Source organism: Argopecten irradians, chromosome 1 (assembly GCF_041381155.1).
Source record: "Argopecten irradians isolate NY chromosome 1, Ai_NY, whole genome shotgun sequence".
Taxonomy (NCBI): domain Eukaryota; kingdom Metazoa; phylum Mollusca; class Bivalvia; order Pectinida; family Pectinidae; genus Argopecten; species Argopecten irradians.
Genome location: NC_091134.1, coordinates 26968129 through 27040217, shown reverse-complemented (window position 1 = coordinate 27040217; position 72089 = coordinate 26968129). Strand labels below are relative to the sequence as shown.

Genomic DNA, 72089 nt, shown 5'->3' with positions numbered 1-72089 from the left:
GACAACAACCGCTCATGCGTGTAATCATTTCTATGTTTACTCAGTAAGGACGAAATATAAGCTTGTCTGGATAAATCTCTTCCGTGTCTGTCCATAACCTATACACTGTTGAGAAATATATATAGATCTTAAGATATAACAATTATCTGGATAATTGTAGGGATACAGCAAATACAATCGTTTTGAAATAAAAGCTAAGAACTTTTATCATATTGCGTTGTTTAATACAGAAGATACTGCTGTGGATTGTGTGTGCCAAAGTTCAGTTGGTCACGGGTCTCTGGTCGGTATCAGCTATGATAGGAAGTACATCCATGCTGGAGAAATGGTCACTTAGGGACACTTGTACGTCAATTTAAGGGGAAAAGTATACTTTATTATTTCAATTAGTGAAACCTGCATGGCACGTAAATGCAAAAACAAAAAGTTGTAAATCCTAGGTATAATTACTGAAACTGTACAAAGAAGAGCAAAATGGAACCAATTTGAATAAAAATACGGGACTGTTTGTCTTCGTGAACTAAGCGTTAAGTACATACATAAATTTAAACAGTTCAGAACGATGATGAATTGATATATGTAGAAAATAAAGGTGTGCCTTAAATCAATATGAAAAAATTATATCACAAAAGTCATAATGCAAAATAAAAACCCTGAAATATGTTTACCACCACTTGATATTTATTTTATCGTTTTCATTTATACGGTATTATAAATGGATGTAAGGTTTTTGTTGTGCGTTTTAACGAACCCAGTGCATCTTATGAAGAATGCAATTTTGGTAAGCATATAAGGTAATGTCAACTTTCTGTCTTCAGACTTGCGAGGAATTTACTCTATGTTTCACCAGAGTCAAAACGAAGTTTATAGATAAGTACAATCAGTATGTGACATCGAACAACTTGGCCATCATGTATGCATAACCAGAGCCATGTTTCTGATCTAAAGTATTCCAGAAATGCGGTCTGGGTATATACAATGCACATGCTAATGAGCTAACGGTCGTACAATATTTATCAGTGCCCTTTTGATGTTTGTCCGACATGCTCTCCTGAAATACACAAATGGTTCATCTGTGTAAAGTATTTGATATTAAAATGAATCACTTCGTTATCAAATATACTACTAGGAGTAAGACACGCGATACAGTGTCGTTTATTTTATTTATTTTGATAATTAAGATATTTTTCTCACAAAATCGCCATTTTGCAATACAGATACATAACAGTTTACAAACCCTTTGTGAGTTCATTGATGTAATACAACCTTGGTGACGTATACCTGATAAATTTTAAAGTCTAGAAGACACAGTTGTTCATCTTTAGTGACAATATCAATGTATATCTCATGTTATCCGAGACTTGTCTGAATTTGTACATTCGACGGTGATGTTATTTTAGCAATAGAAAGATTTTTATGACGATTTTATAGAAGCGGAGATTTTTTTGCTGACTATATTCTATTAAATCAATATGCATAGTATTGTAGTTCATGCTAATCAATTTGAAGGCCTACTGATTAACTACTGTGGAAAATCGTGTTAAACACGCTAAAATGGCACGTTGCTTTTCTTTCAAAAATAAACCACGCCATATATGATTTACAGGGAGTCCCATAAATTATGTTGCTCTGTTAATTTGTTTCATGCACAAAGCAAATAACCAAGACTCCATTTGCAAAAAAAAAATCTGCAATCGAAACTCGCATATTTTTTATACAAACAGCTTAAACAAAAGATAGATAGAGAATTTAGGCAATAAGTTTCATAAAATACACATTTTTCCAAAATGCTGTCAAAATGACGATATCCTTGACATTTGAGTAACTTAAAATCTCTAGTATAAAAGATGTATTTGAGTGTTCTTATGTCTAATTGATGAATTGGACAATGTTTTCTAGGTGTAAGTGAGAACCATCTATAATTCTGGAATTTGATTTGATGAGAACTGGGGCATTAGAGAACCGGTATCAGAGTGGCTTACAGAGATGGAACATCTTACATTACCTTATAATGTCCTCTTGACGTGCCAAGGTGACGTCATTATGACGTCAGTCATTTTAACGGAAGCAAAGTATTTTTTTAATATCATTCATGCAAACGTTTGACAGCTTACCTTCATAAATCACATTATTTTTTTAGTTCAGGCTTGTGAAAGTATACCCTGATTTATGCGATTCCCTGTACAATGATATATGACATATATATCATGCCATTTCCTAGATTTCACCTGTGGGGGACCTGTTAATTCCTCGATACATTCCTGGACAGAAAATTGATTAATAATGTGTCATTATGATAGATACTGACCGTGTTAGCATTACAGAATTGATTCACTGCATCAATAATATATGACTGCTTGATCAGTTGATGTGAACGAATGAATTGACTTCCATAAATACTTCATTATTGGTGTACGAAATCATACCAAAGCTTTCATAGTGTAATATACAACAAATCGCCATGCTGTAAGCTGTGAATAATTTTGATCTGGTAATTTTTTAAGCTTCTATCACTCACATTTTTGCAGAAAGTTAAATTATATGACAGTAACATAACACGCATATAGATCTGGAATGCTTATTAGAAAAGTAATTCCGATGATAAACTTGATTCGTCGTCGATTTTTCTAGCGCATTAATGCATAATTAAATTGGAAAATGAGAGTGTCCAGAGTTCTCTGTGGGTAACTCCGGCCATCACCTGGTCCACACTATCGCTACACATTTATGAGCAATACAAAAAGTAATTGAATTTTCAAGATATAAGTTTTAATTACAGTCAAAGGTAAACTAATAAAAGCTATATACAGTTCTACTATATTATGACATAATTATTGCGTTCAGTGGGTTTTAGATTGTCTGCAATGCGGAGTGGCAATGTTACAGTAGTTGTCTGGCATGAACTTAGACATTTAGACTAACAGTATAAGGCCCTAGTATTAAATGTGAACACTGATAAGATACAGATTCTCCTTGGGAGATTACCTTCGCTTTGATTGAAGTACACATTGTCACAAAGGATTGTACTTTCTCCTATAACTTCCGTTATATATCCTAGTACTGGCTTGGACATCTACAACACGACGTTTCGTGAAATGAGGATTTATGGATACCCAGGGAAAGCTTTGAACCCCGATAATGATAGAGTGTTATACATAAAATTTCAGACAAGCTGACTTGTCTAGTCCTTGCTGCCCCGGTTCTTTGAATTGCTTGACATATTCTTTGAGTTTTACATTCTTTACATATCATAATATTGAATTCGTTTAATAATTTACATACAACATAGCCACTCTTGTAAAGTCTCTCTATATATCTCTCTTGATGACACAATTAATTCTAACTTCTAGTAACAGCCACTAAATCAGATATTCTACATGTTGGAGTAGAGCCAGTATTTGACTGTTATTTTCTCCATCAAAGAAATTTAACCTTCCCTTTATAATAGTTGTCGGTAATACGGCTTTGATTTAATCAAACAATATCTTCGATTTTCGTATTCGCTAATCGATGTGAAGCGACGCTGTGTTTTTTTATGTTAAAACGTGTCAACTCGAAACGTTTCACATGTACTTTAATGTTAAAACAGTCACAAGTAGATGACACACTGAAGATGTCACAGCAAATATGAAAAACAATCACTTCCTTTCATCACAATTAATCATTTTCGAGTTTTAATTAGTAATTAGACTGGGGCAAAATCTAAAATAAAGTCATTTTGTTCTAAGTTAATCTGGTTTCACAGATTAGTGATTTTCTTTTAACTTCATTATAAACTCATTTTAAACATTTAACCTTATGATGGATTATTGTTTGCTGTAGATTCCTGCATGGAATGTACCTTTTTCTATATTCAAAATTGTTTTAAAATGTACTCTATTACGTATGGTGATGGTTTGAGATCAGGAATGACACATATGGGCCTGTGTGACGAAGCATAATGTGGCGGGACGAAATATTCTTGATACACTGAACTAAAATGTGATATGTGTTTTATCTATCGTGTAATATTATAAATTATTCAAGTGTGACGATATCATCTATGATGCAAAAAGATTCTTCGTTTAAATGTTGTTTTACTAGAAGTAAGGCGTATAGTCCCAGTAACAGTCTTAACGAGAAACAAAAGATATGTCGTCCCAGTAACTGTCTTAACGAGAAACCAAAGGTGTGTCGTCCTAGTAACAGTCTTAACGAGAAACCAAAGATATGTCGTCCCAGTAACTGTCTTAATGAGAAACCAAAGATATGTCGTCCCAGTAACTGTCTTAACGAGAAACCAAAGGTGTGTCGTCCTAGTAACAGTCTTAACGAGAAACCAAAGATATGTTGTCCCAGTAACTGTCTTAATGAGAAACCAAAGATATATCGTCCCCGTAACTATTTTAATGAGAAACCAAAGGTGTGTCGTCCTTGTAACTGTCTTAACAAGAAACTAAAGATATGTCGTCCCCGTAACTGACTTTACGAGAAACCAAAGCTATGTTGTCCCCGTAAACTTAACGAGAAACCAAAGATATGTCGTCCCAGTAACTGTCTTAACAAGAAATCAAAGATATGTCGTCCTTGTTACTGTCTTAACGAGAAATCACAGATATGTCGTCCTAGTAACTGACTTAGCGAGAAACCAAAGATATGCCGTCTTAGTAACAATTTTAACGATAAACCAAAGATGTGTCGTCCCAGTATCTGTCTTAACGAGAAATCAATAATAAACACGAAATGAACGAAAGTATTTGCTCCATTGGTTGACAGTTTGCTGTCCGAGTTTAGGGATCGTATTGTATACATGAGCAGGAATCTTTGTGTCAACTCATCTGTAATCATTAATATGAGAGAGCTGGGAATGTCGCGCAGTAGTCTGTAAACGATAAGTGATGTCGCTGGCCCTATGTTCCGTTGGGAGTCGGAAAGATGAAGGCTTCGAGCTAAGGCCCGATAACAATTCGTGGTGAATTAGGAACATCATTAATGCTAAGATAACGTAAATGATTATTACACAATTATCAACACTGGTGTTTAACCACAACAGTATTATATTTTATTAAAATTCAGAAGATACATGAAGGCTTAAATTAGAAAAAAAAATACAAAAAATATATTTAGCTCTTAACTGCATAGTGAACTTGCGATCATAAACCTGTCAAGGTTAATTGTTCAATTTTAATCAAAGTTTTATTATTCAGGCGAGTGATATCACCAAATATTTAAAATTATGAAGTTGATTTGATAAAAATTGAATGTTTTAGTTAGTATAAAAACACTACTTACATAAGTATAATAAAGAATATTTATTAGAGACACCTCAGGAAGCACAAAAATAATGTGCTCCTCAATACCTAGCTATCTTAATTTCACCACCGGTTATTTGTAACAACATCTCGATAAGGTTTGTAAATCAGAATCATTTCCACAGACATTGGACCGAGCGAATGGAATTAGAATTTTACCTCAATACCAGTATATAAAGATAGGATAAATGTAAAGAGACAGGGGGAAAGCAGTCCGTTTTTACTTGTAAAAGCCCTCACTATACTTTTTATACTTTTTTGTCTGACCAAGATTCTACTCTACTTGTCTACTCAGAAGATAAACATTTAACGTTTTAATTGGCTCATCAGTCATTATATAATTAAATTTATATTCCGTAAGTTATAAAAATTATTGGATACATAAATTAGAAATAATTTCACTAAATACTCAATCACTTACATTCAAAAACACGCAACCAACATTCCAACAATTCGACTGGTAGTCGTGCCAAATGCGTTTGTAATCACAATTCACATCCTCGCTAACTTTCAAATCGTCTACTTAAACGTACAATATTCTCTGTATTTACCTCGACGTTTTATGTTGCATTTTGTTTCTATCTACTTAAATTGTACTTTAGTTCATAGAAAAGGATTTACGACGATAAAATTTAGTTGTGCCAATGATGACGGGATGGACCTGTAGAAATTGCTGTCGTAGTATCAAAGCTTAACCTCAGTAAGCGGACGTGTAAACACACTCTATAAATATAATAATATATCAGTTATACAAAGTCACAACACCAAGCAATTATGTATGTTCGCACTTAACACACGCTCGTCTGATAGCATTAGTGGCATTTAGTGTGTACACAGTAGGCACAAAAGCCTAGGTTATCATTGAACTTTTGATGTGGTGCTATGCTTAACACATGCATAAAGAAATGCATAGTACCGAGTTTATACTTTCTTATAGATAACACGTTTAAAACATTGATTTCATGACTGTATAGATATGAAATAATTAATAAGTAATTTAAATGACATTTAGGACAGAAATAGATAAAGGATTGTCTTTGACCAAACCTCATCTCAACCTTTGGTTTTATTTGCTGGTATGTTTTTCTATCCAATATCATTTCTGTGCAGATTTCTTGTGTTAGAAGAAAACTGAACATCCCTAAGAAGGTCTATACCAAAACATAAAGTCTCTTAGAATGTTAATGAGTGTTGATTGCCGAATAGTTTAACAAGTGACACTGCTATGACCATTTTAAAATCATTAGTCGATTTCATGGGGTGTTTCAACAAATTTAATAAACTGCAAAGCAGTTCATATTAAATTGGTTTCTAGAGGAACTCATCACCCTATGAAATCGACCCAAACAAAATTCGATCCTTATATTTCAATTCAATCGTATTTTATCTTTTTTTTCAAAAAAAAAAGGCCTCGCTGGGCTTGTGCAAGTCTACAACAAGAGACGTAAAAATAGTCAGTAATTAGAATACAACTAATTAATATAAATGACGCAAATGTTACAATATCCCATACATTTTGTTAGAAACAAGTATCTTATAATTGGTCCAGATGAAATATAAAATATTTACGATCGATTTATAAATGTTTGTATTAATCGTCCGCCAAAGCTGCGAAAGGATAATGTCTAAATTGTGTGATACGGTTGTCTTAAGCCTTGACACAAGTTTAAACAACTGATTAAAGGTAAATTAACACTCATTGACTGTTATACGTGAACAACATTAATGCTAATATTGCATAAAGAGAGTTCGTGTAAATATTCTTAAAGTTGTAGAAATCTGTCCGTGATATTTGCACTTTTTCACACAACTACTGTAACGATCAAGGAATCCAGTGGAAAACTATGCCTACTTTGACAAAAGTAAGCCTAGAATATATTTTTTTGCGCGAAGAGCGATGTTAACATGCCCAAGTTCATGAGCAAATGAAACAGGATTTATTATTTCAACATTGATCTCGCAAGTTAATATGTTTCTGCGTCTGACTTTACGGTTTACAGTTTTTTAGTCAAATTAAACAAACAGATGGCAATTGGAAACAACATCAGTCATATATTTTCTTTAACAAACCTATCTACTGAGTGTGACGCGTCCAATAGCGTGTTCTGGCTGAAGTAATGGACGTTATATAGTGATTCTAGCAATATTACACGATAAATTATTGTCAAAAGTCGAGTAAAACAGGGGGATTCACATGATCATAAATGTCAAAAGATTTCGACAGCTATTAAAAGTGAATTCATAACCGTGCGTCAAAATGGACAGATTTAGTGTGAAAGGCAGACACCGGTTGGTGCCATAAAAGCATTGATAAGATAGAACCTAAACCAAGATACAAACACTAGATTAATCATTTATTTGGTTCACGACCTTTTACAACACGACAGCGTTTTCTATGAACGTGTCAGATGTACTGGAATAAAAAAAACACCAAACAGCATCAACTTGGCAACAACCTAAGATTGAATTTGAACTCACTACCAGAAGTGTTATACTGATATTGATATATCGGTACATGTTAACCTCTCGGCCATCGAGGACTCGATACCTTAAATATATATATTTGTACTTCATGACCAGTTAATTGGATACCATATGTTATGCCAATAACCTTTTTAATGTTTTAATACGCCGATATGTACGTAAAGCAATAGTTAATTGTGTGTCTTTGAGATATATGTGTGTGTAGCAGTATAGTTATAATGTTTCGTCAAGTTGACCTGTATAACACCATGACTGCTTTAAAATATTTTTTATCAAAAAATAATATTTTAAATGGGCTTAATATGCTGAATATCCCAATGAAATTATTTAATAAAAAAAATGAAATAAAACTTAAGTGTATAAATGCTACCAATTCTTTATGTGGACCAGAACACACACACACCAACAAGAAGACTCTGAAGTGTACAGCACAGTATAGGTGGTAGAAATACGCAGCTATTTGTAATCTAGTGAGACAAATGTCGATTACCATAAACATGTTAACATAGAGGGGAGACGTGATTCTCCGAGTTAGTGAACGATAACTGTAAGGAATCTACCTCTACCGATAATGACTCTCTGACCGTGAATATCCTCACCCTTGAGACGGAGCTGTCTCACTAATGTCGTGAAGGATACATACACTACCGTAACAATTCGGCGACAGCCATTCAGCTGGTCCTGGTAGGATTGCTTGGGAAACAGCGGCAATTTTTCAGTTCACCAATATGTACTTTGGCATTGGAGGTGGCGGATGGTGTGCGTGGATGAATAAATGAATTATTGTTGTGGAGGTTCATCCGTCTTCATTGCAATGTCACCATAGCAATCTCTACGGTGCTAACCTTTCTGTAAACGCGTTTGTATTATTCTATGACATTACGGCTTGTTGCCCTATTGAATTTAAGCATTTAGGACTCCTAAGGTGATGTTTGTCCGCCCCCATAGGTCATTCTATCATTGTTACCTGGTCAATATCAACTCAAGTTTGAAATCATACTTATACATATTTCCACACTCATTATCAAATGTAAACGGATTTAGTCCAGCACAATATGAACTATTTTCTGAAGATTTATTCTCCTGGGTTTGAGTTAAGGTTCTACACACTATCAACAACTAAGTTTATTTATAATGTTCTTGATATAAACGCTAGTAAATCTAGATCTAACAAAATGATTAATTTGTGACAGAAATATTTCCTGCTGAACGATATGTTTCGCTGCTTACATTGATAACACAGGGAGTATTTACATTCGATTGGTTTTTTAACCTCTTCTTAGGCAATCGATATAATGGTATTATGTTATAATTGTTTTATGAAGCTTTTCGTTTTTGTTTCGGAAAGGTAGCGGCCCCTAAAAGACTTCTCTCCTGCAAGACTTCTTCTCATGAAAATGATGTGTGTTTTGGGAGACTACCAGACACCCATGATAACGAAGGCTGTCAAACGACTATCAATGTGTTTGATATCGCTGATAACCCCTATATACCAATTTCAACTGAAATCAGACAATATCAAAAGTTTGTTGACCAAGCAGGAGCCAGGGAATGGCGGTCAGAGTCACACATCCTGACCACACCCATGATGAATTTTTGTACCTATGCTATAGTTTCGGGAAAAAATGTTTAGAAGAACGAGTAGTCCACGTTCGTTTTTCAAACTTATTAGAAAAAATAACCACATAATAGATATCAAAAACGTCAAAACTATAATGTATCATAGTTCTTTATGGTTCGATAATAGATAAATATGAAGATAACGCACTCATTTTCACTACTAGGATTTTCATGTAAACAGAGCTATAACATCAAAGCTAGTTCCAAAATAAAGCATTTGATTTTAATTTGTCTTTTTCTTTAATCTTATTCTAGAAGGCATTGTTTATAGACAGACAGGTACAAATTAAAATGAAAAAAAATAAAGTTACCAAAAGGAAAGTCAGCAAACAACTAAGGTTAATCTAGAACTGAGGCTAGATGATAATTTAAGGATAAAAACATTAACAACGTTTCAAGCTATAGATCAAATAAAGATTCCACTCCTAAATAAGCAGATAATCTATCTGCCGTGGAAAGAGTTAATTCTACACAACTTCCTATAGAATGGTAATCTAGCGGTACTCAAGCCAAACATAGAACAAGTAAAGAAAAACGTTTAAAAATGTTTATCAAAGAGTAAATAGATTACATTTACAAGATGAACAGTGCTAAACATGTAATTAACGGACATTTTAAGGATATCCTGACGAAGGATCTGTTATGTATCGGAATGCTGGAATACGCACGTTGTTTAAAAAAATTTCGAAAATATTTTGAAAACATTATCTTTTATTTCAACGCTTACAGCCTGAGAGTCTAGATACCATAGAGGTGGACGAAGACTGATTTCGGGACATCAGAGCCGATTTGTTATTTGAAAGGAAATAATTCAATCATAAACAAGATGAAATTGTTTTGTTAAAACATGTGGACTATTGATGAGAGTAATTTCCTTTTTTTGTGACGTTATCAATCTCACAGCATATTAAGGCAATTTTGCTATTCGTCGCCTTTCTGTCCAGTCATTAAACGCTTTTTTCATGATGTATCAGAAATACCACTATCTGTGACAGCAAATATGGATGTGACATTATTCTACAGCTTGAATAGGGGATTTATCAAAACCCGGCCTTATTCTACTTTGATGGATTTCCACATACAAAAACTACTGACCAGTTGTAAGTCAAAACGTTAACATGCACAGAGTAATACTAGAAGTACTTTCTCTCAACAGAGTCTTTTGGTAAACCAAGAACTAAAACGTCAGATGTTAGAGAACTGGGGATCAGAGAAGGACAGCGCTGAGGGACCTTATGTACGGTCAGGACTAAAGCGACTTCTAGCTCAAAGGCGATTGGTGGAACAGCAGAAACGATCTGGCAGAGGTAGGAAGGGGAAATGAATTAAGTGAAATAGTGAATAAATGGAAATAGTCAATTAGAGAGAAAAATAATTACGGGAAATAGTGAAATAGTGAATTAATGGAAATAGTAAATTAGAGGTAATAATTAATAACGGGAAATAGTAATTAGGGGAAATACTGAATTACACGAAACAGTAAAAATAGGGAATATAGGTATGTGGAGTGTAGCGTGTATGAAGTGCGAGGTGCGTATTTTGGGAGACAGCGGTATGTTTGTGTTGTATCTGCTTGTATAGTGGAACTGTTGCCCTTTTATAGTGCTATATCACTGAAGCATAGAGCCGAAGACACCAAGTAACACACCCCACCCGGTCACACTATACTTACAACAGCCGAACCGGTCGCCCTACTCCCTGTATGCTTAGCGCTAAGCAGGAGCAGAAACTATCACTTTTACAGACTTTGGTGTGTCTCGGCTAGAGACAGAACCCAGAGCTTACCTCACAGGGGCGAGCGCTCCTCAAAAGGCCAAAGGTGAGGCGGTGGCAAGGGAGACGTTAGGAAGAATAAAGTCAGTTAGGAAGAAGAATTAGAGGAAATAATGGAAATAGTGGATCAATAGTAATAGTGAATTAGAGGAAACACTGAATTAAGGGAAATAGTTAATTAGAGGGAATAATGGAAATAGTGAATCAATGGTAATAGTGAATTAGAGGAAAAAATGAATTACACGAAACAGTGAATGAGGGGAAATACTGAAATAAGGGAAATAGTTAATTAGAGGGAATAATGGAAATAGTGAATCAATGGTAATAGTGAATTAGAGGAAAAAATGAATTACACGAAACAGTGAATGAGGGGAAATACTGAAATAAGGGAAATAGTTAATTAGAGGGAATAATGGAAATAGTGAATCAATGGTAATAGTGAATTAGAGGAAAAAATGAATTACACGAAACAGTGAATGAGGGGAAATACTGAAATAAGGGAAATAGTTAATTAGAGGGAATAATGGAAATAGTGAATCAATGGTAATAGTAATTAGAGGAAAAAATGAATTACACGAAACAGTGAATGAGGGGAAATACTGAAATAAGGGAAATAGTTAATTAGAGGGAAAATGGAAAATATGAATAATGGAATAGTAATTAGAGGAAAAATGAATTACACGAAACAGTGAATGAGGGGAAATACTGAAATAAGGGAAATAGTTAATTAGAGGGAATAATGGAAATAGTGAATCAATGGTAATAGTGAATTAGAGGGAAAACTGAATTACACGAAACAGTGAATGAGGGGAAATACTGAAATAAGGGAAATAGTTAATTAGAGGGAATAATGGAAATAGTGAATCAGTGGAAAGAGTGATTAAGGGAAAATAGAAATTTAGGTGAAATCGTGAACTGCAGAAAGTTCGGGCGCTGAGGTAATCACTAATCTAAACATAATACCCAACCGTGACAAATACTACTGTATCTGAAGTAACAGGTTTATTGTATTGTATGGTTATTGTCTACAAATGTTTGTTTTTTTGTAACAGAACAGAGTTTATGATAGTATCACCTTATTGTTTGCAGGCGGTGTTGCTCTCTGTTTGTGGAAGGTTTGTCCAGCCGGTCCTTGGCTGGTATCTCAAAAGAAGTAACCGATATTGCCTACCAGCAGCAGCAAACGAGAATGCCTGTGACCGAAAGTGATATTGTATCATTCATAAAATGAAATTTGAATAAACGCATGCTTTTTTGTTTTATTCATTGTTTTCGGTAACCTAAGAGACAAAAAGTTGAACAAGAATATGGGTCCCTTCTAGCAAATGAGATGTCAGTTTTATTGATCATTCACAAGGAGCATACACATTTTTTGTTTAATCATCCATATATTCATATTCATTTAAAACATGAAATAAATGTATAGATATATTTATTTTCACAATGTTAATTATCTTTTTAGCATGCAACACAGTGACAAGAAGATGTTGCCCGAACGAAGACAAGTTACACTACTAACGCTTCTCAAAATTTAAGAACTTAAACAGGGGAACTTAATATACATTAATAATATATTTAATTAGAATATAGACTTAAAGGGGAAAAAAGGGCTATATGTGGTTTAAGCCTTTTTGGCCCCCAAATCCATAAAATTTTCAAAACTGTTATTTAGTAATTGATTTGTTGTATCTTAAATATTCAGTACATCTCTAATTCAAATTATAATGATTTTCTCTAATTTTGCAGCTGTAGTTGCCATGGTAACCATCCAAAATATGCATAAGAAATGGACAATTTTAATTTTTAGCTTTTGTCTCTGAAACTGTAGGGCGCATTCTTGAACAAACTTAATATTTACTGGGAATATGTATGCACTCCCAGTACATCTTAAGGAGAAATATAAGGTTTAGTCAAGGATGCGCTTTATGGTTTCTAAGACAAAAACCTAGCAAAAAATAGCCAAAATTGTCAAAATGTCAACATTTTTATAATTCATGCATATTTCGAGTGATTACCATGACAACTGAAGCTGCAAAATTAGAGAACTATCCTTACAATTAAATTATGGATGTATAAAATATGTAAAATCCAACAATTTGACGGATTTTGGGAGCCAAAGTGGGCCCAAACTATATAAAGTCCTTTAAATAGATCCTTTTAATGCGTAGGAATATACCATCAAAATAGAGCTATAGTGTGTGTGTCTCGGAAGAATAAGAGTTATATATTCATCATCGAACACGCCTGTCACATAATTGTAGGTCAAATCTGGGTCAATATATAATGACACTTTATTTTTATATGAAGGCCATGATCAGTAATAAAAACAATAATAAACAAATCGATACTCTCCTGTTATAGTGCTATGGATAATCTGCGAGGACCTTAGGATTATGTTGTACAATACGGAGTGTATATAGTATATACTTGTCAGTTTTTACTGCACCGGGATGTTTAGCAGATTACCATACATCAGACTAGATTGCTAAAAGTTGAATGATTAATTTTTGGCAGATACGAATTGACAGCAACGTAGAACGACATACCAAAGTATCAAATTTCGGTTGATCGTATTGAACGTCCAGCCAATGTCATTATGGTTCACGTTTACTCTCTGTTTACGTTACACAGGTATGCTTCTTCTATTGGGTACAGAGAGACGCAGTACAAAAGTGTAAAGATGGAGTCAAAGAAAAGTCTGTCTTAACATGAAGGGGAAAATAGTCGCAACTATATATTGAATTTCTACCTAGTAGCATGTATACTTTTCATATACTTTAGGCAACGCTATAGTGAATGGTAATGCAAAATGGCTCAAACAAGATGGATTCCAAAACGAACTACAAATGTAAACTGGAGACTTTCAACAGAATACTGGTCAAAAGCAAGACAGACTTTAGTTATATTCCAAAATCATAAATCAAACTATAGTTAAATGTCAATTTGGCGATAAAACTACAATAGGTTTTATAATTTAGAATATACTATCTTGTTATGGCTGTTATTTCCACACCTTAAGGAAATGTCAAGCTAATAATGCGTATGGTAATACTCCCAAATGATGGATAAATGTCAGTAATACTATTTAAACTTTTACAAAAGATTTAAAACTAACACTGAAGAACTAAACCCATCGCAACAGTGCTAATAGTACCAGGAATTGATAAGATGGTAAAACTTGAAGCAAGTGTATATGCAATGTTAAGGAATAGAAGGTAGAACTTATAGATTCTCTATGTAACCAAACGCGGAATTAAGGGACGTCTTCGGGTCTTTGTTATACTATTAGCCTTAAACTAATATACATTGTTTCTATTAGGTAAGAAGCAGAGGAGTAAATCATCAGTTGTTTTGAATGGTATGTGTCATAGAATATGGGAGAAATATGACTCGAGATTTCATGTTGAAAGTATGCTATATATGGCTAACACTTAACAAAGTACACCTTACTTTTCTCTCATTTAGTAAAGTATTCTGAAAGGCCACAAAAACAAAACAAAACCCCTATCATTGCTCTTTTACACTATGGAAGTGTATTTTTATTTTATACCCGTTCGTTCAAATTGTCGAATAAAATATAGATGGAGCTTGAAAACTGTATTACCTGAAAACACATGATGTAATTGCCTGTTGATCAAGTATTACTTTTAGTTTCGGCAGATCAGAGAACACACAACGCATGCAATTTTTTAGTAATTAGATAAAACTTATCCTTGATGTAAAGATTAGTTCCTCTGAGTATATAATGACACAATTTAAAACATTTTAAAGATAAATTCAATGGGCAAGGAAAATATTAACGTTTTACACTACGATTCCTGTGCCGAAGTCTAACTACATTAAGTCCCTCAATAAAAGGCTAGACGGTACAGGCACCGCCAAAAAATGTTTTTAAACTATAACCACCTATTATATGGAATGAAATGTCCGTACATACAATGTGTCAGTTAAATCCAGTAGAGCGTGAAAGATTATTTATATAATGTCGTCTTAAATACAATATCATCCCATTCTAAAAACCTAAGAAAATCGGCTCAAAGAACGAAGTTCGTTGAAATCCATGTTAACATTCTGGAGATCAACATGTCCCTGATTAAAAGTCACGTAAAATCTATAAACATTTTTAACAGCACTAAACAGACATCTCTCAGGTGATAAAACAATAATTAAGGGGCGTTAACTGCAGACCAAACAGCAGCACAGAGTCAAAGACATCATTTTATCGAGATTTGAAAAAGGTCATCATTCATAAATCAAACTTGTTTTCGACATTTTTAGTTTTATAAAAATGTCGAATATAAATCGTTCGATGCCGGTTGACATCTTACACCGACATCTATAGACCGTCTGGATGGCTGAACATGCAGTTTTGTTTTATGCGGCTGTTGTATTGCCGCTGCGGCCTTAAACATTATCGTTCTTGTAGACGATGTACTTTTATTCGAAAGTAAATTTACTTCAGACAGTCTTCAAGACCTTTTATTTATTGACTTTCGTTCGTATGCAGTCTATGAATATCATATAGTTACATGTTCTTAAGGGTATTTGACGAAGCGCCATCAGATTGTCTGCTGATATCACTGTTTTCATAAGGAATACCACAGGGAATGTCTCTTAAGCGAAATCTTCATTAATTTTCTAAAGTCATCTTTTTAACATTATGATTTAAAGCTTAAATTTGGAATGGGGAGTAATAAGTGCAAACATGTCTAACATATTGATAATAGGGTAATACTGTGATGCTGAAATGAGAACAGGAAAAAAAAAACGATATTTCAGAACAGTGAAAACAAATGCTACATTAACACTTAAGTGAATCTGCTAGCACTATCAATTTACTCGACCAGAATGTATAACAAACGTAGGAACCAACACTATTTGAACCCGTTACTGAAATGTTTACATGTGTGTTGTTTATTGTTACATACATACATATTGGGAATGGTCTATGTTGATGATAGATTAACAAAATTTGTTAAAAATCAGCAAAATAAGTTAATGAGCCAGACAAGTTCTCAAATCGAACTTCCTATAAAGAGTGAAGCAAGTGGAAGGATATTGGAAACCTGGCCTACATGTACACCAAGGCTCAGACATGTATGGGTACTATTAGAATTAAAGGCACCTTCAGCAGTCTTCTACAAGACTGGTCGACCACCACTGCACTACGGTGCAGTAATAGAATAATGTATAAGGCTATTACAATATTTATAAAGTTATACAGCAGGATAAAATTTAATATTGTGACAGCGGACTAGGGGAGATTTCTCATTTACAGGGGATCTAGGGAAGCACAGAGATTCCTAATCTGCAGCTGGTCACTGACAGAGTTTCGTTTGTCCCAGGGGCGCCATCACAACATCGTAGAGGAAGTCTGGTGTAAAATATTAGACACTTTCACTCGGCCACTACAGTCTAGTAATCATGCAAACCTATTTTGTATCTGAATCGGGCGTTTATTTCCTCTATAATTTTAATTTTAATAAGTGAGTCCTAGTCGTATGAAATATCACAAATTGAATATAATGTTTTATAACATAACTGCAATACCCTACTATACCGTGAGATCATTATTTTGGCCTGTAGCAACGAAAGTCGTATGAGACATAATGTGGTTACAGTAAAAGTAATGTAATTATTAATGTCACTGATTCCTGACGTCATTCTTTAAAATGTATTTTTTAAGACACAGTCAAACAAATGGCGTTAGATCATATTACTCTGGTAAGATATGAAAAATACTACATTTAAAGATGCTCCACCGCCAACAGAGCATAAATGATATTCGTCATTTGAACAATAATTGGTGTTTAATCATATAAATATATTTATTATACCTTTACTTCTTTTTCGCTATATAAAAAGTAGTCAATAGAAATGCTATTAAAATTTTCACTGTCATAAAAAGCTATTCCCCGGTTAATAGTCATTTGGACTATTTACCGTGGGAAAAGGCTATTTACCTGCATTCAAATTTGGCGTCTTTTCCTCTATAGCGATTTTGATTGGACGTCATCTGACGATGTTTCATGACGTCAGATGACGTTTATGTGACGTCATTGACGTTCCATCGCAAAGCGACATGGCTGGTGTTTGGGAAAATGGCTGTAAACGGAACACGATTTGACAACTTTGACGAGGAAACACTAACAAAGTTGGTAAACGAAAGAGACAGTGCAAATACCCAACAGGTTATCAAAACTGCGGTAAACATCTTGAAGGATTACCTCCGAGAAAAATCACTTGGAACGATCAGTGAACTTGAGGGTGAAACAAGCGAACATGTGAACGGTATTCTTCGAAAGTTTTACGCGGAGTTGAAAAAAGTTGATGGATCCCGATACACTAAAAAATCCATGATTACAATCAGGTATGGATTGCAAAAGTACTTTTTAAAGAAGCGCGATGAGGATATTATAAACGCCGACGCATTTAAGAAAGCAAATGAAATGTTCAAGTCGGTGTTGGTGAACCTAAAAAAGGCGGGATTAGGGGATACGAAACACAAAGCTCCAATTGATGCAAAAGACATGGAGAAGCTTTACGCAAGTGAAATCTTTTCTACAAATACCTCGGAGGGATTACAAAACCGGACAATATTTGAATATCTATACTATTTCTGTAATAGAGGCCGTGGGAACCTGAGAGATATTCAGAAAAATGATTTCAACATCAATACTGATGCTACAGGGAGACGATACGTCACCGTCACCAGTCGGCAAACAAAAAACCATCGAGGCGACGATTTAAGAGACAATGACAAGGAGGGACGCATGTATGATCAACCAGGTACTGTAACGTTGATTTTATTGATAGTTTTAATATTTCAAATTTGAAAAAGCGTATTTAGCGTGTAGCTTATACAAACAATACCAAATTCGTTTACAATTACGTCGTGTTTATTTTTCATTAGCATTGACTTTTGTCATTTGTATGAGTCAAGTAAATAATGCATTTCATTTTCCTTCCTCTTCATATGTTTCAGGGAATCCTAATTGTCCTGTGGCTACTATTGAGAAATACCTAAGCAAATTAAATCCTAACAATGACAACTTCTGGCAAAGGCCGAAGAAAACTGTCGATCAGAGCATGGATGTGTGGTATGATAATTGCGCTGTAGGTAAAAATACTTTGAACAATTTCATGTCACGGCTCAGCAAAGATGCAGGTCTCTCTGTTAAATACACCAACCATTGTATACGGGCAACATGTATCACGACGCTTGACCAAAAGGGAGTCGAAGCAAGGCACATCATGGGCATAAGCGGGCACAAATCGGAAAACTCTATCAGGTCTTATAGTGAGAGACTAAGTGAAAACAAGAAACGCCAAATTTCGGACATACTAAGTGAAAATGTTGTCCCAGCAAAGTCTCCAAAACTACACAACTCTGTCAACGGAAATGAACTAGCTACATGCTCTTCCAACCTCCAGCTTCCCGACTTTTTAGACGACGAATTCGAAAGTATAATGGCTGACATTACTGCATATGAGCTAGCCGCTACTAGGACAAATGTCTGCAATAACATCCCAATGAGTACATCAGGCTATATTCCAGGAAATTTCCATCTCAATAATTGCAATGTTACCATCAATATCACAAAGTAGAATTAACTGGATCATATAAATACTGACTATTGTTATGGAATATTACATATGTTATCTTATTTACTGTTTGTGCATTTCTTGAATATCAATAAAATTTCATTAATTTAATACAGTATTCAGTTGTGTTTTTTGTCAGAACTATAATTATAAAACACAGACATGGTCAGAGATATTGGTATTATGGTGACGAACATATTATTACCAATAAAATGTTCTTGATTTTACGCGTCATTTAATCACGATGACATCTTCGTCACTGTAATAGTATACACCATGTATGCTTTTTACATAGCGAAAATGAAGCAAAGGTATTATAAAACACTTATTGAATGGGTATATTCGGGAAATAGCACTTTTATGGTTCCCCTCGACACGAACTATTTTCGCCTCGGAAAATAGTTCGTGTCTCTGGGAACCATAAAAGTGCTATTTCCCTCATACCCATTCAATAAGTGTCTAATATATATATATATATGTCTAATTAACACAAAAAATATATAAAATGATTTATTTTGCCTTTGGTGAATGCGCAATCTGTACTTAATTTCATATAGGACATATTGCCACGGATTTTTTTCGGATTGCAAGATATTATTGTTAATATTTTTATCTTAAAGTAAAATAAGAAGCTTAAACTTTTCAACGGTGAAAATGGTGTATAGTAAGTAACTTTTGTAGCTGAAGAAAAATACTAATTCGTCCGCTTTTGTTTTTTTTATTGAGGTAAAAATACTATTTGCCAGTGGTAGAGCATCTTTAAACCTGTTACATATGTATAACGAGAACTTCTGGCGACTAAAGAGATCATTACGTCGATAGTTAGTTATATACACATTTTATAGAAACCTTGACAGGGAATATGAGTTACACACCTCAGGTCACGAATGACAATAATGCCATCCAAACGACGTACATCGTATGCAATACCTGCCTCATCGAATGACTCAAATACGTTGCTGAGGTACAATTTTGTTAAACAATCCTAGAAATAATTTTAGCTGATTGTCCTTGCTTTCACTGCCATCTGCGCGAAGCATTTCGTGGTATCCATCTGGTTGCTAACGACGTTGCGATGACGTTGAGAGGAGAAAAGACCTACACCTCTATTGTCCACCCGATAAGATATCTACTAACCTATATACGACTATTTATTTTGTCACAGGCAGGAATCTTAAATATTACGTGACGTCATTTTAACCAATAGGAACACAAGATTTTCGCCTGTGGAGAGACATAACTCTGCTTTTGTTGTAAGCGTGGTTTGATTTCCATGGACGAATTAACTGGATAAAAGGCGGATTATGTGATAATCAAACATAATGTATATATATCGGCAATCATCAATGATATGTAGACGTATAACAGTGCTGATCACATCATCTGTCGTCGACCAGGATATAACTGTCTGTGTAATGGTGCTAATTACCATGACTTCCTGGAAGATAAAAACAACAATTGATATGGTTAATAATGAAAATGAAATAGTATATTGTCATATTTACCCGAATAAAGATAAGAGTATGATGTCATTGTTTGCATGACGTTTTGTTGAAGTTAATCCCTTTGTTAACGTATCGATAAAAATAACCAGCTTAACAGGAATTTATAATTACCTATAAATAGAAACAAAACAAGAGAGTCACCAGTATCCAAACATCTCTACATCTACGAGAAGGTAGGTAGGCAGTGTGGTAAACTAAATCATTCAAACAATGACAGGTATATATCTTTTTTATCAAAGTTAATATACGTAATTTATATGCTTAAATTATAAAGGATATATATATTTGTATTAACTTATTAATATAAAATCACGTGTTGGCGTCCTTAACGGCAACCACTCGCTCTTTTGATTGGTAACTGAAAGCATTCCTTATTTGCAGTTACAGGTATCTTACACATTACATACAACAATTTACTGATACTGTCATGTAACTTTAAGTACAGGCACTTTAATGTGGTAATTAATATTCAAAGTTATCTCCACGACGCACTTCATATGCTATCTATGTGTTTAAATCTTGACAAATGTCTTTACGTTAATCCTGAATAACTGTTTCATTTGAACGAATCAGACGTTTAATTGTTGGTTTGACTAATTACAGAGCGTCCGAGGCCAGGTACCTGATTTACGCACTAAAATAAATCGCATTTTTTAATTGTTTTAATTACTACTAAAATGTCACGAACACTTTCAGGGTTTTTTTTCAAAGTAAGCCATCGGTTTGTCACACACTGGAACATTTTAACCAACAAAACAATATCACAAAGTTACTTTTAAGGTAAGCAATCGGTTTGACACACACTGAAACATTTTTCCATCAAAACAGTGCCACAAAGAAACAATAAGATAGAACGAAGGATAGTGGTATTCATAATATAAGTGAATTGTCTCATCTTAAACCTATTTTCAGCATTCATGTCACTCTTTTCTGATTTTCATTTAATTTTGAAAAAAAATGCAAATCTCTGTAGAAAACTTCTATGAACACATTCACACAATTAAAACATTATCTATACAACGATAGAAGCAAAACCAAGATCAATGAGTAAAATATCGTTATAATACAACTAATGTGCCCAGCATAATACGATCTTAGTAAAATGATTGATTAAAGATGCTCCACCGCTGACAAATGATATTTTTTCACTATAAAAAACAGGAGCAGACAATTTAGTATTTTTTTCAGCTACAAAAGTTAGATACTTTACACCATTACCATCATTGAAAAGTTTGAGCTTCTAATTTTACTTCAAGGTAAAAATATGAAAAATAATTTATTGCATCCCGAAACAATTCCGTAGCACTATATCCTATATGGAATGAAGTACTGATTGCGCATGCACCAAAGGAAAATGAATTATTTTATATTAGTTTTTGTGTTAATTAGACAGATATATACACGATTACACACCAATTATTGTTCAAATGATGAATATCATTTATGCTCTGTCGGCGGTGGAGCATCTTTAAATAGGAAAAGAACAGATTAAAAAAAGCATTAAAAATCGTACTAGGAGAATGGATATATAACATTAATGAAGCAAGTTAGTTTAAGTTCAAAACTCTTAAACGAGATACATTTGGAGCTGTCGTCAGTCTAAAGTATTATGCATGGTTTGGGCCGTTTTTGGACCCATAATTCGTAAAAATTTTCAAACTATTTGAAATGTTGGATTTGACATATTAAGCACATCCCCTTATTTAATTCTATTGACAGTTTTCTAATTTTTCAGTTTCAATTGCCATGGTAACCACTCGAAATATGGCTAAACTATTGAAATGTGGTAATTTTTAGAATTTTGGCCAAATTTTTGTTTTGAAAACCATGGATTACATCCTTGAAAAAAGTTTATATTTCTCCTGAATATATATTGGGAGGGCATACATACTCTTAGTAAATATTAAGTTCGTTAAAGGATGTGCTCTATAGTTTCAAAACCTTAGCAAAGAATGGTCAAAATTCTCAAAATTTCCACATTCTCATAATTTATGCATATTGTGGATGGTTACCATGGCAACTACAACTGCAAAATTAGCAGGGATGTACTAAATTGATATAAAACAAATTAATAACAGTTTTGAAAATTTGATGCATTTTGGGGGCCAAAAAGGGCCCTAACCATACATTGGCCTTTGTGAATGTAAGTAGAAAATGCTATTTTTATATACTTTGATTTCATGAAATCAGTTTTAAATTATCTTATATACATCATAAGGAAATTTGATCCATCACATTGAACATAAAAGTTGTAATTCGTGATTTAGACAGGAACTTGTTCTGTTAACACAACACTGATGACAAAACAGCCATCTTCCGACATTTCTCATTACACAAGGAAGATGGCGGTATATTCGTCAGCACTGGATGTGAACACCCGATTATCTAGATTTGAAAAAGATAGTCTAATCAATTTATATTATCTTTATATTATCTAAATTTCTATTGTTGTGTAAATGAAGATAATATCATACATCCCGCTGTGTATACATGTTCATACCTTTACTTGTTTGCTATATCAACATAGTAAAATGACGACAGTGTTTTAAATCACTGTGCTTAATATAGAAACGTGACGAGAGATAAACATAATCATAATTCTGTAACATGTATAAGGTAAGTGAGTTTTATTCATGAAATGTATATTCAACATGTGATTGTCCCGCGTACGGTGTAATGGATTACTCGGATCACATAAAACATTCAAATATAAAAAGACACGATAGCATTATTACAAATGGTTGTAGTTTCAAAGTACAGCGATGTAAGTGTGTCCATAGTTACATTATCGTATACAAGAAAGGCGTAAATGCTATCCTCAATTGATAAATGAATACAAAAACATATACATTAACGTCAAGTTAAAAATTACCCAAACTCAAAATAAACAGAAAATATACAATAAATATAATATTTATTTTCCTTTGTGTTTGAGTGTTTAATGCGTTTTAATGCGTCGCTATGATCAAATAAAGGAATGCAAATATATATAGGATCTTAAATGAGTGTTCATTTCATATGAGATTTAATTAAATGAGTCTAAGAAGTTTTAATTTTGCTAGCCTTGGCGAGACTTCGAGACGAGTTTCATAAAATCTCATATGAAATATACACAAATTTAAGATACTTTTTATCACATAACTACAAAAACCTACATAACTAAAGAATTTCACGTCAAAATGTATTCTAAAAATCAGGCGGAGGCCGCCATTTTGTTCTGCTGTCCTCGTAATCCTGACGTCACGTCATTTTTCCTGACGTCATTTTATTGTTTCTGTCTGACGTCACAAAGGATTTCCAGCTGATGAAAATCGCCCCATGTCATATTACACTAGTGACATATCGCAAAAAAATATTAAACTGGATATCAGGCGGATTATGTGATAAAATTTAAACCTTACGCTTCTAAAGAGTAAGGGTTCTACGCTTCATTCACGAAACACGAGATATAATCTAGATCAAATTACGGAGAGTACATCATATATTTATTGGGTGGAGAGAGGAGATTAGGCTTCCTACGAATTACGAAATGATACAAGAAAAAAGGAGTATCATTAGTTTTACCGTAAACGTTCGATATACGAAAAAAATTCATATAAATTAACAACTTCTAATAGTATATTCCTTCTGTTAAATGAATTTACAACATCAAATTGGAATCACTAATATAAGGGATATACTCGAACTAATTATGTACTCTGAACAAATTCGCGACGTCATCATTAGCTAATGAAATATACTATCACAAGCCTCATAGCTAATGTTGGCATAGCAAAAATTTATGTAACTTTAAGAAATCATTAAGTTGTGAAAATCTATTGAGAAACCTTAAATGTGTTTCATAATGCCCATTTTGTTATCTTTCTTTACAGGCAACGACGAGGACAATGTGCATTCAATATCGTGGTAGGATCACGAAGCCTTACATGAAGTATCACAATATCGTAATTTCAAATTTCATATTTTTCCCCTTATCTGAACCATATATATACAGCAAAACAAAAAAAGAAATAGAAACTAAAAAACAGTATGTTTTATTTGAAATCACATGAGAACCTTTGCCGGTTCCAAATTGTGTAGTATTTCATTGATTTAATGCACTTGCAACTCTGACAGAAAATGTATCAATATAATGGCATAAGATAAAGGTATTCCGCCGAAGATAAAAACAAAGAATTTCGCTGTCATCCATAATGTAGTAATTGCTTTTCTCTTCTTTTCCTTTATTTCGATATTTTGTGTTACTTTTCTAGCAATATGATGTTTGCAATAACTAGACATTTCCAACAAAAAGCAGCGGTGATATGGAATGTTCGCCAAATAGATCATATTTACTATCATCAACAATAACGTGTGCTAGTGCATCACTATCTGTACTAAGCGGCCTTGCCATTCTGTGGTCGTACCGGCAGTTCCCACAACTACAGAACTACACACGACAGCTCCTGGTCTGTCTGACAGTAGCTGACATCTTTACCGCGTACGGAAACTTCATCAGTGGTCTGAGATGGTTCAGCAATGGTAACCCGGCGATTATTAACGATGACTTTTGTGTCGCCCAAAGTTTTATCACAACGACATCAACGTTAAGTTCATTTTTCTGGACGACAACTATAGCAATATATCTGTTCTGTGCTGTGGTACTCCATGTTAATATAGCTGAGATATACGGGGTCAAGGTCATTATAATGGCTACCCCAGTGATAGTTCCAGGTAAAGTATTTCTAATATCTTTTGCCAGTTTGCAAAAGAAATTGATTAACATCTTTCTTTCAAAATCTTCCACTTAAAAGTCGTAAATATAAATACAGATTTCGCGTTATTTTTAGTATGTTATGTAAGTATATTACTCACTATCATAAACCATGAAGGTGCTTTTTCCTAAGAATGCATTTGTTGTCATAATGTAAGCAATCTTAAGTATATGCAAATGTATTACAATTTCCTGTTTAATATTCGGTCATTGATATACATGTATATATATATAACGTTTCCATAATAACCATCGGCATCGCTGCCCTTGGTAACGGTGTCCTAGGACCAAGCGACAACTTTAGCAATATATCTGTTCTGTGCTGTGGTACTCCATGTTAATATAGCTGAGATATACGGGGTCAAGGTCATTATAATGGCTACCCCGGTGATAGTTCCAGGTAATTTATTTTCTATAATAGTTGATTTTGATTTGCATAATAAATCGACCATTTGTTTTATTCTTTTTTTTCTCATATCGACAAAAAAAATTGTGTTTGTTTTTATCGTTTTGGAGTTGCGAGACACATTTCTCCTTCGTCACTATATGTTTATTTATATTTCTTTTGTTGTTTCCATAGTAACAGTCACCAGTGTTGCCCTTGGTTACGGTGTCCTAGGCGCGGACAACTATTCCGGAAGTGGACCGTGGTGTTGGATCAATGGTAAAGCCGAGAACAAGTTGATGTGGAAGCTTGTCACAGGAAAAGGCTGGGAAATACTTACATATATAACAACTCTAGTAATATATGTTCTGCTGAAATTCTTCAAGTGGAGAGAGGTTGGTTAAAGAAGCTCCACCGCCGACGGGTATTCTTTCCTATCAAAAACAGGAGCAGACGAATTAGTACTTTTCTTCAGATGCAAAAGTTACTTATTTAAACCATTACCACCATTGAAAAGTTTGAGACTCTTATTTTGATTTATGCCCTTTGTATGGAATTTAGTACTTATTGCGCATACACTAAAAGCAAAATGAATTATTTCATATGCATTTTTGTGTTAATTAGACACATATAAACACAATTAAACATCAATTATTATTCAAATGATGTGTATCGTTTATGCTCTGTCGGCGATGGAGCATCTTTAATGAAACTACATACATATATTCATGTACAATCAAACTTTAAAAATGTGTATTTTTTCTTAAGTCATGCTACATTCACTGTGTTTGTTCTAAATGTGGGTGACTGTCAGTTTGTGACTCTTCTTATATTGATGAACCAAAAATTAAATTTCAGTTATGTAATATTGATAAATTCATGCTTAACTTCACGTTGTCTGTTCATCTGGATTGTGGAGATGTCTCAATACCTAAAAACAACTTTTACTGGTATCTTCTTTGTTGGCAGTACGCTGTGGGTTATGTCGCCATATTTATCTTAAATGATCTCCATTCTTTAGAATCGCCAGATTTACAGTCAGGTCCGCTGGAGTGATAAAGATCCAAGTCTCCGAGATGCTGATGAGATATTTGAGATATCCTGGCTGTTTCTTCTCGTCGCGAGAATTTGGGGCACACTTCGGTTTGCTTTAGAGGTAGGTGTCACGAGAATGCAGTGATGTTGACAAATATAAGTGACGTCAATGTTTAAAGTTCTATTGTATAACTCTCTTGATGACATGATACGATGACCAGAGTTTAAAACAAACCGAAATTATATGACTTACAATTATTGTGATCAAGAAGGTCTTCTGGTCATGTATCAGGAGCCTAACTTACTCAATACAGATTTTATACAATTCTTTTTGTATATTCTGCTGTATCATTTTAAGATGTGTTTTAGCGGATTTTATTTTGTTTTCCAGACTTTCGAAGTTTGCGTAAGCGACCAAGTAAATATGGCCTTACTTTGTATGCAGTGTGTTGGAGATAGCTCACAGGCCTTCTGGAATTTCTTCTTCTTTTTTACCCTGGATCCAGAACTTCGGGGCCGGATTTGTCATCGAGATGTTCGTTCACGCACAAATAGTGCTTCGGAGAGATATGCTTTTGTAAATTACCACTAGCCATATATATTGTCTGTAGATTACTGTAGGTTATGGTTCATACACATGGTTCTCCACAATCAAACCATTTTTCTTATTTCATATTTTTGCGAAATATTGTATATGCAATGCTGCAAATAAAACACAATAAAGTAAACAAATTGAAAATAGTATTGAAAGAGAAAATTTACTCTGTAAATCTAGTCGTCAACAAACATTACTGAAATTAACTATTCAGTCAGTGCAAAAATTAATTTCCTCTATATGAATATCGTAGGTCTGGACTGTGCTGTGTAGATAGTGGACCTATCATGGGAACAATATTGGTTAATGTCTCGACAGTAAATAACATCGTATGAACGTTAAAATACTCATTAAATGAATGTTGTTAAAATCCACAACGTCAAGATTAAAACCGAAATAGGTAGTGGATTTAGTTAAACCCCAATCATATGAAAGAAGAAGCATGATAGAGATGACAAATTTATCGCGTCTTATAATGTTGGTTTCACTCAGATTTGTATCTATGATCTACAGCGTAGATTGTAAAAAGGGAAACAACTCCCAGATAAAAACAGACTATTTCTCTGATGATCGCAAAGCCATTTTAAAGTTTAACCTACAAGTTCCAAAGTATTCAAAATCCCAATAATCCGATATCACTTATTACTAACAAAAACAATAATGAAAACAACAAGTAGAAAAAAGATCCATTTCACTCTTTTGTGTGAATGTTTGAAAAGTATATTGTTTATAAAGCTGTTAGAGATTATCTATAAGACTGATATAGGTTTATCCTTTTTAGTGTAATCCTTTTATTCCGTACAGGTTGTAATTTTTCGTATCCTGTTATATTATAATATGATATGCATCTCTTTTAAAGCATCCTCGATTCTCCAGGGGTTCCTATCACTCGGAACCATCGAGAATGCTATTAAAGTTATACGTGCTGTAATTGTTCGAAAATGTTGACTTGATATTCTTAAGTAATCTATTGAAAACTATACATATTATGAAGAATTAAGCAGTGGAATTCAATCAAAGACACAGACAAACACGTATGATTATTTTTAAGCATTTTCATCAACACAGAATTGTTTTTATGCTTTATATATGTTTAAATTAAAACATAGATAGAAGTCACTTTATAATTACTCATAGTACTGTAGAAATATTGAATGCAATGGTAGACCACAACTTAGCTTCTTGTTTATAGCGTGTGTTCTCTTTTACTGTGTTGTAGACGTAAATGTCATGATTTCTGAAAGTACAGCCAAATTTCATTTTGAGCTTTTATTTGACTTTGTAAAAATAAAACCTTTATATTGTAAGTTTTGTAATTATCAAAAAGAAGGTAACTTTTGGTTGTGCATATCATATTTAAGCCCTTCTTGATTCGCGAGTATAAAAATTACGATTAAATTAAACTTGTAAATAGTTGGGACAACAATTTTGAATGGAATACATGATAGGAATAAAATAAAGTTTGCTATATGTTGAAAATCCTTGTTTGTTTGTGTTTAGCAGTCTATCGACAGCAAGGGTCATTTATATCCTAACTTTTAATTTTTATTTAAAAGATAGCAATGATATAACTAATAAAACTTAATAATGAAAAAAGTAGACAGTTGCGCTCTCACTCTCAGGAACCATAGTGTCTAAATTATACTACACTCCGGTTGTAGTAGGCCGTGAGCTAGGATCGTCCCACGTGCAACACACACACCCTCCCCAAACGTCCGAACCAATATTGTTCTGAACCCTTATGACCCACTGATCACAAATCAAAATGTTAACATTGCATAAGTTGAGATGAACTCCGGTTATGATGTCATCAAGATGGCCACCATCACGAATTTCACTAAAAAGTAAAAAATAGTCATAATATTGACATTTTTCAATCAAATTAGACAAAACAAAATCAAAATGACCACAATCAAACAAAAAATTCGTATCATAACCAAATAATCCGATCTTTGTAGGGATTTCTAAGCAGGACATGACAAAATCGGGTTTTCAGCTCAAAAATGGTAAATTTTTAGCAATGTTTTCATATTTTGTTTGACGTAGCAAAAATGTTTCCCAGCAAACAACTATTATTCGTTATCAGTTATTGGCCTTTTATCAATCATTAAAAACAATGACATCAACAAAAATACATCGATATACAAAAGAAAATTATTGTAATATCATCATTTGGTTTACAAAACATCACCGGTGCGTATACTGGGCATGTGATTGTTATTTTTTTTCCACAAATCGCTGACACTACAGTTTCCTTGTGTCTTAGAATTACCTGAATATAACATTGGCTATTGACGATTTATATATCAATAAATTTGAATTTAAAGTTGGCTGAATATCTAAGTGGGACTTCAAAACTTCCTAACATAAGCCATTTTCAGTTCGAAATTTTGTAAACTAGTAGCTTCTCAAAATAAATTATTACAGCACAACGCCAACTAATAGAGTATTAAATCAAACCTTAGGTAAGCCAGTGTTTGCGTTAATATCATGACACTTTTCGAAAGGTTTTGTGTATTTTAGAATGAGCACATTCATTGTTAATTTCCTGTGTTTAACGTGAGCAAATGTCAGATGGTTACTACAGTGTCATATATTTCTTTCACTGGTTCTCAATAATAATCATTATCATTGTGTGTGCTTTCCCGCTAGAGTGTCTTCTGCAATGTCGATGAGCTCATGAGCTGATGTGACAATACATTGTAGTTTCCTATCCTCGTTCTAACTTGTCACCCGTCCATGGCCAGAGTTATCACCAGGAACATCCAGTTTCCAAGCTAGGGATTCACATATATATCGTATATGATGTTCCAGACTTCCTCGGCATAATGTAAAAGACACCAGATCCACATTCTTCGAAGAGTTAAGTTGGTTCTCCATAATTAATTCCTTAAGAACAATTCCTCATTCTTGTGAACCCTCCGCGACCATAGATGGCACAGGTGAATTAAATGAGGTCTGCAGTGAAGTTTCTCTCTTTGCTAAGTCTGTAGAGGTATTATGTTTGTCTTAATACTCAATACGCAACGTCAATGTCTCTTTGTGACGTCACGATAATGTCGGGTTTTCACGCCATTCTTGGATTTTTCCTTCATAGTGGTATGAAGAAAAAGAATCTGCCAATCAAAAAGACCAATTTAGTATGAAACCGAAGAAAAAATAATTATAAGATAAAACATTTTTTTTTAGTTAGAACAAATATATGTAATAATCAAATAAGAGATTGGAAATGCAATAAAAAGATGATACGTTACATGATACTAATTTCTAAAGCTTGAGTGATACAAGCCATTTCTTTAGGGTACTATATCTAACTCGTCAACTTCAATTTGTTTTATCAAATACTATTATATAATTGTTTTACTAATTTATGCATTGACTTTACATTGTTTGTGCTCATTAGATTTCAAACACTAAAAAGAGCTTCATTTTACTGTAACAGTACAAAATCCTATTGTCATTAACAATTAATCGCACTAGGTTTTTTTTTATAATTATTTTATTTTTCCAAAGCATTTTTACAAATACAAAACAAAAGATTATCATTAATCATCATCTGCCACAGCAGTTCCATTCACCATCATCATCATAATCTGCTGCATCAGCTTCATTCATCATCATCATCATCATCATCATCATCATCATCATCACCATCATTCATCACCATCATCATCATCATCATCATCATCATCACCACCATCACCATCACCATCATCATCATCATCATCATCATCATCATCACAGCAGCATCACACATCATCATCATCATCATCATCATCATCATCACATCATCATCATCATCATCATCATCATCATCATTCATAATCATCATCATTATCATCACAATTCATCATCACCATCACCATTCATCATCATCATCGTCATCATTATCCTCACCATTCATCACCACCATAATCATCATCATCACCATTCATCATCATCAGCATCATCATCACCATTCATCATCATCATCACCATTCATCGTCATCATCATCACCATCACCATTCATCATCATCATCATCATCACCACTCATAATCATCATCATCATCATCATCATCATTCATCATCACATTCATCATCATCATCATCACCATTCATCATCATCATCATCATCATCACCATTCATCATCACCATCATCATCATCACAATCATCATCCATTCATCACCATTCATCACCATTCATCATCATCATCATCACCATTCATCATCATCATCTTCAGCAGAAACATTCATAATATTCATCGTCATTACCATTCTTCATCATAATCATCATCACCATCATCATCATTTGCAGTCGCAGTTTCGTACACCATCATCATTGTCTGATGCATCAGCTTCATTCATCTACATCATTATTGTTCAGCATCATTCATCATCATCATCATCATCTGCAGTAGCAGCTTCTATTTAAGAACATGATCCTCACTCCCACATCCACACATCCACACATACGCCACACACGCCTGCATACACACCCTCGCACGCAAGTTCTTACACAAGCACTCTAAGGAAAAGAGTATGATACATATTAGAGAAGGAGAGAGAGAGAGGGGGGGGGACTAGAGATCGAAACAAGATGTATATGGTGTTATTAACTCCAGGAGATAACTAATTTATGTAAATGGTAAAAACGTTATCGTACATGATACATAGTACATGTATATACAGAGACATGTATTGCCATGATAAGACTATCATAGATTGTTGCATTAAATAAAGAAACATACACATAGTTAACTAGTCAGCTAAATCAATAAGTTTTTCCCATTTTCTCCATTCATTTTCACATTTCCGCTGAGCATCTCCACCTTTACTATTGGCAATATGTTTTTGAGAAATGTAGTGTTCTTTAATTAAGTTGAGTAGAGCATGTGGACTTCAAATTTTATGCAAACATCTGGTTTTGTATATGTAATACTTAATAATAATCAAAATTTCATTGTCTAGTCTATTTATAGTATGATATCTATTTTGTAAAAACAAACCAAAAAGAATGCTTTGTTTATTGTATTGAAACGGGATATAGAGTGCATCCAGGAATGTCTCTACGCTTTGCCAAAATCTTTGAGTTTCTCTGCATTCCCAAAGAATATGGACAATGGTTTCTCTTTAAAGATTGCACAAGTTACATATTGGATTATTGGCTAATCCTACTTAACATAAAAACGAGTTTGTTGTTAAAATATTTTGTACTATCCTATACTGAAACCATTGTAGTTTTGTGTTTTTAGTAACCTTGAAAGGATTATTATATATGTTGACCCAATTTAGCTCAACATCTTCAAATAGATCATCCCATTTTCTTCTACCAGTTGAAATGATATTATTTAATATTATAAAAATCTTTTGTCCCATTTAAATTTTTCATAAAAAGTAAGATATTATTAGGGATAATTGGATAGACTATTTCATGGTTCATATTTACAACATTAAGTCTCGTTAAAAGTCTTTTGATAGATGAGATTATACCCTGATATTGAAGGAAATTTATATCGATATTATACACATGCATGAATTCTTGATATGTATAGAAAGAACATGAAGTGGGATCTTTTACTAAAACATTAATTATTGTTACACCTCTATCATACCAGGACTTTCCTCCAATAGTTATATCTTTATTATACCATAATGGCTTTGTCTGTGTACATGATAATATATCTATTTTTTCTCCCACCCCATCTACGTCATTGAATTTTTTCCATGCTTTAAAAACATCTTTCCAGAAATTATTCCTGCAATGTGACCTACATTCCTCAATATACTCACTACCGCATATTGATACTTTTTCAAATCAGTATGTGATTTAAAAATAATTTGCCACTTGCATGTCTTTTTTAAAAGCCGGCCTACCCAAGTAAGTTTCAAATTTTGCACCAAGACATCCCTCTTTATTTTATCTACCTTACTGTTCCATAGAAAGTTAAACAGGATAGTGTTAGGTTCTTGAAGATTTTTTCATTAGGATTTGGTAATGAATTAAATAAGTGAATAAATTGAGACAAGAAAAGAGACTTAATCAGGGCTATTCTGCCAATGGGTGTGATAATTCTTTTGCTCCACGTCTTTATTAGTGCTTTAAGTTTAATTAACTTCTTATCGAAATTTAATTTTCGAATCTCATGCATGTTCACACTAAATTCAATTCCAAGCAGTGTAAATTTAGTTTTACCCCATTGTAAATTTAACTCCGGTAAAAAGGTATCACCACTATAACTTTTGCTCCCTATCCAAATGACCTGTGTTTTATCAAAATTAAGTTTTAACCCAGAAATTTTTGCAAAGGAGTTCAACTCACAAATAGATTCCTTTAATGATACTTCTGAACCATTTAGTATGTGTGGAATCACCAGCATATTGGGAAATAAAAATGGGAAAACTACCTACATCTATACCCTTAATCTTCTTGTTATTTCTTATCCTGATACCTAGAATTTCAACACACAGAATAAAGATGTATGGAGCGATCGGGTCCCCTTGACGGCAGCCTCTTCTGATGTGGAGAAAAGAAGACAGATCCCCACCCCACTGGTTCACAGCAGCAATAATATTAGTGTTAAACAATTTAACCTATTTTTGAATATCTGGACCAAAATTGAAATATTTCAAAACTTTATTTACAAATTTCCAAGACACAGAATCAAAGGCCTTTTCAAAATCTAACATGAGTAACATACCTGGGATATTTTTTTCTTCGGCATATTGCATGATATCGTAGACAAGTCTTGTATTTTCTCCTATATAGCGACCAGTAAGAAATACTGTTTGATCCTCACAAATTAATTTATCTAGAACTTTTTTTTTATATTTTTTTTATTTTTCAAATTTTGTACATGTATATAACATTAACAACGAGACAACACCCACACATCACACTATACACACAAACACACACACATACAACTCACATACCCTGATACATACATACACCCTCACACTTTCTTACTAGAATATTTAAATTATGCATGACGTGTTTATTATAATTACATATAATATTTGTCTTTTTGTTTTTATTTTCATTCCTTCCACACACACTTTTATTCAGAGGGCAGACAAGATGTTACATTTACAGGAGAGAAGTTAGGAAAGGAAAGAACAGTCAGAAACGGGATGGTGGGAGGGGAAAAGGAGATAGGAAAGGGATGGGTTGGAGGGTAAGAAGTGGGGAGAGGTGGGGAATATATGTTGTCAATAATGAAATGGAATAATTAACAAGAGATTATTCATTAAAGAATTATACTTATATATTGAATAAATGTGACAATAATCTGGAACCAACAGTGTACCAGTATCATATACTTGTACTGTACGTAAATCATATATAATAAGAAATATCAATGTAAGTACTGGTGTAAAAGGTAACAGCTAATGAAATAATGTTTGCAAGTATAATTTTTGACTGCTAACAACGAAGGAAGAAGGGGGAAAAGGAAGATCTACCAATGTCAGGTATCATCAGACAATGTCTAATTCAGGTCTAATGTAATTAAGTTTTGCCATTTCCTCCATTCCATTGTAAATTTGTCAACACTTTGTTCACCTTTACTACAAGCAATAATTTTTTGAACTTTATGGTAATCTTTTATTGAGTTAATTAATATTGAAATATTTAGAGTTTTATGTAAACATTTAGTTTTGTATATATATTGTTTAATAAACAAAGAAACTTCATTATCAATTCTGGTATTAATACCATTCTGATTAATAAAACCGAATAGCATAGCCTCCTTATTTAAAGCAAATGGAATACTGAGAGCAGATAGCAAATTCTCAAATCTTATCAAAAAATCTTGACCTTCCCTACATTCCCATAGAATATGTACGATTGTCTCCCTTTCAATGAAGCAGAAATCACAGTATGGATTATTAACAAGTCCAACTTTGTATAGGTAGGAGTTAGTTGTTAAGACATGGTGATTAATTCTATATTGTAACTACTGTAGCTTAGTATTGTTTGTAACAGAAAAGGGAAGAGAATATATTTTCTCCCAAGTATCATGGTTATAATCAAAATTTAAACCCCATTTAATTTGGGAAGTTATTTGACAGTTGTTTGCTTTAAGTACATTATAAAAGTCTTTGGAACCCTTTTTCTTCCTTAGTATTATATCAAGGTGTAATGGAACAAATGGATATAGTAGTGTTTCAAACGGGAAATGAAAATTGTTCAAGTACTTCTTTATCTTAGTGATAAACCCATGGTATTCCAAAAAAGTGGTTATTGCCCCATGTTTAACACAGAATTCATTAAATGAAAAAAAGGAACAATCTATATTGTTTTTCAATAGATCATTAATTATCATTATTCCCTTTTCAAACCATTTCCGATAAAATACTGCTTTATTTCCAACAGATAGATCATTGTTAAGCCATTATGGCGTCTTAAGTAAGGATTGGCTACTCTTTAACTTATCTATTTTTGTTCTTAAATTATACCATGCATTAAAAACATCTACCCAAAACTGATTTTTGCTATTTATTTGTTTTAAATATTTGCCAGAATTGGCCAATAAGTTCAAGCTTATATCTGATTTCAGTATACTTAACCACTTACTCTCCGACATAAAAATTCTTCTGATCCAACTTATCTTAAGAGACTCAATATATGATGATAAATGAACCATTTTTAGCCCACCTTCTCTTTGTTTGCATGTTCCGCCATTGTTTACTGAATTACGAATAATAATTTGTTGTTGGGAAACAATTTTGCTGCGTCAAGCCAAATATGGAAAAAAAATGCTGAAAAATTACCATTTTTGAGCTTAAAATCGTATTTTTTTCATTTCCTGCGTTCAAATCACTACATATATTGGATTATTTGGTCCTGACATGTATTTCTTCTTCTATTGTGGTCATTTTGATACCTCATTTGTCTAGTTCAGTTGAAAAATGTCAATGTTATGACTATTTTTCTTTTTCAGTGAAATTCGAGATGGTGGCCATCTTGATGACGTCATAACCGGAACTTATACAATGTTGACATTGGTTTTTATTGTTTTTGTTGTTTAAACTTATTGATAAGAGGTCAAAAAACTTATTAGAAATAATAGTTTGCTGTTGGGAAACATTTTGCTGCGTCAAGCCAATTATGAAAAATTTGCTAAAAAAAATCACCATTTTTGAGCTAAAAATTAGATTTTTTCTTTTCCTGCGTAGAAGTCACTACATATATTGGATTTTTTGGTCCTGATATGTATTTGTTGTTCTATTGTGGTTATTTTGATACCTCATTTGTCTACTTCGGTTGAAAAATGTTAATGTTATGACTATTTTTCTATTTTTAGTGAAATTCGAGATGGCGGCCATCTTGATGACGTCATAACCGGAAGTTCATCCCAACTTATGCAATGTTAACATTTTGATTTGTGATCAGTGGGTCATAAGGGTTCAGAAAAATATTGGTTCGGAGGTGGGGGTGGGTGGGGGGGTTGCATGTGGGACCCTCCTAGTCCATGGCCTATATATTTAACCCCTTAAACAAGCACCTGTGCGATGAAGATGGGCATCGATTCTGAGTTAATTTTCTCAAACGATATAAGTATAAGATAAAATTCACACAAGAAACATATTCAATTTATCATTAGAATAATGAATTTTAAAACATTGTTTGATATTTGACGAAGAACAAGAATTATATGATGCTGACGACAGCGATATCTATTTATAGTAGTAGGGTATTTCCTGACCAGGACAGCCACTTTCGATTTACAACACGGCCATGTGCAGATATACATGTATGTGGACATTTTAGCTAAATAGTTACCAAAACAACATGACCAACCTTCTGATTATGATATTCAACAAACAAACTTTGAAGTGATATCAACGTTATTGATGATACAAGCCTACGTAACAGTTGTTATGAACATACATTGACAGCTGAATTATGCTGCACCAAGGATTCCTAGGCACATTTATGTTGAGTAAGTATATTTGAATTTCTCTATACAAAATATACAAAATACATTATCAGGTTGTAATTCTAGAGCAAAATTCATAAGTATGAACTGCACTGTGATATCCTTCAATGTATTATACATAGCATGTTTTGTATTATAAATATAGGTAACCCCCCAACACACACACACACACTTTTTTGTCTGTGGGCCTATTGGAATAGCATAACATCTGTTTGCATGGGTTTGTGTGAGTAATTATTACATGAATGAAAAGGCTCTGTTATTTTACAAATAAATTCTACAGATTTAGAACATTATTTGACCAATATACAAATTTATTGTCAATGTACATATGTTGTGGTCACAATCTATTTCCACCTACATGTAGATGTACAATGTATAGTGTTACTGCACATTCAAGTTGCTAAAATGGTGTTAACATGCATATGTTTAACATGTCTTTGTCCAAATTCAAGCAATACATGAACATTAAAGTCATGTCAGATTTTGTTCTAAAATGGAATATACAACAAATTTAAATAATTAAGTAGTAGATATACAGTGCATATACACAATTGTATATGGTTTCAGTGATATTTATGTATAACTGGTAAGATGTATAAGTACTGTGTACATGGACCATGTATATGTTTGTAGACGGTATTCAAATTCGCAGTTGATCAATCCCTCAGTTCAAGGTTTACAAACATGTACTCTATATGATCTGTCTCTTTATTATTTACTATAGAATACCAGAAATTGATAAAATTGATAATGAAGAAAAAGATAAAATGAAAATACATGTAATCTGCACCTGATGCTCAGAGTAACCAGAGTTTCTTCCAACTCTAACACCACATAATATACATTCTATAGTATGATATATGTCACTTCACTTAGTCTGGCAATATATCTAGAGTCTTTGGAACCAGAATAATCTTGCTATCCAGATGGAAACTGGAATGGTGATTTTATTTTTAATTTTAAACATTTTAAGAGATTCTTTACCTGGACTTTATATGTATGGATGGAATACCTGTCTAGATTAAAAACACCAATGTATCTGCAATAGCTGAATAAGATTATTCATACTGTATTATGTTTTTTTCAGTCTCTAACATGTCCAAGTCTTTTGAAATGAGAGTAATGTAAAAAAAATTCAAATCTGACATGAATATTTCATCTTCTTTTCAGGATTTTTTTCTTACCTGTAATGATCAGTTATGGAATTTTACTGCCAACCAGAAGTTTTTATGGAAGATTAGTGAAACTTTGAGAAATCTGCTAGATTGTATTACAGCAAAGGTAAGAACAAACATGTTTCTTAAGTTCAATTAATCAGAAATGGATCACAGGGACCTGACACGAATTTTTAACCAACAGTATACATATATAAATTATAGTATCATAAATATGTATACTCAGTCTGTTGGTTAAGAAATTTCGTGCCATGTCCCTGTGTGAATCAAGAGTTTTTTTGGGGGCGTGTGGAAACTTATTTTGAATAAAAAAAATTATATATATAAAAAGGTGTTTTCACCATTTTTTACATTCATAACACCTTGGAATTTATATCCAAAAGTGTATCTTTATTAGTCTAAGATCTATTTTTAAGTGTAGCTTTCTTAGCACTGGTGTATTCAATATGAGCAAGATTTTTTTTAAAAGGTATTTAACTATACACATGTACATATATACATGTAACATGTTCATGTATTTAGACTTAGTTATTTAGAGTGTACCATACATTTCATTTGATGCTTGTATAACCAGGGAGATCAGAAAGTATAATATTATTTTTTTCTATCTTAGGTATAATCTTAGATGTAAAATTCCTATTTTCTAAACTAAAAAAGTCTTTTGTTGGTTTTTCACCTTCTTCTTGCCATCTTGCCCTCAATATCGAATAACACTGCCTTTAATTTTTTTCAACTTTGATTTTTTCCAATTCCCTTTTCTTATTCTCTAATTCCTCAATGTCTACCTGATCTTGTTCTCCTAACCTTTGAATAGCTTTCTTGAGATTATCTTCATTTCTATTTAGCTGTTCCTTTTTATATGATGAATAGGAGATAGTTTTACCCCTAATTTCCATAAGCAATTTTTCAAGGAAAAGCTTGTCATTAATCAAAAATTCAATATCTGTATCTGAAATATTTTATCCATATTGTATACTGGTAAGCAGTACTGACTTTTTATATCTAAAATAACTTTATTAATTAACTTAAGGAAGTCTTCATCATACAATATAGTCCGCTAAACCTGCCTATATTATTAGGTTTTTTTAATTATTTTTTTTTTATATATATTAGGCAAAAAAAAAAAAAAAAAAAAGCCTAATAAATATATAGGAAGGTTTAGCGGACTACATACAATAGCGAAGAGTTAAATTTCCAAAGCCCTTTTTTTTCCACGTTTAAAATCATTAAATTTTAAATTAATCATAGGAAAAGAATGATCAGATCTATATCCTGCTTCAATTATTGCATTAACCGTACTATTTAACAAATTATCAGATATCAGATAAAAATCCAGTCTTGCCTGTAATGGCGATTTCTTTCTCCAAGTATAGCGTCTGGCATCAGGTTGAAGATCCCTATAAATATCTACCAGTGACAAATTTTCAATAATTCCTAAAACTTTTTCTCTTGCCTTGAGGTTATTTATATTTTTGTAGCTATTGTCATAGTCTAGATCTGGGTTGATGACTAGATTAAAATCTCCACATATAATGTACTTATCATTACTAAAATCTTCTAAAGTATTTGAAATAGTATCAAAAATGTAGGTGTATCAATGTTAGGACCATACAGTGTAATCAATGTCATTTTAGAGCCCTAACTACAATATCTAACGCCAAAAAATTCCCAGACAAATCTTTTTTTTTTTTTTACAACACTGATTTCACAATTACTGTTAAGCAAGATTGCAACCCCTCTAGAATTAGACTTAAAAGAACCAAAATAACAGTCAAAACCCCACTCACTTCTTATAATATTATGATAATCTTCTGTAAAATGGATGTCCTGTAAACAATAGATACTGCAATTTTTTGCCCTCAAGTAAGAGAAAACATCTTTTCTTTTCACTTTATCTCTGAGCCCCTGACAGTTTGCCGACAGGATTGATATACACTCAGTCATCTTATACTGTAATTAAGTAGATTAAGTATCACAAACATGATCTCTAATCCAGAAAAAGAAGAGGGAAGAGAAAGTAGAAGATTAGGAGAATAAAACATTTCAAAATGGTCAAAATGAATCACACTAGTTGCCCAATAACAGATACGTTTCGTTCCAGGAAATACTTTGATAATTTAAATGATAATGTATGAGGATAGCAGGAGTAAACAGACGAACACATTGAGATGAATCAAGTCTCGGCCTGTCAGTTTTCATTTTGTGATAAGTATCGACATGGTGTTGGTGATATGTTATTGAGATATATCTCAATCTGCAACTGTGTGTCGACCAATTGGAAGACGAGTCTTTGACTCAGATTGGTATCGACTCGAAATATTCTTATTATCATCATCCTCATATCTATACAGTAAACTTCGTTTATAATAAATTCTAATACAAATGAAAATTATATTTTTATTTTTAATGTGACTGAGTTTTTTTCAGGATAGTTACATTAAATACAATATGTAGTACTAACTCCTTTAACTTTATAATGCTGTTATCGTTTTTGTATTGATACTGTAGCAAGCCTTCTGACGAAGATGTGTTATCTTTTAATCACTGGCCCAACAGACACTACAATCATAAATTATCGTAACTTCCTAGTCCAAACGTTATATCTATAAATAATGATTGGATAGCACATCATTTGATATGTAATTGTCTATACTGTGTTATCATTCTATCAATTGATAAAAAAGATAACATTCATCAACAAAATTTCAGAACGTTATTTTTCCTTTTGTAACTATGGTTCGCTCATCGCAAAGGTAGGTACATGTATAACATATAGTCTATAGATGGCAAGACATTTGAAATGTCCATATGCTGAATCTTGTGCATTATATTATTATTTCAATTCCGCAGTTTATGTATTGGTTAGGAATATAATTATATATTATGTACTCTCAATAAATTTGTTGTTTCACAAATATGACATTGGTTGTACAGTAATTTCATAGACAGCAAATGTACTTCAGAGCTTCATTTATAATGCCTTGACAATAGTGGTGGTAACAAAAAAAAAAAAAAAAAAAAAAAAATTAGTTTAAGTCGTTTGTGTTATGTATATTCAGATTACCTTTACAGTTTTTTTACATCCTTTCCAATACATATTATAGGATCTTACATGAGGGTTTTTTTTCATATGAGGTTTTATGAAACTTAAGTAGGGTATATACAAAGCACTTGAATAAGATATTCGGCCGTCCATTGATTCTTTCTACTTTTTCCAGCGATATGACACTTAAAACAACGTCAATTACTGAGGTTACGTCACCATGGTAACTGTACCACCATCATCATCTCACCTGTATCTAACAACGTCGACAATAACGTGTGTAAGTGCATCACTGTCTGTACTAAGCGGCCTTGCCATTCTGTGGTCGTACCGGCAGTTCCCACAACTACAGAACTACACACGACAGCTCCTGGTCTGTCTGACAGTAGCTGACATCTTTACCGCGTACGGAAACTTCATCAGTAGTCTGAGATGGTTCAACAATGGTAACGCGGCGATTATAAACGATGACTTTTGTGTCGCCCAAAGTTTTATCACAACGACATCAACGTTAAGTTCATTTTTCTGGACGACAACTATAGCAATATATCTGTTCTGTGCTGTGGTACTCCATGTTAATATAGCTGAGATATACGGGGTCAAGGTCATTATAATGGCTACCCCGGTGATAGTTCCAGGTAATTTATTTTCTATAATAGTTGATTTTGATTTGCATAATAAATCGATCATTTGTTTTATTCTTTTTTTTTCTCATATCGACAAAAAAAATTGTGTTTGAATTTTTAAACGTTTTGGAGTTTGCGAGACCACATTTCTCCTTCGTCACTATATGTTTATTTATATTTCTTTTGTTGTTTCCATAGTAACAGTCACCAGTGTTGCCCTTGGTTACGGTGTCCTAGGCGAGGACAACTATTCCGGAAGTGGACCGTGGTGTTGGATCAATAGTAAAGCCGAGAACATGTTGATGTGGAAGCTTGTCACAGGAAAAGGCTGGGAAATACTTACATATATAACAACTCTAGTAATATATGTTCTGCTGAAATTCTTCAAGTGGAGAGAGGTACGGCACTGAAACTACATACACATATATGATTAAACTTTAAAAATGTGTAGTTTATTAAGTCAAGCTACATTCACTGTGTTTGTGGCTCTTCTTATATTGATGAACCAGAACAACAATAAATTCATACTGGATATCACGTTAATTTTGAAGATGGACATTAAACTTGCACTAACATCTAAAACTAAGTATTGCCGACTTTTCACATCAAACTAACAAAAGAAATTCAATTATGCCTTCATTTTAACCTAATTGCCCAACATCTTTTAGAATCGCCACATATTCGAGCAGGTACGATGGAGTGATAAAGATCCGAGTCTCCGAGATGCTGATGAGATATTTGAGATATCCTGGCTGTTTCTTCTCGTCGCGAGGATTTGGGGCACGCTTCGGTTTTTCTTAGCGGTAGGTGTCACGAGAATGCTGTGGCTTGATCAAATAGGCTACACCATTGTTTATAGCTGTAGTCCACTTGTTGCTAGAATGACATGTGTTTGACCATTCTCTGAAGACTCGCAGAAGTCACATACAAACTGATAAAGCATTGAATGTACATTCTTCGATAAAATCTTCTGAAGTATATTTTTTATACTTTCCAGTACGTGAAAGGTTCCTTAACAGCCTAAAAGCAGTAGACAGTAATTATAATGGCTACCCCGGTGATAGTTCCAGGTAATTTATTTTCTATAATAGTTGATTTTGATTTGCATAATAAATCGATCATTTGTTTTATTCTTTTTTTTTCTCATATCGACAAAAAATTGTGTTTGATTTTAACGTTTTGGAGTTGCGAGACACATTTCTCCTTCGTCACTATATGTTTATTTATATTTCTTTTGTTGTTTCCATAGTAACAGTCACCAGTGTTGCCCTTGGTTACGGTGTCCTAGGCGAGGACAACTATTCCGGAAGTGGACCGTGGTGTTGGATCAATAGTAAAGCCGAGAACATGTTGATGTGGAAGCTTGTCACAGGAAAAGGCTGGGAAATACTTACATATATAACAACTCTAGTAATATATGTTCTGCTGAAATTCTTCAAGTGGAGAGAGGTACGGCACTGAAACTACATACACATATATGATTAAACTTTAAAAATGTGTAGTTTATTAAGTCAAGCTACATTCACTGTGTTTGTGGCTCTTCTTATATTGATGAACCAGAACAACAATAAATTCATACTGGATATCACGTTAATTTTGAAGATGGACATTAAACTTGCACTAACATCTAAAACTAAGTATTGCCGACTTTTCACATCAAACTAACAAAAGAAATTCAATTATGCCTTCATTTTAACCTAATTGCCCAACATCTTTTAGAATCGCCACATATTCGAGCAGGTACGATGGAGTGATAAAGATCCGAGTCTCCGAGATGCTGATGAGATATTTGAGATATCCTGGCTGTTTCTTCTCGTCGCGAGGATTTGGGGCACGCTTCGGTTTTTCTTAGCGGTAGGTGTCACGAGAATGCTGTGGCTTGATCAAATAGGCTACACCATTGTTTATAGCTGTAGTCCACTTGTTGCTAGAATGACATGTGTTTGACCATTCTCTGAAGACTCGCAGAAGTCACATACAAACTGATAAAGCATTGAATGTACATTCTTCGATAAAATCTTCTGAAGTATATTTTTATACTTTCCAGTACGTGAAAGGTTCCTTAACAGCCTAAAAGCAGTAGACACCATGAATTTATATTTTATTTATATTTTAATAATTAAGTCTTTATTTTATTACTTGATATTTTAATGGATTTTAGAAAGTATTAACATTCAAACTGTGCATTTTATATGGTTATTATGATGAAGGAATGGACTTACTTATATCGAAGCATTATCTTCGATTACTTTGCAAATACATATATGTACTAAGATTAATACTAATATTAATAAAATTCTACTCTCGGTCACTGAATCGTCTTAGATGACATATTCGATTTTATTTTCCAGACTTCTGACTTTAAACTTGGCAACCGAGTTAATAATGCCTTACTTTGTATGCAGTGTGTTGGAGATAGCTCACAGGCCCTCTGGAATTTCAGGAGCCTAACCTACTGGGCCATCAATACAGATTTTATACAATTCTTTTTGTATATTCTGCTGCATCATTTTAAGATGTGTTTTTTAGCGGATTTTATTATGTTTTCCAGACTTTCGAAGTTTGCGTAAGCGACCAAGTAAATATTGCCTAACTTTGTATGCAGTGTGTTGGAGATAGCTCACAGGCCCTCTGGAATTTCAGGAGCCTAACCTACTCGGCTATCAATACAGATTTTATACAATTCTTTTTGTATATTCTGCTGCATCATTTTAAGATGTGTTTTTTAGCGGATTTTATTTTGTTTTCCAGACTTTCGAAGTTTGCGTAAGCGACCAAGTAAATATTGCCTAACTTTGTATGCAGTGTGTTGGAGATAGCTCACAGGCCCTCTGGAATTTCAGGAGCCTAACCTACTCGGCTATCAATACAGATTTTATACAATTCTTTTTGTATATTCTGCTGCATCATTTTAAGATGTGTTTTTTAGCGGATTTTATTATGTTTTCCAGACTTTCGAAGTTTGCGTAAGCGACCAAGTAAATATTGCCTAACTTTGTATGCAGTGTGTTGGAGATAGCTCACAGGCCCTCTGGAATTTCAGGAGCCTAACCTACTCGGCTATCAATACAGATTTTATACAATTCTTTTTGTATATTCTGCTGCATCATTTTAAGATGTGTTTTTTAGCGGATTTTATTTTGTTTTCCAGACTTTCGAAGTTTGCGTAAGCGACCAAGTAAATATTGCCTAACTTTGTATGCAGTGTGTTGGAGATAGCTCACAGGCCCTCTGGAATTTCAGGAGCCTAACCTACTCGGCTATCAATACAGATTTTATACAATTCTTTTTGTATATTCTGCTGCATCATTTTAAGATGTGTTTTTTAGCGGATTTTATTTTGTTTTCCAGACTTTCGAAGTTTGCGTAAGCGACCAAGTAAATATTGCCTAACTTTGTATGCAGTGTGTTGGAGATAGCTCACAGGCCCTCTGGAATTTCAGGAGCCTAACCTACTGGGCCATCAATACAGATTTTATACAATTCTTTTTGTATATTCTGCTGTATCATTTTAAGATGTGTTTTTTAGCGGATTTTATTTTGTTTTCCAGACTTTCGAAGTTTGCGTAAGCGACCAAGTAAATATTGCCTAACTTTGTATGCAGTGTGTTGGAGATAGCTCACAGGCCCTCTGGAATTTCAGGAGCCTAACCTACTCGGCTGTCAATACAGATTTTATACAATTCTTTTTGTATATTCTGCTGCATCATTTTAAGATGTGTTTTTAGCGGATTTTATTTTGTTTTCCAGACTTTCGAAGTTTGCGTAAGCGACCAAGTAAATATTGCCTAACTTTGTATGCAGTGTGTTGGAGATAGCTCACAGGCCCTCTGGAATTTCAGGAGCCTAACCTACTGGGCCATCAATACAGATTTTATACAATTCTTTTTGTATATTCTGCTGCATCATTTTAAGATGTGTTTTTAGCGGATTTTATTTTGTATTCCAGACTTTCGAAGTTTGCGTAAGCGACCAAGTAAATATTGCCTTACTTTGTATGCAGTGTGTTGGAGATAGCTCACAGGCCCTCTGGAATTTCAGGAGCCTAACCTACTCGGCTATCAATACAGATTTTATACAATTCTTTTTGTATATTCTGCTGCATCATTTTAAGATGTGTTTTTTAGCGGATTTTATTTTGTTTTCCAGACTTTCGAAGTTTGCGTAAGCGACCAAGTAAATATTGCCTAACTTTGTATGCAGTGTGTTGGAGATAGCTCACAGGCCCTCTGGAATTTCAGGAGCCTAACCTACTGGGCCATCAATACAGATTTTATACAATTCTTTTTGTATATTCTGCTGCATCATTTTAAGATGTATTTTTTAGCGGATTTTATTTTGTATTCCAGACTTTCGAAGTTTGCGTAAGCGACCAAGTAAATATTGCCTTACTTTGTATGCAGTGTGTTGGAGATAGCTCACAGGCCCTCTGGAATTTCTTCTTCTTTTTTACCCTGGACCAAGAACTACGGGGCCAGATTTGTCATCGAAATGTTCGTTCAAGCACAAATCGTGCTTCCAGCTCTGAATTTATTGGTGCTCTTGAAAGTTACCCTTAACTATTATTGTTGTTTATACTAACTCCCATACATTATTTGTATCTATTACATGCTCGATATCTACAAAAAATGTTGCGGGCAATTAGATTCTTATGTTAGAGAAAACAGACGTTCAAGTAAATCTCACACACAGGTGAATCCGTGTCGTATTTTATGTGTCAGTGAACTATGCAAAACGTCAAACTGTATGAAGGTTATTTAAACCTTGAAAGAACAATTGTTGGTTTTTTAAGAAATTCGAGATATCACGCCCAAACATTTTCATGTGAATTCGAATTAGCTTTTTGACAGATATGTTTTGTGTCGTGTAAGTTTTCATTCAAATATTACATTATACAGTACCTGGTTGATTAAAAATTTAATTCCCCAAAATAGCATCCACAGGAGGGATCATTATGAACCCTTTAAACCATACGGTGCCAGACACCACTAGTGCCGAGGACCCATCTTATTATATCCGTAAACTAGGTTGACTTTAAATTGGGCCGCGGTGGCCGTGTGACGATGATGTCCTGACATCGAAAATCTTTTTGTGAGACCATATATTTTAATTCTTAACATAAAAATGAAACTTTATCAGGTTTTACTGTGTTTTTGCTGCTGCTAAGTTCTGCATCTTAAAGCCGCGTAATTTTAGAATGTGTGGTGAAAGTCTGATTAATCTACATTTACAATAAAGAGCTATACCTAATAAAGTTGGTCAAATTCAAATATCTAAAAAAATAATTTGAAAATTTTAATCCTTTTGTGAGTGTATTGAGTTGCAATTAGATATACTTCTGTGATAAATATAAAAATTCAATGTGTTTTTTTACATAATTGATATTTGCTTAATTTTATGTAAGAGGGGGATCATTTGTGCGTTATGCTTTTTTTTCCAGTTATATCATGCCTATATGTTCTTGCTTCTGTATCTTTCAACAGATTTTTTTACATATGTTTCAAGTCAAATGGATTAAATAAAAGGCAAAGCCTATATAAATTCTCTCCAATGGTGGCAAAAGTAATAGATTAAACTTACATCAATTATAGATATTATATTTAAGCTTTGAAATGAAAAGTTTACAACAGTTAAAGGGAGATAACTCTTTTGCATACTTCATTCACATATAATATAAATACAGTTATTATTTTATTACAAGAATTATTTACAATATGATGAATATTGCTATTACTATAAATATTTATGTCCCCCAAATGAATATGAGGAGACATATTGTTTTTGCTCCGTTTCTTATTATCATCATTATTACATGCTAACCAATATTTATATAATATATCATTCATTTTTCGCAATTTCCAGTCATGTGGACATGACGTACATAGCTATTATTTTACAGGATGAATAATTTGCGTGCACCTGTGTTTGGGCTGAGGTGATTAATGTCCCGGAACAGCAGTTGAGATGGGATGTTTCTATCTTGTATAAACTTTAATAATCAAATAATCGATGAAAAGGTATATAAAGACCACGATCGAGTGTATCGTGGGTAGCGATAGGCCTAGGCGGACGTCTCCTTGTGGGCGGTGTATGGGACTTGCAAATTAGTTTAAGGCTAGATAAAATACATAATTTGCTTTAATTATAAGTTTATGTAAATAATTAATGTACTTGCCATATTTTCAACATTTTTATTTTGCTCTAATTATTATCGATGCAGCTTTCGTTTCTCCGATGATGTTTATCCTGCAACTATTTCATTATATATACAGAAGATGGTATTCAAAACGAAAGCAAATTGTCTGTTATTTACACGATTTCGCTTAAAGCGAAACGTTTCTTTTATGATCAAGAAAAGATGCATTCACTAAACCGAATGAGTGTTTTTAAATCCTTTTTACAACCGTGGGAAATATGTAAGCGACGTCATTCCGGTGATTGTGACGTCACTGATTGGCGGGACTAACTGACGTTTCATTCACTCCTACTAAAACTGACGTCACTGGAATGTTCGGGATCAAATAATCAAAGTTAGAAATTTAATCAAACGAAAGAAATCAAACATTTATTTACTGACATCGTAATATTTTCCTATCACAACTGTTACGGGAAATTCTTAATTATCTGATATCGAGTTCTATGCCAGACTAATGTCGATATCAGTGCTGAAAATGCAATGGTTCTTGATATTGTTCCGCTTCTTTATTTGACTTTAAATTCGTGAAATGAACTTAACCCTCGAAGGCCCTCAGAACGCTTGTTTTCAACGGGAATAAACAGCGCAGTGATAAAGACCTTCCAAGTGAATATTTGCCTCGAGAAAACAGGGACACAAAAAGCTGATTTTCTCTAAAACAAAGTAAATTAAAATTCATTAATAATGCTGGAACACTAAATATTTCATTCTGATTTCAGAACAGTTGGAATTATGAAGATACCTCTAACAGTATTTTTATTTTTATTATTATTATATATTATGTAAGTTAACAATTATAATAATTATTATTATTACAAGCTAACCGATATTTACATAATATATAATTCATTTTTCGCAATTTTCAGTCATGTGGACATGACGTACATAGCAATTATTTTACATGATGAATAATTTGCGTGCCCCTGTGCTTGGACCAATATTACATTTCACTGTACCGGAATAGCAGTTGAGATGGGTTGTTTTTATCTTGTACACACGTTCCTTCCACATATTCATAATTCTAAATATAAATGTCGAAGACAGATATATCTGGATCAAATTATCGATGAAAAGTTACATAATACATATGTATAAGACCACGATCGAGTGTATTGTGGGTAGCGATAGGCCTAGGACGTCTCCTTGCAGGCGGAATATGGAATTTTCAAATTATTATTCAGATATATAATTATTTATTCTATGGTAATAGAGCTACATGTACATGTAGCCCTCGCCAGATATTGTGAATAGTTTGAATATGTTTGCATGATATATTACAAAAAAGAAAAAAAAAAAAAAAAAAAAAGAAAAAAAAAAATTGCTGCCGGTGGTGAGAATCGAAAGATCAGAAGATCTGCACGTTAACACTAAGCCAGATTTCTGCTTTTTTATATACAGTGATTTTTTTTATAAGAAGCAGATAACATTGTTACTTTTTTGATGATGTATGATTGAGTATTTCCTAATAGGAAAAATAAAAATTTGTAAATGTAATGTGCATGTAGCTGTTGTTTCAGAATGAAGAAAAGTGAAAAAATGATAATAACACATTAATCAAAAATCACTAAGTTTTTTGTTGTTTTTGTACTTACTAAGTATACGATAATCTTTGTTATTTTATTGATTTTTTTTTCTGATATGCTCGAACGTCGGTGAAGATACCCCTTGAGACAAACTCGTGTTACGTTGATACGGAGAAAACGACAGTTTTTATTTTATACCATGGAATATCGAAGTTATATGCAATGAGAAATTGTACAATACAATATTTTTTAGATTATTTCATTCTAAAATTCTTCGAAGTTGCATGAAAAATCACGATAACTGCAGGTACAGGTAGGCCTAACGTTATACAATGCACAGTCGATGTCGGGAACAGATCCGATTTGATGCATTCAACTCAAATACAAAAAAAAATGAATGCTATTGCCGAAACCTTTTGGACTAAAGATAGTCATAAGTCTTCAAAGATCGCTTTTTAATGAAAAGGGAAAAAAAACACGAAAAAATCACGATAGCTGCTCGCAACCCAGTGGTACCGCGGTTTCATCGGTTTTCGACGGCGAAAGACCAAAATAGATGTTTTACACACTATGTCAAACATATTCAATTCAAATCATTTATTATATATGTTTCAGAAGCATGTTAATGATGTTTTTGTGAATATTTCATGAATTTCATCTACTAAGCGAAGTAGGCCATGGGCTAGGAGGGTCCCACATGCACCCCCCCAAACCTCCGAACCAATATTTTTTCTGAACCCTTATGACCCACTGATCACAAATCAAAATGTTAACATTGCATAAGTTGGGATGAACTTCCGGTTATGACGTCATCAAGATGGCCGCCATCTCGAATTTGACTAAAAATTGAAAAATAGTCATAACATTGACATTTTTCAACCGAAGTATACAAATGAGGTATCAAAATGACCACAATAGAAACACATATCAGGACCAAAACATCCAATATATGTAGTGATTTCTAAGCAGGAAATGAAAAAATCTGATTTCAAGCTAAAAAATGGTGATTTTTCAGCAAATTTTTCATATTTGGCTTGACGCAGCAAAAATGTTTCCCAACAGCAAACTATTATTTCAAATAAGATTTTTAACCACTTATCAATCAGTTTAAGCAACAAAACCAACAAAAACCAATGTTTACATCGTATTAGTTCCGATTATGACGTCATCAAGATGGCCACCATCTCGAATTTCACTGAGAAATGAAAAATAGTCATAACATTGACTTTTTTCGACTGGAATAGACAAATGAGGTATCAAAATGACTAGAATAGAACAACAAGTACACGTCAGGACCGTATAATCCAATATATGTAGTGTTTTGAACGCAGGAAATGAAAATACGATTTTAAGCTCAAAAATGGTAATTTTTCAACTTTTTTTCATATTTGGCTTGACGCAGCAATATTGTTTTCAAACAACAAATTATTATTCGTAATCAATTATTTGACCTCTTAACAATCAGTTAAGACAACAACAACAAAAAAATATAGAAATGCAAAAGAGAATTGTTGTTATACCATCATTTGGTTTACAAAACATCACCGGATGCGGCATATGTATTGTTATTTTTTTCCAAACCACTGACACTACAGTTTCCTGGTGTCCTGGAATTTCCTGAATATAACATTGGCTATTGACGATTTATATCTTAACAAATTTAAATTTAAAATTGGCTGAATATCTATGTAGGACTTCAAAATAATCCATTTTCATGTTCGAAATATTGTAGACTAGTAGCCTCTCAAACTGAATTACTACAGCAAAATGCCAACTAATAGCTATAGGGTATCAAATTAAAATTCCGTAAATACCATGACACTTTTCGAAACGTGTTGTGTCTATTAGAATGAGCACATCCATTGTTTATTTCCTGTGTATAACGTAAGGAAATATAAGATGGTTACTACAGTGTCACAAATTTCTTTCACTAGTTCTTAATGATAATCATTTTCATTGTGCGTGCTTTCTCGCCAGAGTGTCGTCTTCGACCTCGATGTCCTGATGGACATTACATTACCGGGTTACCATCGTGGTTCTAACTTGTCAACCGTCCATGATTTAATATCAGAAACATCGGATTCAGGGATGTTGGAGCTCTTCCTGTCTCCAACCTAGTTTCACCTAGATTCACATATCGTATATGATGTTTCAGACTTCCCCGGCATTATGGAAAAGACACCAGATCAAAATTCTGCGGAGGATTGGGTTGGTTCTCCTTAATTCGTATGAAGCACAAGTCCTCATTCTTGTGAACCTCAGTGACCGTAGGTGGCACAGTTGGATTCTTTGAGGTCATAAATGAGGTATGCAGTGAAGTTTCACTCTTTGCCAAGTCTGGAAAGCACTGTAGAGAACTTTTTACTGGAGAGTCTTCAATGGTCTCTTTACGCATACACCAAATGTGACACAACCAGCACCTTCAAGGGACTGGGAAAATTCAGACCAATGAAAAGCATTTAACATTTATGGTCTCATTAATGACCTCGATGGTATCACCTGTGCCATTTATGGTTGCACGAGGGTCCACAAGATTGATGAATAGTACTTCATACGAATTATGGAGCTATGCGCTAAGGAGAACCAATTCCACCATTGGAAGAATGTGGATCTGGTGTAATTTCCATTATGCCGGAGAAGTCTGAAACAGCATATACGTACGATATGTTAGAATCTGAAAGAGATCCCACATCCCTGAACCTGTTGTTCCTGATATGAACTCTGACCATGGATGGCTCATAAAAGATGACAGGCTAGAACAACACTGGCAATGTAGTGTCACATCAGCTCATCGACATCGAAGACGACGCTCTGACTTTCAACGAATTGGATACTGATATCTCGATTACTCTGATTCGGACTGCATGTGCCAGCTACCAGATATGCCGAGTCTCTTCAGTGGATAGTGCAGTGAGGCGAGAAAGCACGCACAATGATAATGGTTATCATTGAGAACCAGTGAAAGACATATGTAACACTGTAGTAACCATCCGACATTTTGCTTATGGTATGCATAGGGAATAAACCATGAATCTGCTCATTTTCAAAGACACAAACGTTTTTGAAACTGTTTATGATATTAACGGAAACACAAGCTTAGTTTAGGTTACATTTGTTACTCTATCAGTAGGCGTTGTGCTGTAATAATTATTTTTGAGACGCTGCTAATCTACACAAATGAGAGTATAACAATCATTCTTTTTTGCATTTCTATATATTTTTGTTGTTGTTGTTGTTTTTTTTTTTTTTTTTTTTTTTTTTTTTTTTTACTGATTGACAGGAGTTTAAATTACGAGTAATAATTTGTTGTTGGGAAACTTTTTTGCTGCGTCAAGCCAAATATGAAAAATTTGCTGAAAAATCACCATTTATGAGTTTAAAATCTTATTTTTTTTCATTTTGTGCGTACAAATCACTACATATATTGATTATTTGGTCCTGAAATGTATTTGTTGTTCTATTCTGGTCATTTTGATACCTCATTTGTCTACTTCAGTTGAAAAATATCAGTGTTATGACTATTTTGCATTTTTCAGTGAAATTCGAGATGGTGGCCATCTTGATGACGTAATAACCGGAACTTATACGATGTTAACATTGGTTTTTGTTGTTTTTGTTGCTTAAACTGATTAATAAGTGGTCAAAAATCTTTTTAGAAATAATAGTTTGCCGTTGGGAAACATTTTTGCTGCGTCAAGCCAAATATGAAAAATTTGCTGAAAAATCACCATTTTTGAGCTTGAAATCAGATTTTTTCATTTCCTGCGTAGAAATCACTACATATATTGGATGTTTTGGTCCTGATATGTGTTTGTTGTTCTATTGTGGTCATTTTGATACCTCATTTGTATACTTCGGTTGAAAAATGTCAATGTTATGACTATTTTTCAATTTTTAGTCAAATTCGAGATGGCGGCCATCTTGATGACGTCATAACCGGAAGTTCATCCCAACTTATGCAATGTTAACATTTTGATTTGTGATCAGTGGGTCATAAGGGTTCAGAAAAATATTGGTTCGGAGGTTTGGGGGGGGGTGCATGTGGGACCCTCCTAGCCCATGGCCTAAAGCATTGTATCCACAAACGCTGTAAGATTTACATTGTAGCCTTCATGTACGTATAGACCTGTTTCTTTTTGTCAAAGTGACGTTTAAATAATGAAATGTTTCAAGATAAAGTAACACTATTATTTTAAACTAGTCTATGTTAAGCTGTATATGAGTGCAAATTGTCACCTTAATACCACAAATGAATGCTTATTCAATCCTTCAAAACCTCAGCTTGCAAGGTCGAATCACCCGGGCTCATAAAGGGCTAAAAAGTGACGTCAATGGAATGTTCGGGATCAAATCGTCAAATTTAGAAATGGTAATCAGAATAAAGAAATTAATCATTTATTTACTCACATCGCAATATTTTCATATCGCAACTGTTAAGGAAATTCTTATTACCTGGTATCGAGTTCTATGCCTGATTAATCTCGATATTAGTGCTGAAAATATCTTGTTTATTGATATTGTTCCGCTACTTTTGTTGAGTTTGAATTAGCAAATTCGAAGGGCGTTAGAACGCTTGTTTTCAACTGGAATCAACACCGTATGGATAACGACCTTCCAAGTGAATTTTTGCATCGGGGAAACAGGGACATAAAAAGTTGATTATCTCAAAAAGTAAGAAAAATAAAATACATTAATTTTACTGGAACACTAAAAAAATCATTCTGATTTCGGAACAGTTGGAATCATGAAGATACCTCTAACAGTATTTTATTATTATTAGTATATATTATGTAAGTAATTATTACAAGCTAACCGATATTTACATAATATATAATTCATTTTACGATTATGTGGACATGACGTACGTAGCAACTATTTGTGCCTCTGTGTTTGGGCTGATTCATTCTACGGTCTCGGAATAGCAGTTGAGATGGTTTGTTTTAATCTTGTTCACACGATCTTTCCACATATTCATAGTTCTAAATATAACTGTCGATCAAATCATCGATGAAAAGTTACATACTATAAGACCACGATCGAGTGCATCGTGGGTAGCGATAGGCCTAGGACGTCTCCTTGCATGCGGTGTAAAGAATTTGCAAGTTATTATTTGTCTAGATGAAATAAATGATTTGTTTTAATGTCCAGACTGGTTTATGTAAATAATGAATATACAAACCCATATTTTTCAACGTTAGACATTTTTATTTTGCTATAATCAATATCGATCCTGGTATCCTTTGTGCGATGAGAGAAGATGACGAGGTTTTGCCGATTCATCTCGTCTTCCCGTGTCGACACCAAAATAAATTTTGTACTGTAAGATACTGACCGTGTGTCCGACGTAAATCCTAAGATATTTAATTATATATTTTGTAGTAATAGCTACATGAACATGTAGCCCTCGCCAGATTTTGTGAATAGTTTGAATAGGCATGTTTGCATGATATAGGCCTACATGTATTAAAACATTAAGACTGAAGGATAATCAGAATTAAGACGAACATTTTGTATTGTGAGACACGAATGAGACTACATATATTTTATAGCTTCATTCTCAGTCATGTATTGTTAATTTACTTAATTGTGTAATACTTATATACTAGTATTGATAGCATAAGTTACAACCCTCTCCCCCACCCCACCTCTCTCTCTCTCCCCTCCCTCTCCCCTCTCTTTCTCTTTCTCTGGACAAATTGCGTATACTTGTATATTTTGTACCATATTGTGGAAAGGTTGTGTATATAAGTTGTAATAACTTGTACCCAATCCGTTTGTTAACTAATGCAATAAAATATGTTTAAACTAACTGTATTAAAAAAAAAACGAAAAAAAAATTGCCGCCGGTGGTGAGAATCGAACCCCGACCGCTTGATCAAAAGATCTACACATAACACAAAGTCAGATTCCTGCTTGTTTATATTTAAGCAATAAACAGTTACCCAATTGTAGTATATAGTCAATATGAATACAATTTGGGTGACAGATAAATTTAATGTCGATGATTATTTATCTGTCACCCAAATTGTATTCATATTGACTATATCCTACAATTTGGTAACTGTTTATTGCTTATATTTACATTCAACTATTTTTGAAGAAACGTCGCTAATAATGCGTTTAAATTTGCCGCTCGTCACATTGCTGACGTCAGCAGGTACAAATACCGGAACAGCGGATATTTTCCAGATATAATATAGTTACTCATGGTATCATAAATAAAATAATCAAAAATACATTTTATGCCACATCAAACTTTAATTTAGCAATAATATGTAAAAAAAATATACTAAATAACAAACATTTTCAAAATATTTAAACATTACATGTTATATCTCTTGATGTGACAGTTAATATTGCGCAATGTAGATACCCTAAAATAGTAGTGATGTGGTTCCGAATCAGCGCTTGGGAGGACGCTGCTGAGGTGATTTAGGCCTAGCTAATGATGGAATTCTATTCCGCGAGAGACAAAGAGGATAGAGTGATTTATTTAAACCACATATTTTGACGTAGGATAATGGGATGTTCTGTGCCACTAGAAAGGTAAGATACAATCTTATTTAAATCTGACTTTTCTATGATAGTTTTGTAGGATAGGCCATTGAGTGTGCCTGGTTTCGCTTTTATGAACTCTTTATGTTTCTATCAGTCTGTCAGATATCTGTCGATATTAATCAAAGAGTTCTTGTGATAAAGCTAGTTCTTATGGTAGCCCGTTAGTGCCATTTACTAATATCGCAATATCGCCCTGTCAATTTAAGGTCGACAACGCGAGAAATTATTGTGATGGTCGCTTTTGATGCATTTTGTGGTAATTAATGCTTCTTATGTCAATGTAAGTGTGGTTTGTGGTTTTTACGGAAAATCGTTATCTTACTCCGCAATACATCGACTTTTTGTACATATTTCACGCAATTTAGTCATAATATTCTAACTAAACAAATTGGAATATAACGTTAACTACTTTTGAAATGCACATAGAACTTTTTTTGTCTGTCTTTTTTATTTATGTTTCACTGTCTCTCTTTCTTTTGATTTGCTAAATTTCCTTGGATTCAGTATCCAGATTTAAAATATGACTTTTTCAAGTAGTTAATCGGAAAGCTTAAAACCTGTACCACATTATAATTTATCCTAAAACCTCAAGTAGAATCTATAAGCTTTTCCAATTCATGGCCTACGTTGTAAGAGCCTTGGCTTCTGTGTTAATCCGGAATTTATTTAAGAACCAGGGATCTAAGAACCTTGGACTGTGTATTAATAGGGATCTAAGAACCTTGGACTGTGTATAAATAGTGATCTAAGAACCTAGGACTCTGTATTGATATGGATCTAAGATCCTTGGGCCATGTATTATTATTGATCTAAGATCCTAGGACTGTGTATTAATAGGGATCTAAGAACCTCGACTCTGTACTGATATGGATCTAAGATCCTTTGACTGTGTATTGATTGGGATCTAAGAACCTAGGACTCTGTTTTAATATGGATCTAAGAACCTAGGACTCTGTATTAATATGGATCTATGAACCTAGGACTCTGTTTTAACATGGATCTAAGAACCTAGGACTCTGTATTAATATGGATCTAAGAACCTTGGACTCTGTATTAATAAGGATCTAAGAACCTAGGACTCTGTTTTAATATGGATCCAAGAACCTTAGACTGTGTAGGATATAAGAATCTTGGACTGTGTATTGATAGGGATCTAAGAACCTTGGTCTCTGTATTAAAAAGGATCTAAGAACCTTGGACTATGTTTTAATAGAGATCTAAGAACCTTGGACTCTGTATTAATATGGAACTAAGAACATTGGACTATGTATCAATGCAGAATTTAAGCACCTTGACCTTTCTAGTGCTTCAGGGTGTAGGTACCTTCTAAGAACCTGGTATTATATAACTAAGAACCTGGGCACCTTCATTAATTCGGTATCTAAGAACATTGACCACTGTAATCTGATAAACTTCAGGATATAGAAATCTTGACCAAAGCATTAATTCAAATCAGAAGAACCAGATTCAGATACGTATCCTGTATCTAAGAATAACGTTCACATTGTAAATGGAATATCTAATAACCACGCTGACACTATATATCCTGTATGTTGTATATGTCATAATTAAGAACCACCTTTATATTTTACATGCAGCATCTAACAACCACACCGACACTGTATATGCATTATTTAAGAACCTCATTGACACTGTACTGTACATAGAATATAAGAACCACACCGACACTGTACATAGTATATAAGAACCACACCGACACTGTACATAGTATATAAGAACCACACTGACACTGTACTGTACATAGTAATATAAGAACCACACCGACACTGTACATAGTATATAAGAACCACACTGACACTGTACATAGTATATAAGAACCACACTGACACTGTACATAGTATATAAGAACCACACTGACACTGTACATAGTATATAAGAACCACACCGACACTGTACATAGTATATAAGAACCACACCGACACTGTACATAGTATATAAGAACCACACCGACACTGTACATAGTATATAAGAACCACACCGACACTGTACATAGTATATAAGAACCACACTGACACTGTACATAGTATATAAGAACCACACCGACACTGTACATAGTATATAAGAACCACACCGACAATGCACATAGTATATAAGAACCACACCGACACTGTACATAGTATATAAGAACCACACTGACACTGTACATAGTATATAAGAACCACATTGACACTGTACATAGTATATAAGAACCACACCGACACTGTACATAGTATATAAGAACCACACCGACACTGTACATAGTATATAAGAACCACATTGACACTGTACTGTACATAGTATATAAGAACCACACCGACACTGTACATAGTATATAAGAACCACACTGACACTGTACATAGTATATAAGAACCACACCGACACTGTACATAGTATATAAGAACCACATTGACACTGTACTGTACATAGTATATAAGAACTTCACCGACACTGTACATAGTATATAAGAACCACACCGACACTGTACATAGAAAAATAAGAACCACATTGACACTATGCTGTACATAGTATATAAGAACCACACTGACACTGTACATAGAATATAAGAACCACACCGACACTGTACATAATATATAAGAACCACACCGACACTGTACATAGTATATAAGAACCACACCGACACTGTACACAGTATATAAGAACCACACCGACACTGTACACAGTATATAAGAACCACACCGACAATGTACATAGTATATAAAAACCACACCGACACTGTACATAGTATATATAAGAACCACACTGACACTGTAAATAGTGTATAAGAACCACATTGACACTGTACATAGTATATAAGAACCACACCGACACTGTACATAGTATATAAGAACCACACCGACACTGTACACAGTATATAAGAACCACACCGACAATGTACATAGTATATAAGAACCACACCGACACTGTACATAGTATATAAGAACCACACTGACACTGTAAATAGTGTATAAGAACCACATTGACACTGTACATAGTATATAAGAACCACACCGACACTGTACATAGTATATAAGAACCACACCGACACTGTACATAGTATATAAGAACCACATTGACACTGTACATAGTATATAAGAACCACACCGACACTGTACATAGTATATAAGAACCACACCGACACTGTACATAGTATATAAGAACCACACCGACACTGTACATAGTATATAAGAACCACACCGACACTGTACATAGTATATAAGAACCACACCGACACTGTACATAGTATATAAGAACCACACCGACACTGTACATAGTATATAAGAACCACACCGACACTGTACATAGTATATAAGAACCACATTGACACTGTACATAGTATATAAGAACCACACCGACACTGTACATAGTATATAAGAACCACACCGACACTGTACATAGTATATAAGAACCACACTGACACTGTACATAGTATATAAGAACCACATTGACACTGTACATAGTATATAAGAACCACACCGACACTGTACATAGTATATAAGAACCACACCGACACTGTACATAGTATATAAGAACCACATTGACACTGTAAATAGTATATAAGAACCACACTGACACTGTACATAGTATATAAGAACCACACCGACACTGTACATAGTATATAAGAACCACACCGACACTGTACATAGTATATAAGAACCACACTGACACTGTAAATAGTATATAAGAACCACACTGACACTGTACATAGTATATAAGAACCACACTGACACTGTACATAGTATATAAGAACCACACTGACACTGTACATAGTATATAAGAACCACACTGACACTGTACATAGTATATAAGAACCACACTGACACTGTACATAGTATATAAGAACCACACTGACACTGTACATAGTATATAAGAACCACATTGACACGGTATATAGTTCCTAAGAACCACATTGACACTGTATATAATATCTAAAAAACACTTATACTGTATACACACCATTTATGATTCTTACTGACATTGTATATACACCATCTAAGATTCTTACTGACATTGTATACACACCATCTAAGATTCTTACTGACATTGTATACACACCATCTAAGATTCTTACTGACACTGTATACACACCATTTAAGATTCTTACTGACACTTTATACACACCATCAAAGATTCTTACTGACACCAACAACATCTTATATTCCGTTCTATCCAAGAATAGAGTGTACATCGTGTAAGTAAGGTTCTTAGATTTATGGTGGTACAGAAGCAGTGAGATTCTTAGATACTATATAGTGTCAGTGTGGTTTTAAGATAAAATATACAGTGTTAGTGTGGTTCTTACATACTATATACATGTACAGTATTAGTGTGGTTCTCAGATACTATAAACAGTGTCAATGTGGTTCTTAGATACTACATACAGTATTAGTGTGGTTCTTAGATACTATATACAGTATCAGTGTGGTACTTAGATACTATATACAGTATTAGTGTGGTACTTAGATACTATATACAGTATTAGTGTGGTACTTAGATACTATATACAGTATTAGTGTGGTTCTTAGATACTATATACAGTATTAGTGTGGTACTTAGATACTATATACAGTGTTGGTTTGGTTCTTAGATACTATGTACAGTATTAGTGTGGTTCTTAGATACTATGTACAGTATTAGTGTGGTGCTTAGATACTATATACAGTATTAGTGTGGTTCTTAGATACTATATACAGTATAAATGTGGTACTTAGATACTATATACAGTGTTGGTTTGGTTCTTAGATACTATGTACAGTAATAGTGTGGTTCTTAGATACTATGTACAGTATTAGTGTGGTTCTTAGATACTATGTACAGTATTAGTGTGGTTCTTAGATACTATATACAGTATCAGTGTGGTACTTAGATACTATATACAGTGTTAGTGTGGTTCTTAGATACTATGTACAGTATTAGTGTGGTTCTTAGATACTATATACAGTATCAGTGTGGTACTTAGATACTATATACAGTATTAGTGTGGTTCTTAGATACTATATACAGTATCAGTGTGGTACTTAGATACTATATACAGTATTAGTGTGGTACTTAGATACTATATACAGTATCAGTGTGGTACTTAGATACTATATACAGTATTAGTGTGGTTCTTAGATACTATATACAGTATAAATGTGGTACTTAGATACTATATACAGTGTTGGTGTGGTTCTTAGATACTATGTACAGTATCAGTGTGGTGCTTAGATACTATATACAGTATCAGTGTGGTACTTAGATACTATATACAGTATTAGTGTGGTGCTTAGATACTATATACAGTATCAGTGTGGTTCTTAGATACTATATACAGTATCAGTGTGGTACTTAGATACTATATACAGTCTAAATGTGGTTCTTAGATACTATATACAGTTTCAATGTGGTTCTTAGAAACTATATACAGTGTTGGTTTGGTTCTTAGATACTATGTACAGTGTTGGTTTGGTTCTTAGATACTATGTACAGTATTAGTGTGGTACTTAGATACTATATACAGTATTAGTGTGGTTCTTAGATACTATATACAGTATAAGTGTGGTACTTAGATACTATATACAGTATAAGTGTGGTACTTAGATACTATATACAGTATTAGTGTGGTTCTTAGATACTATGTACAGTATCAGTGTGGTACTTAGATACTATATACAGTATCAGTGTGGTACTTAGATACTATATACAGTATCAGTGTGGGACTTAGATAATATATACAGTATTAGTGTGGTTTTTAGATACTATATACAGTCTCAATGTGGTTCTTAGATAGTATATTTAGTATATTTAGTATATACAGTATAAATGTGGTACTTAGATACTATATACAGTAGTAGTGTAGTTCTTAGATACTATGTACAGTATCAGTGTGGTACTTAGATACTATATACAGTCTCAATGTGGTTCTTAGATAGTATATACAGCATAAGTGTATAAGTGGTAAATTTTCAGAAGAACAAGATGCTTTGTGGTTTGTTTTGTATTTTTTTTCAGGATGTAGATTGTGCTATAAACATACCTACGTGTACAGGAACCACCAATTTGGGAAGAAGGTTACATCGATCTTGGATGAAGGTTAAAATTACATCTATTTTGGATGAAGGTTACACCAATTTGAGATGAAGGTTACACCGATCCTGTATGAAGGTTAGACCGATTTGGGATGAAGATTACACCTATCCTAAATTAAATTCACACCAAAAAAGGTGGCAGCACAACTTAACACCAGTGGTATAACCTAAAAGTTTGGCGTAACGTTGCACCAAAAAGGAGGCAGCTGTGGTGCCACCTTTTTTGGTGTAACTTAACACTCAAAAGTTTAAAGTGTACCTCCATCCTGAAGAACTACAAAGTTCAGGGCGTTTAGATTCTGCATTGATGCATAGTCCTAGGTTCTTAGATCCCTATTTATACAGAGTCCAAGGTTCTTAGATCAATATTAATATACAGTCCTAGGTTCTTAGATCCCTATTACTAGTAATACACAGTCCAAGGTTCTTAGGTCCATATAAGTACAGAGTCCTAGGTTCTTAGATCCCTATTTATACAGAGTCCAAGGTTTCTAGATCAATATTAAAACAGAGTCCTAGGTTCTTAGATCCCTATTACTAGTAATACATAGTCCAAGGTTCATAGTCCAAGGTTCTTAGGTCCATATAAATACAGAGTCCTAGGTTCTTAGATCCCTATTTATACAGAGTCCAAGGTTCCTAGATCAATATTAATACAGAGTCCTAGGTTCTTAAGATTCCTATTACTAGTAATACACAGTCCAAGGTTCTTAGGTCCATTCTAATACAGAGTCCTAGGTTCTTAGGTCCATATTAATACAGAGTCCTAGGTTCTTAGGTCCATATTAATACACAGTCCAAGGTTCTTAGGTCCATATTAATACACAGTCCAAGGTTCTTAGGTCCATATTAATACAGAGTTCTAGGTTCTTAGATTCCTATTACTAGTAATACACAGTCCAAGGTTCTTTGGTCCATTTTAATACAGAGTCCTAGATTCTTAGGTCCATATTAATACAGAGTCCTAGGTTCTTAGGTCCATATCAATACACAGTCCAAGGTTCTTAGGTCCATATTAATACACAGTCCAAGGTTCTTAGGTCCATATTAATACAGGGTCCTAGGTTCTTAGATCCTTATTACTAGTGATACACAGTCCAAGGTTCTTAGATCCATATTAATACAGAGTCCTAGGTTCTTCGATCCCTATTAACGCACAGTTCAAGGTTCTTAGATCCATATTAATACAGAGTCCAAGGTTCTTAGATCCGTGGTTCTTAATTTAATCCAGGATTAACACAGAAGACAAGGCTCTTACAATGTAGATATTGATGTATATAAGAGACCAAAAAATTATTTGAACGGATACGTACATTTATGATTATTGGATATCGCATTGGAACATATTGATCTTTATATCTTTATACCAATATTTGAAGGATGATGTGTTAATATCAACGGCAACACACAATGTGTATGTGAAAAGCTCTAAGATCTTCGTACATTACAGATGCCAACAACAAAAATTAAATGATTATTGGATACTGAATTGAAACATACTTACAATTATTTTTATAATTCTAATCCAATGTTTGAAGAGATGAGGACTTTTGAAAAAGTTCATAATTTACATTAGGTCATAATGGTCGTAGCTATGGAATTCATATGGGCCATGAATTGGAAAAGCTTATACTTGAGGTTTTAGGGTAAATATAAATTATAATGTGGTACAGGTTTTAAGCTTTTCGATTAACTACTTGAAAAAGTCATATTATAAATCTGGATACTGAATCCAAGGAAATTTAACAATTCAGAAGAAAGAGAGACAGTGAAACATAAATAAAAAAAATAGACAAAGAAATTTCTATATGCATGTCAAAAGTAGTTACATGTAACGTTATATTCCAATTCGTTTAATTAGAATATGATTATGACTAAATTGCATGAATTATGTACGAAAGGTCGATGTATTGTGGAGTAAGATAACGATTGTCCACAAAAACCACAAAACACACTTACATTGACGTAAGTAGCATTTATGACCAAAAAATGCATCAAAGGCGACCATCACAATAATTTCAATGACATCCATTTGTTGAATGTTGTAAATATATTTCTCTACACTATGTATTTTATAAAGAAACTCATTCAATTTGAAGTTTGAAACTAGATCAGCTGAACGTTTGTGTGTCAATACGCATGTCCAGAATTTACGCGACGCTCGACAACGCGACAACTCGACGGCGACGCTCGATAATATCGGCGATAATATCGCTCTGTCGCCGTCGAGTTGTCGAGCGTCGCCGTCGAGTTGTCGAGGGTCGCCGTCGAGTTGTCGCGATCTCGCGTTGTCGACCTAAGTTAACAGGGCGATATTGCGATATTAGTAAATGGCACTAACGGGCCACCAGAAGTTCTCATTTTTCTTCGGTCTAGCCTAGTTTTGGCATTATACCATCCCGAGCGCCTCCCCCAAGACGTTCGCAGTGATGTAGAATCTTCTGTACTCAGTAAGGGTTATTCCCCTTTGATCCTCAAATACACAACAATACAATTTAATTTCTGTTCTCTGAAGATAGGCACGTGTATTACAGTCACTCCGGAATCAGTATTGCTGAGTAAATTTTTATGCTGTGTGATGCGCAAACGATGTGATTGTTCTTAAATTAAGTTGAACATTCCATCAGCTTAAGCTGAGTTTATCTCGAAATTACACGGTGTAATTCTACTTCAAACAGTCAAAAGCTTACCAGGTACCTTGAAACGTGGACGATGGACGATGGTACCTTGGATGATGTTTTTATGACGTTTTACTTAATTTGGTATTTGGAAAGTATCCAAATATTAATTACTGCAATTTTAAATGTTTTCGTCTTGATTTTCATTTTAATTTCATTGATACCAACATTTTTAATTTAAATTTCGAATACAAATCCTATGTGATGATATGCTACTAGCTTTGTTTACTGTTTACTGGCGGCCATGTTTGTTTACATTGTTTGTATTCTTCAATGGAAAGATAAATTACTTCTCTTTAAGGTAAGATATCCGTCAATGTTGTATAGAACCCATTTATTAAAATAATCACGGTTTTAAAAAATAGGTCCGTTTTTCTCGACCGCCGAGTTCATACCCTTGATACTATAATATATGTATATCTTTGGTTAAAATTTTCGTGCCAGGTCCCTGTGGAGAAAACGACAGCTTTTCTTTCATATCGATACCATGGAGTTTCAAAGTTATAGGCCTATGCTGTGAGAAATTGAACAACACTATCTGTGTTTAGATTATATATTTCGATCGAGCTTACTGCGAAATGTCGTCTCGGCTCTAATGGGTACCTCAAAAACCAAGCCAAAATCACAAAATCTACGCTTGCGGTGGTAAACAGTACCCATAACTGTGTTCATCCACAATCTCCTTTGGGGGTGTCATGACCCGTACTTTGTAGAAACTCCATTTAAACATCGTGTAGCTCACTTACTTTAACCGTCACCGCCATGTTCATTTTTCTCTCGGAACGCTTCTCGACTTTACATATCGTGACCACATTATGCAAATTATGTTATGTTGTGCTTGTTGGTAAACTCGAGAAGCGTTCCGAAAAACACATAAACTACTGTATGTGCGACTCTAGTTTTTGTATTGCCTGTTCGCCTCTGTCCCACCAAGTATATCTCATGAAGCCTGGCTAGCCTAATGTGGACATGTGTTCCATTTAAAACAAGCTTTGCTTCCATGATAAATATGAAACATTGAGTAACCTTGAAAAAAATTCAAAAGTTGGATTCCAAAATCTTGAAGGAAAACTTGACACTATCAACAAAGATATCACCTTAAAGGTCAAAGCAGAAGTGAAGAAAGAAGAACTAAAACAGATTTAAAAACCACTGTCATGACTGAAGTTGTAAAAGACCTCAAATTTGATGTCGAGGAATTAGCCCGACATCAAGTTAGAGAATCTGACGACCAAAAACAGCGATCATCGAATGTGATCATTTTTAACATACCTGAGTCAGCGAAAACAAGTGGTGAGGGCATAAAAGAAGACGACCTACGAAATCTTCAAACAGTAGCAAATTCTATCGGAATAGACAACATTGACGTCGAAACTGCTTTCAGATTAGGCAACAGGGACACAAATAAAATTAGAGCCTTAAAAGTCATCCTTCACTCAAAAAAGCAACGACAAATGCTGTTAGACGGATCAAGGAAATTAAAATAAAAACTTGTTGACCATCACAAATAGGTGAAAATCTAAAAACGAAAACGAAATCTAAAATGGAGGCAATAAAAAATCCCCTCAAGTGTCTATTGACAGTTCAGACAGTGGAGACGACCAACTTATATCAAGCCCAAACGTAACAGTACAGAGCGTGGAACCTGCAGAAGTATCTACTTTTTGTAATTCAAATTTTAATGAGGATACCATATTTGACCCAAATTCAAATGACGAAATTAACCAATCCAATAGAGATTTCTTTGTTGTTGAGGTTAATGATTATTCAACTGTAACCGGATCTAGCTCAGCTCTAACATCTCCGCCATACCTGGATCAAACACATCAGTTATACTAATGCCACTTTTATTTTAATCACCCAGTTGAGGACAGTGAACAATTTATTATGGCGCCCAGAGGAACAAATGCATCATTGAAGACATTCTACACTTACGCCGATAGCCTAATGAATAAAAGAAGTGAATTGGAAACGTTATCTAAAATACATGACTATGATACCATGGTCATAACAGAATCACTCCCAAAAAAAACGTAATAATATTGATCTACAGGAAATTGAGTACAACATACCAGGATATAATCTCCTCACCAAGAAAATAGAGGGATATAATGGCAGAGGATCCGGAGTCATGATATACATCAAAACTAACCCACATTCAACGGTTATTCAAAACCAATACCAACATGTAGAGTGTGAAGAATTGGAAATTAAGATCAACATTACCTGGTTATTATTTCAATGTGTATACCGTAGTCCAAACAGTCGAGTTGAGTGTAATGATGAACTTACCAACATTCTTACATATGTAAGCCACTAGGACACGAGAATTACAGCCACTCTTTTCCTGGAGGCTGTCAAAGATAACTACCTCCACCAACATGACAGGGAGCCAACACGTTCACGTGAAAACGACAACCCCTCAATTTTAGATTTGATACTCAGCGAGGACCCTGATGATATCTCCAGCATCAGTTTTAATCTTCTATTAGGAAATAGTAATCCCCTTTGCCTAGAATTCAATGTTAACTTGAACTGTGTTACTAACACTATGATTATAAGTGCTACAAAAATCCATAAAGGAAACTTCGAACAAATAAAGAAAGATCTTGATGAATGCGTGTTGGACGACGTTCTATCCAATAAAATACAAATGTACTTCTGAATCATGGTCTACCTTTACCAATATAATACACAAAGAAATTAAGGATCACATACCAGAGTGTAAAGGAAAGAACAGGAACTTCAGAACACCATGGATGACGAGTGCTAGTATGAATGCCATACACGAGAAAAGAAGAAAATGGAAACTAGAAATATGTCTGATAGACATTAAGTGCTCGCTAACTACTTCCTAACCTTAATTTCTTCGGCATCAGGTGTACGTAACACTTTCGCTTATCATCCTGGGACTTTTGCAAGGAGATGGTTTACGCCCTTGGTGTATTGTAAAATATACTTTCCTTTACTTTATCAGAACTTTAAATGTGAAATTACTTTGAACTTTGTTAAGTGCGTTCTTTGTAACATAAAAGTGTGTTTATAATCATATTGATATTGATATGATAGACTTGTTTCACTGTTCAAAATGGTCGTCCGCTAGAATACTGTCCAGTCTTTGTGCACGTGATGACTTACCTGTGCCAAGCCTTTCTGGGTTACATTAGATCTAGACCTCTGACAAACATACTGATATTTTATAATGTTTTCTATTCTGTTTCTCTTCGCAAGGCTGTGTAATTTAAGAAATATTCATTAGAGCTGCAGCAAATGTGATCTGTGTTCACAGGGTTTAGTAAACGATAGTGCAACGAACACCTAGGTCGTACACCTAGGACTTGGGATGATGTGAAATAATTTAAATATGTAGTCGGTTCTAAAAGTTATCCGTTTCGACACTTCCTTTTATTGGCTATATAAACCTGATTTGCATTTCATTGTTCCGGTAGTTTCCGAAGTCGTTCAGATGCTTAGAATATCACGACCGATGCAAGAGTTTACACAAAACAAATGCGTTTAGCACTGTGTAATGTCACTGTTCTTAATATATCTTAGTATATGTTATTGAAAGGCTGGTGTCACCAAATCACGGCGAAATCTATTTTAGAGTATAAGACACTGACTTCCGACATAGCGTGCGCAGTTGAAATCTGCGCATAGCGGATGTACACAGACACTGCACCCAACAAGGAAAATAATAGTGGGAGTAAACTCGCACTAAAAATACCATTATTGTGGGAATCCTACAAAAAAGGAGTGATTTTTTCACTATCTCTGGATTATTCCGTCTCTTCACCAAACAGTTGTCTAGATATTGAAACAAATAATGCTGATCCTGGCGAAGCCGTGCCGCAATAACTCCCATCAACTTGGTGAATACCCGTGGAGCTGATCAGCTGAGGCCGAACGGCATTGCAACAAACTGTAGATGTATGCCGTCCACACAAAACCGAAGAAATCGGCGGAAGGCTGGGTGCACTGGAACATGATCCGTCCTGAAGATCGAGAGAGGCGATCCCATCCCCACTCTGCAACCCGTTGATTACTATCTGTAATGTCTATATCTTGAAATGAACTGTCTCCAAAAACTGATTTAGGATGCGCATATTTAAAATAGGCCGGAACTTGTCCTCGGGCACATAGCGCCTTTTTCTACTTCCTGTATAATCACTTGTTGTAAGGTTGCCTTGCCTTGGGCCCTTGTATGCTCGATCCCTGTATCTGTAGGAATCCTGATGAATTGGAGTTTTTAATCCTACCTCACCCACTCGTCGTCCGTAATCTGCACCCACTCTCGACAATCTGCTGGATTCCGGCGCCTTCTGGGTGGTACAGAATCCTGAAAGCTATGGTCGAGACTGAAATGGGTGTGAACCCTGGCCCTTTCCCGACCTCCGAAAGGATCATCTGCCCTTTTCCTGTCTTTGGGTCTCTCCTCCCGTTTCCTATTGAATCCCTGTTGATGCTGTGAACGGGTACTCTAACTCGACTGACGCTGTCGAGGCTCCGACTGTTTAATAACTTTTGTAGGTGGTGCTCCACTCCTAGACTTTTGATCCTCTCTTTGACGCTTGCCATACTTCAGAGCACTCTATGTCACCTTAGCGTCGCGTATGTTCTCTGCGGCCGAGTGCAACACCTCAAAATACTTCACAGCAAATAACTTTGCGTTTGTGGTAGGAAGAGGTAAAAGACAGTTTTCCGTCTCCGTGTTGACAAAATTTACCTCATTCAGATAAAGTTTAAGGCGACCAAGAGTAGAGTTCACGATAATGTGAGATGTAACATCAGACATAGACATAAAGACACTGGCTAGTGCCCGACGGCCCGCTTGCTCTACCGCAACATTACTTGAAGACTTGTCCATGTATGATACAATCATGGTGGCCTATGAAATGGCCCGCAGCAGAACTTTCGCTTTAGAATCATTACGTGTTACAATATGCGTACATGTGACGGCCAGTTTAGCAGGTGGTTCCGTTGATTGGTAGCTAGTCATTTAGCATATATGATAGCATATCTCACGTGTCTTTAGGTGAGGCTCTTCTATAAATATGGGTCAGGCGTTTCATGCTGCTCCAGGGAATTTGGATCCAATTAAGTCGGATGAGCTTATACAAAATGTTTGTTGTGAGCTAAACATCCCAACTCAGGATGGGGAGCAATCAGTCGGGCTGTCGATGCTTCAGCCAATCAGTGCATCCCCCTTAAAAGTAGGCGGAGCCATCGGACCTTTGATGTTCAAACCCGACTCTGTTGTATAATGTGTTTGATCATGTTGTGTACCATTTAGTTGTTTACAATGTATTAATTCATTCACTGTATTCAAAATTCGTTATTGTTTTGTTTTGTTTCACTTATTAAGCGAATGTTTTGTTCATAAATTACTGGTCATTTCTCTTGACTTCAGGGAGTATTCATACTGTAGCGTAAATGTATCCATTGGATCAAATTTTCATCGTGTTTGTTAATGTGTTGGGTTTTGATTCATTGTAATGTTACATGTAATGTCACAGCCGAATCTAGCTACTGTTGTACATTCTGACTGACATTTCCGCTGCAAGGTCCGTTTGGTGTGGGCACAGGTTTACGACGCACAAAAAAAATATACTAAAAATACTGAAAGGTTGTTTACTTAGCCCTGTATCCCATTTCCAGAAAATGGGGTAATTAATTTTAAAATGCTCTGAACACCACAAAAATCATCCTATCTGAATATTTTAGCTTACATTGAAGACAATTCCTTACTGGTCACTATGATATATGATATGATGGGATTATGGGCGAACTTTATTTCATATCTAAAGTTTAATTACGAGGATTCCTGTAAAAATCGTTAGTCGGAAAAGTACACGTTACATCCCCAGGTCGCGATTCCCTAATGAGCACAGACCGAATAAAATCACCAACGATTTAACGAAACAAACTCACTTACTTATTAAATTGCACATTGGTGTCCCTTAGCGATCCCAACGCTCCATTTATTGTCATGCAGAACAGATGATCACCGATCTCGGCCATTTTTTGTATGTCGTCTCCTATTTGATACAAGCTCTCTGATTGACTCCTAGGAGCGAGTGGACCAATCAGAGAGCTTGCATCAAATCAGAGACGACAGACAAACAAGAGGCCCAGAGGGCCTGTATCGCTCACCTGGTTTGTAATGCCAAGTAATGTTCTGAATACAGGTTCATTGTTTCTTTTCTGAAGGAATTTTAATATTAACCTCTAAATCCCATATTGGGCCCCACCCCTCCTGCCCCCAGGGGGTCAGAGCAAAAATTTATACAAGTTCTGTTCCCCTTCCTCTAAGAATGTTTGTGGCCAAATTTGGTTACAATCCATGTAGAACTCTATGACAAGTAGCGATTTAAAGGATTTACCTCTATTTCCCCTATTGGGCCCCGCCCCTCCTGCTCCCGGGGGACCAGAGCCAAAATTTATACAAGTTCTGTTCCCCTTCCCCCAAGGATGTTTGTGGCCAAAATTGGTTACATTCCATTCAGAACTCTATGACTAGTAGCGATTTAAAGGATTTACCTCTGTTTCCCCTATTGGGCCCCGCCCCTCCTGTCCCCGGGGGACCAGAGCCAAAATTTATATAGTTCTGTTCCCCTTCCCCCAAGGATGTTTGTGGCCAAATTTGGTTACGTTCCATTCAGAAGTCTATGGCTAGTAGCGATTTAAAGGATTTACCTCTATTTCCCGTATTGGTCCCCGCCCCTCCTGCCCCAGGGGGGTCAGAGCCAAAATTTATACAAGTTCTGTTCCCCTTCCTCCAACGATGTTTGTGGCCAAATTTGGTTACATTCCATGCAGAACTCTAGGACAAGTAGCGATTTAAAGAATTTACCTCAATTTCCCCTAATGGGCCCCGCCCCTCCTGCCCAAGGGGGGTCAAAGCCAAAATTTATACAAGTTCTGTTCCCCCTCACCCAAGAATATTTGTGGCCAAATTTGGTTACAATCCATGCAGAACTCTATTAGTAGCGATTTAAAAGATTTACATCTATTTCCCCTATTGGGCCCCGCCCCTCCTGCCCCTGGGGGATCAGAGCCAGAGGGATCTTGGCGCCCACCAAAGAATGATCTATGTCTGACAATGGAAAGAGGGATCTTTTCCCTGCTTTTTAAACTTTTTCAAACTTATTACATATAAAATTTGAGACTGATCACTTCGGCACTTTCTAAGAAATAACAGTAACAAACTTTGACGATGCAGCCGGTTGGCCATCTTGTTGACCGATCAGTCC

At 34.4% G+C, this 72089-nt stretch overlaps 5 protein-coding genes across 7 annotated transcripts in view; all 5 read left to right on the top strand.

Moving 5' to 3' along the window:
• The window catches only part of LOC138310218 (uncharacterized), a 13013-nt gene extending 590 nt beyond the window's left edge, over positions 1-12423 (top strand). The window contains exons 2-3 of the mRNA XM_069251339.1: positions 10552-10702; positions 12258-12423. Of these exons, the coding sequence (XP_069107440.1) occupies positions 10552-10702; positions 12258-12325 (219 nt within the window). The 3' untranslated portion in view covers positions 12326-12423. The remainder of the gene's footprint in view (positions 1-10551; positions 10703-12257) is intronic.
• A 4825-nt stretch (positions 12424-17248) lies between these two features.
• On the top strand, positions 17249-18823 carry LOC138322510 (uncharacterized protein KIAA1958-like). Its single transcript, XM_069266535.1, has 2 exons — positions 17249-17957; positions 18154-18823. The coding sequence occupies exons 1-2, from the start codon at positions 17270-17272 to the stop codon at positions 18774-18776; spliced, it is 1311 nt and encodes a 436-aa protein (XP_069122636.1). The 5' UTR covers positions 17249-17269; the 3' UTR covers positions 18777-18823.
• A 5369-nt stretch (positions 18824-24192) lies between these two features.
• LOC138322520 (G-protein coupled receptor 157-like) lies at positions 24193-28653 on the top strand. The gene is made up of 4 exons (XM_069266545.1): positions 24193-24991; positions 25612-25811; positions 26438-26572; positions 26843-28653. The coding sequence occupies exons 1-4, from the start codon at positions 24583-24585 to the stop codon at positions 27041-27043; spliced, it is 945 nt and encodes a 314-aa protein (XP_069122646.1). The 5' UTR covers positions 24193-24582; the 3' UTR covers positions 27044-28653.
• An 8003-nt stretch (positions 28654-36656) lies between these two features.
• On the top strand, positions 36657-49576 carry LOC138322532 (G-protein coupled receptor 157-like). Of its 3 annotated transcripts, XM_069266562.1 has the most exons (6): positions 36657-36972; positions 38143-38253; positions 41366-41828; positions 42015-42214; positions 42485-42619; positions 46166-49576. In XM_069266562.1, exons 3-6 carry the CDS (start codon positions 41411-41413, stop codon positions 46373-46375), a joined length of 963 nt encoding a protein of 320 aa, XP_069122663.1. In that variant the 5' UTR covers positions 36657-36972; positions 38143-38253; positions 41366-41410; the 3' UTR covers positions 46376-49576. The 3 variants fall into 3 exon arrangements, with proteins under 3 accessions (XP_069122663.1, XP_069122653.1, XP_069122657.1); XM_069266552.1 differs by lacking the exon at positions 46166-49576 and having other exon boundaries at positions 36657-36783; positions 42485-42750; XM_069266556.1 differs by lacking the exons at positions 36657-36972; positions 38143-38253; positions 46166-49576 and adding an exon at positions 40540-40900 and having other exon boundaries at positions 42485-42750.
• LOC138322577 (G-protein coupled receptor 157-like) lies at positions 42859-45759 on the top strand. Its single transcript, XM_069266565.1, has 4 exons — positions 42859-42886; positions 43066-43265; positions 43536-43670; positions 44368-45759. The coding sequence occupies exons 1-4, from the start codon at positions 42862-42864 to the stop codon at positions 44407-44409; spliced, it is 402 nt and encodes a 133-aa protein (XP_069122666.1). The 5' UTR covers positions 42859-42861; the 3' UTR covers positions 44410-45759.
• Positions 49577-72089: the final 22513 nt, after the last annotated feature.

Bases quoted from the DNA above. Each gene is read 5' to 3' on its own strand.
- LOC138322520 (XM_069266545.1), top strand. From the start codon at position 24,583: ATGGAATGTTCGCCAAATAGATCATATTTACTATCATCAACAATAACG. The intron at 24,992-25,611 runs GTAAAGTATTTC...TTGTTTCCATAG, and splicing joins TACCCCAGTGATAGTTCCAG to TAACAGTCACCAGTGTTGCC. The intron at 25,812-26,437 runs GTTGGTTAAAGA...TCCATTCTTTAG, and splicing joins AATTCTTCAAGTGGAGAGAG to AATCGCCAGATTTACAGTCA.
- LOC138322532 (XM_069266562.1), top strand. From the start codon at position 41,411: ATGGTAACTGTACCACCATCATCATCTCACCTGTATCTAACAACGTCG. The intron at 41,829-42,014 runs GTAATTTATTTT...TTGTTTCCATAG, and splicing joins TACCCCGGTGATAGTTCCAG to TAACAGTCACCAGTGTTGCC. The intron at 42,620-46,165 runs GTAGGTGTCACG...TTTGTATTCCAG, and splicing joins CGCTTCGGTTTTTCTTAGCG to ACTTTCGAAGTTTGCGTAAG.
- LOC138322577 (XM_069266565.1), top strand. From the start codon at position 42,862: ATGGCTACCCCGGTGATAGTTCCAG. The intron at 43,266-43,535 runs GTACGGCACTGA...AACATCTTTTAG, and splicing joins AATTCTTCAAGTGGAGAGAG to AATCGCCACATATTCGAGCA. The intron at 43,671-44,367 runs GTAGGTGTCACG...TATGTTTTCCAG, and splicing joins CGCTTCGGTTTTTCTTAGCG to ACTTTCGAAGTTTGCGTAAG.
- LOC138322510 (XM_069266535.1), top strand. From the start codon at position 17,270: ATGGCTGTAAACGGAACACGATTTGACAACTTTGACGAGGAAACACTA. The intron at 17,958-18,153 runs GTACTGTAACGT...CATATGTTTCAG, and splicing joins ACGCATGTATGATCAACCAG to GGAATCCTAATTGTCCTGTG.